The sequence below is a fragment of the Anolis carolinensis genome, chromosome 2 (assembly GCF_035594765.1).
Source record: "Anolis carolinensis isolate JA03-04 chromosome 2, rAnoCar3.1.pri, whole genome shotgun sequence".
Lineage (NCBI taxonomy): Eukaryota > Metazoa > Chordata > Lepidosauria > Squamata > Dactyloidae > Anolis > Anolis carolinensis.
The window spans coordinates 4,776,918-4,833,638 of record NC_085842.1 but is presented as its reverse complement, the minus strand read 5'-3'; the positions used below and the strand labels follow the sequence as shown (position 1 = coordinate 4,833,638).

Below are 56,721 nucleotides of genomic sequence, written 5' to 3'. Positions count from 1 at the left end.
TGTTGGTCTTCTACTCTGGCAACCAGGGTTCAATTCCCCACACATTTATGGATACCTCTCACACATTCTTGCCTCCAGAAAACACCATGATAGGTTCCTCTTCAGGTTACCATAAGTCAGAACTGATTTGAAGGCACACAGCAACAGTAAATAATGTCCTGCTCACTTCTTGGGATGCACAAACTATTGTAATTTTAAAAGTAACTACAACAAAAACAAACTGAAAAACCATCCCCAAAAGCTTGGTTACATGAAAGCAAAGCAGTGGAAGAAAAACAATCTCTGCCTTGCTAAACCACATCCCCATTTAAAAACAAGGAAAAGGGAACTTTCAAATATTCTCCAAGAAAGTATTCTACGAGAGTTGCCCTACCGAAGACCAGGCTCTGATTCTCCTGATGACCAGTCATACTTCTAATGGAAGCAGACTAAAATCAGATTTTCAGAGATCAATCTTAAGATGTAGGCAAGCATATGAGAGTATCTTGGGTCTAAGCTCTGGATTGCCCATCACAGGAATGATATACATATGCCAGAGGGGCTGAGAGGTCCCTTCTTCTGTTCTCTATATTTCCAAAGCTGAATAGACATCTCTTCTGATGCCTGAGGTGGAGGAAATTCTCTGAAGTTGTCATGAGTGTATATATTCAGGCCATGTTACTTCTTCATGGACCTCTTGAGGTCCTACTTATTTGGTGACTATTATCAGATGATATTCTGATACTAAACAGGGCCGGGCTGTGGCGCAGCTGGCTAGTAACCAGCTGCTATAAATCACTACTGACCAAGAGGTCATGAGTTCGAAGCCTGGGTCGGGTTAAGCCTCCAACCATTAATAGCCCCGGCTTGCTGTTGACCTATGCAGCCCCGAAAGACAGTTGCATCTGTCAGTTAGGGAAATTTAGGGACGCTTTATGCGAGAGGCTAATTTACAACACCATAAAACTGCCAGAAAAACACGAGGAAAGGAATGAGGAAGTACAGCCACTACTGGACGGTGAAGCAACAGCTCCCCCTGTGGCCGGAATTGTGAAGCTGGAAAAATGTTAAAAATGCCTCTGAGTCTGTCTAATGTATGTTGTTTGTCTGTTGGCACTGAATGTTTGCCATATATGTGTTCATTGTAATCCGCCCTGAGTCCCCTTCGGGGTGAGAAGGACGGAACATAAATACTGTAAATAAATAAACATATGATTTTTGTCATGTAAGAGATCACAGATAATTGTAAATGCAATACTGATTTCCATGTCCTTCTTGGCAGATGCCGATTATTGCACCAAGTGTCCTGAAGAACAGCATCCAAACAAGGATCGGGATCAATGTGTCCCCAAAGTCATAATCTTCCTGTCCTATGGAGAACCTTTGGGAGTCATCTTGGTTTCCTTTTCCATTTTTTTGTTCTTAATCTCTGGTGTTGTGTTGGGAATCTTCATTAAATTCCAAGAAACCCCGCTTGTCAAAGCCAACAACAGAGACCTCTCCTACGTTCTCCTCGTCTCCCTCCTGCTTTCATTCTTGTCCTCTTTCCTCTTCATCGGCCAGCCAAAAAAAGCAACTTGCCTTCTCCAACAAACTTCCTTCAATGTTATCTTCTCAGTGGCCGTCTCCTCTGTGCTAGCAAAAACAACCACCGTAGTCATGGCTTTTCTGGCCACAAGGCCAGGCAAAACATTGAGGAGTTGGTTGAGAAAAGGCCTGGCAAACACTATTGTCATTTCTTGTTCCTCTCTGCAGCTTCTCATCTGTATCCTCTGGTTGGGACTCTTCCCACCATTCCCAGATTCGGACATGCATTCCCAGCCTGGGATGATCCTACAGCAATGCAATGAAGGCTCAGTGGCCATGTTCTATGCTGCTCTTGGCTACATGGGCTTCTTGGCTATCGTCTGCTTCGTGGTGGCTTTCCTGGCCAGGAACCTGCCTGGGACTTTCAATGAAACCAAGATGATCACCTTCAGCATGCTGGTTTTTTGCAGTGTCTGGGTGACTTTTGTTCCCACCTATCTAAGCACAAAGGGAAAGTACATGGTGGTCGCGCAGATCTTCTCCATTCTGGTGTCAAGTGCTGCGCTACTGGGCTGCATTTTCATTCCTAAATGCTACATTATTGTACTCCGACCAAATCTGAATACCAAGGCTCACGTTGTGAAAAGAAAATGTGGTATTCCTGGTCCCGAGTAGTAGGAATGGGCAAGAATGTCCATTGGTACCACCGTTGGCTTCATTACAGTGCCAAGTTGAAAAATGTATTCTTTAACCAATGTATTCTTTAACCAACAGGGCTCGGGCTGTGGCGCAGGCTGGAGAGCAGCTGCAATGAATCACTGCAATGAATCACTCTGACCAGGAGGTCATGAGTTTGAGGCCCGCTCGGAGCCTATGTTTGTCTTGTCTTTGTTCGATGTTTAAAAAGGCATTGAATGTTTGCCTATATGTGTAATGTGATCCGCCCTGAGTCCCCTTCCGGGTGAGAAGGGCGGAATATAAATGCTGTAAATAAATAAATAAATAAATAAATAAATAAATGAAATGTAGTGAAAATGGCTTCAAACTACAGGAAAGGAGATTGCACCTGAACATCAGGAAGAACTTCCTCACTGTGAGAAGGGCTGTTCGACAGTGGAACTCTCTCCCCCGGGTCGTGGTAGAGGCTCCTTCTTTGGAGGCTTTTAAACAGAGGCTGGATGGCCATCTGTCGGGGGTGCTTTGAATGTGATTTCCTGCTTCTTGGCAGAATGGGGTTGGACTGGATGGCCCATGAGGTCTCTTCCAACTCTACTATTCTATGATTCTATAATTCTATGAAAACTTCATGAAAAATGAAAAAAAAATGATGAAATATTAACTTGATGCCTAAAAAAAGAAACAGATGTACAGTGTTCCCTCACTTATCATGGGTGTTATGTTCCAGGACCACACGCAAAAAGTGAAAATCCGCGAAGTAGGGATTTTAATATTTATTAAATATTTATTTATTAAAACGGCTCGCGGACCATTTTGCCACCTCTTTGCGGCAGATCCAGGCCTTAGTCCTCCATGAGTTGCTTTGCTTCATTTGATTGGTTAAGTCAAATCAAACGAAGCAAACGAGTGCCTTGGACCACAAGAAGATCCAACCAGTCCATACTCCAGTTGCTGTTGCTGACGTTTGTGGAAATAAAATAAATTAGTAAATAGAAGCTTTATCACCGTCTTTAAATCAAGATAAACTCTGCTGTGTAATAAGATTGTCACTTAGGCTTGAATGTAACAATAACAGTATCTTTATTCATGTTCATAAGTTCAAACACACACACAGGGCAACAGTATATAACATGCTTTTAAAAATGCCTCATTTCTTCTTTAAATAATCAAACTTAGAAGAGCATGACAGCCATTTCTTTCCTGTCTAAAATTCCAGTCAGCTCCTTTCTTTTCCTCTCCAGAGCAGAAGTGACAGTTAGAATCCGTTGGTCTCAGGGCCAGGTTAGCTGCAGCAGCCAATCAGAATCCTGGCTGGCTCAGCTAATCAGCTATTGTCAACAACAACTCCTTTCCAGTTAACTCACTTCTAACATGGAGTCTCTTTTTCATAATCCCTCACAGCTGTGAGTTTTCCGGGCTGTATGGCCATGTCCCAGAAGCATCCGAGAAAAACCGCGAAACAGCAAGTCCGCGAAAAGCAAACCGTGAAGAAGCGAGGGAACACTGAACAATATAACCCTCATATTCACAGGACTGGTACCCCGGATGCCATTTATCGATATCCAGCAATGTACATCCTCTCTTGGTGTTTTCTAAATCCAGCATGACTCTATGTTATTCTTGAATCAAACATTTTTCATTTCAATACAGTTCACTATTTTCCATAGTTTCATTACAGTGCCAAGTTAAAGTGTACTTTTAAAAAAACAATAAAGGCTTTTATGTCTAATATCTTTGTCCATTTTTTGAATGTACATGGCTTTAACCGTTTGGACAATGTTTTCAATTTGTTAGCTAGTTTCATAATATTATTAGACTGCACACTCATTAAGTCTGAATGCTTCACAATTTTAATTGTTTGAGTGTATTAGATTGTACAACACCATCGGAGTTCTTTGATCCACAGCAGGATTCAAATATTTGCATAAGTACGAGGGTTGAATGAAAAGTAATGCCTCCACCTTCGTAACTCCCAACAGACGGCAGTCCTGGTCTGCGGCAGGTACTGGCTTGTTCAGTAGACTCACCTCTATAGTTAGTTCCATTTGGCGGGAAGCCTTAGCATTGAACGGTTGTGTTGTTAAAGTGCGTAATATGGAACACTGCGCAGACGGGGAAGCCTTAGCATTGAACAGTTGTGTTGTTAAAGTGCGAAGTATGGAACACTGCGCAGACGGGGAAGCCTTAGCATTGAACGGTTGTGTTGTTAAAGTGCGAAGTATGGAACACTGCGCAGACGGGGAAGCCTTAGCATTGAACGGTTGTGTTGTTAAAGTGCGACGTATGGAACCCTGCGCAGACGGGGAAGCCTTAGCATTGAACAGTTGTGTTGTTAAAGTGCGAAGTATGGGACACTGCGCAGTCGGGGAAGCCTTAGCATTGAACAGTTGTGTTGTTAAAGTGTGAAGTATGGTCAGTCAAGGTGACTTAAGCAACATGCAGTCACTGAATTCTTGGCAGCAAAAGGTGTCACCCCAAAGGAGATTCATCAGAGAATGCAAGCTGTTTATGGTGATTCTGTTGATGTGAGTCCTGTGCATCGTTGGGCGAAGATGTTGAGGTGGGAACATCTGACTTTCTTGACAAACAAAGATTTGGACGTCCTTGTGTGCTTTGTGCATGGGTGCACATTGCATGTGGATGTATATATGCATTCTGTTGTACCTTCAAGTTTTGCACTATTGCCCTCAGTGACACTGCACAACTGAAGGTGTAACGAAATGCACATTTAAATCCATATGTAATGCACATGCATGCACAATGTGCATCCATATCTGATAATAATAATAATAATAATAATAATAATAATAATAATAATAACAACCGCACTACAAACTAGAGCTGACAGCTGGCACAACAAAACATTGCATGGAAAGTTCCTTGACAAAATTGAAGGAAAAGCTGATAAGGAGAAGACCTGGCTCTGGCTCACGAATGGGACCCTGAAGAAGGAGACAGAAGGCCTGATCCTTGCAGCCCAGGAGCAAGACATCAGGACAAAGGCAATTAAGGCCAAGATCGAAAAATCAGCTGATGACCCAAAATGCAGACTGTGCAAGGAAACCGACGAAACCATGGATCATATTCTCAGCTGCTGTAAGAAAATCGCACAGACAGACTACAAACAGAGGCACAACTATGTGGCCCAAATGATCAATTGGAACTTATGCCTCCAGTACCACCTCCCAGCAGCAAAGAACTGGTGGGATCACAAACCTGCAAAAGTATTGGAAAATGAGCACGCAAAGATACTGTGGGACTTCCGAATCCAGACTGACAAAGTTCTGGAACACAACACACCAGACATCACAGTTGTGGATTGAAACCCCTTTGATATGACATTTGTGTTAGACTTGAGCACACATTTCCCTTCCACCTCCTCCCAGGGATTCTGATTTCCGTGAATGATTTGTTAATCTTCTCCAGAATGCATGAGTTTTGGCTGTGCTACGGGAGACAGGATCTACTCCAAACTACTGAAACGGAGCAGCTTCACTGTTGTGAAACATGTATGGAAGAGTAGATGATAGATAGATAGATAGATAGATAGATAGATAGATAGATAGATAGATAGATAGATAGATGATAGAGATAGCTAGATTTGGGGCTTGCACTGAGTCGATCTTTTAGGAGGGGTTCAATTTTTCAACAAAACTTAGATAGACACCATAGGCCTCAGATTGCACGTTTTATTGTTCTATGATTTCATGTTGCTTCTGACATCAAAAAACATCCGGGCATCCCCTGAGCAATATCCTTGCAGACAGCCAATTCTCTCACACCAGAAGTGACTTGCAGTTTCACGGGGGGGGGGGGGATGTTGCTTCTGACTTATAATGACCCTCTCCTAAGGTGTTCTTCACCAAAATTGTGCAGAGTGGCTTTGCCATTACATAACTCTTGTTATGGGACTTGTTGTGGGACTTGTTCAAGGTTTCCATGGCTGTGCAAGGATTCAAACCCTGATCTCTGGAGGCCTGTTCCATCACTCAAAGCACTGTATCACACTGAATCTCTGCAGAGAAACTCAATGCCTGCCTAGGAAACCAAGAGCATTCCAGCCAAAATGGAAATACAATGCAGCATCTTAGTTATCTTCCCACAACCAAAATCCAATGGTTCTAAATCTTAGTCCAGGGTCTAGTCACTGATTCCCAAACTCTAGTCCTCCAAGTGTTTTGGACTTCAACTTCCAGTGGTCTCACCTAGTTTGGCTAATGGTCAGAGATGTTGGGAACAGAGGTCCAAAATGCCCGGAGCTCCAGAGTTTGGGAATAACAGCAATGGCACAGGGGATCTCTCTGTGGAAATTGTTCAGTTTTTTTACCAGAGTCTTCAAGCTTCATTGAAAATGTTTACATTGCTCTTGGTGTATTGTTTTCATTATCAGATTCAAAGGCAACCTTTGGGGAATTCCCTTTGAGATTTAGGAAGAAGAGCAATAAATTGCTATAATTTGGATAATTATAGAGACTCATCGGCCTCTGCAACCTTCTCAACTAAGGATGGCTCCGAGCGCAGGTGCCGAGCTTGGAACAAAACATGTTTACGCAAGACCACTAAAACTATAGAATAATATGGCAAGCAGCTATCAAAACAGAAGTGGAGTTTGGCCTGGCAACTGAAGCATGAACATAAGGAGCAGGACAAACTTAAATTCTACCCAAAGGCCTAATGAATGGACTGGATATATAATATGATCCATGTATCTGCAGGACCATTATCAACAGTTTCATTTATTCATATCTGAAAAAAATATCCTGTCTAAACATTGGTTAGGTCCTTCAACATAACTCCATGGAATCTGGGTGCCAGAAGTTCTTCATTTCAGTAGGGATCACTATTTTTCAGCAGTTTTGAATACCCACACAAGTCCAGGAATATATCCCCCATAGATATGGGGGTCACACTGTACAAGTCTTTCACAGAAACTTAGGATTTCAGGGAACCTTGCCTGAGAAACCCTGGCCTAACATTAAATCTTCCCTAGGTGAGGTGTCATAAACTGAAGTTCTCGGCGTGTAATAAATATGTAATACATACCGTATATACTCGAGTATAAGCCGACCCGAATATAGAATCATAGAATCATAGAATAGTAGAGTTGGAAGAGACCTCATGGGCCATCCAGTCCAACCCCCTGCCAAGAAGCAGGAAATTGCATTCATAGCACCCCCGACAGATGGCCATCCAGCCTCTGCTTAAAAGCCTCCAAAGAGGGAGCCTCCAACACAGTCCGGGGCAGAGAGTTCCACTGCTGAACAGCTCTCTGTCCCAGTGAGGAAGTTCTTCCTGATGTTCATGTGGAATCCACTTTCCTATAGTTTGAAGCCACTGTTCCACGTCCTAGTCTCCAGGGCAGCAGACTCAGCTGAGAGTGTGCACTCTTTTCTCAGATTGCCTACTCTTATCTTAGATAGCCTTAAAAACCTGTGTCTGTTGGACTCTTTACTTTTAAAAACCTGAGTCTGTGATGATTCTTGAGTGTGGGCTAACTGTAATTAAGGCTTGCTGCTCTGCTGTTGTTTGGAAGCTGAGGCAAGGCTATTGTTATTGAAAGTGTTGACTTCCTGTTGAAGCTTTCTGAGCCAAGGCACCTGATTTTACCACAAAAAGAAACTGGGAAAACATTGACTCCAGTATAAGCCGAGGGTGGTACATTTCAGAAATAAAAATAGATACCAATAAAATTACATTAATTGAGGCATCAGTAGTTAAATGTTTTTGAATATAAAGCTCAAATTTAAGATAAGACTGTCCAACTCTGATCCAATCATTATTCTCATCTTCTTCAATGTAAATGTGCTTATGTATCCTTTTAATAATAATAGAGTAAAATAATATATGTAATAATAATAATAAATACAGGAAAATAATACATATAATAATAAATAGAGTAGAATAATAAATGTAATAATAATAATAAGATCAGATTGAAATAATAAATCTATTAATAATAATAAAAAATAGAGTAAAAGAAATGTAATAGTAGCAACAATAATAGAGTACAATAATAAATGTAATAATATTATTTATTTATTATTTATTTATTTAATACATTTATATACCGCCCTTCTCACCCCGAAGGGGACTCAGAGCGGCTTAAAAATTAAATTTACATACAATATTATATTATTAGCATAGCACAAAACTGGCAATAAATTACTATATTGTACTATATCAATATATTGTAATATTATTATTAACATTACATGTAATATATAATATATAATTAATATTATTATATTGTATTATTAGTATTATATTGTAATATAATACTAATAATAATAGAGAAAAATAATAAATGTACCATATATTCTCGAGTATAAGCTGACCCAAATATAAGCCAACCAGAATCCTCACCCGAGTATAAGCCGAGGGGGGGTTTTTTAGTCCTAAAAAAAGGGCTGAAAAACTAGGCTTATACTCGAGTATATACAGCAATACACTTTATTTATATCCCGCTTTATCTCCCCGGAGGGACTCAAAGCGGATTACAGTATACTCATATAAGGCCATCATCAATGCCTTTTTACGCAATGAATAACGACATGCAACACACAGACAAGGATAAAGGCCTTCCCCCTTTTCATCTCCGGCGTCTGGAGGCGATGCTCAATTCCATGCATGCGGAGTGCTCTCGTTCAATTTTTCCATGCCGAGGAGCCTGTTGTCCGTAGACATCTCTAATCATGTTGCCAGCATGTCTGCATGGGATGCCCTCCCAGGCGGTACCTATTGATCTACTCACATTGCATGCTTTCGAACTGCTAGGTTGGCAGAAGCTAGGGCCAACAGCGGGAGCTCAGCCCGACTCGCAACTTTGAACTGCATCATAGGGCCATGTGAAAGGGCCATGGCTCTGCACACAACATCCATTTTTTCACCAATTGGTGCATACACATTCAACACTCGGTTTCTCCTAGTTTGTGGGCTCTTCCTTATGAATAACTTCTGTCTTCTTGGCCTCCCCTCTGATGTTACAGTCTGTCTATCAATCATTAGCACTGTTTCATCTTCCCCTGGAAGGTACAATGATGTTAAGTTGGCATTTATCAATCTGGTCCAGTGTTTCCCAAATGTTGATCTTCCAAGTGTTTTGGGCTTCAGCACCCTGAATCCTTGGCCCGTTGGCCAAGGCAGCTTCTGCCTCTTAGGGTTGAAGTTAAATACCCCAAGAGGACTAGAGATTGGGCTTCACTAAATTAAAAATTCCAGGACTCCTTGCAACACAGTCAAGGGAGTTTAAAGTGGAATTATAGCACCACAACTGCTTGGTGTGAAAGCATAGACCAGTGGTTCTCACGTTCTGGTTGGTCAGGTGTTTTGCTCCCTGATCATCAGCCAAGACTTCAAGTCCAAAAAACCCCAGGAAACACTGCAAGTTGGACTCGAAGCCTCCAGGTCAATGGTTCTCAGCCTGGAGTTTTTGACCAACAACTTCCAGAAACCCCAGCCAGTTTACCAGCTGCGAGGATTTATGGGAGTTGAAGACCAAAACATCTGGAGACCCCAAGTTGAGAACCACTGCTCCAGGTGTTTTAGACTTCAATTCCCAGAAGCTGCAACTGCCTTGGCCAAGGATCAAATATTCTGGGCGATTAAGTCCATCTAGAACATGGCCATACAGCCCGGAAAACATACAACAACCCCGAAGTCCAAAACATTTGGAAGAACAGACTTTGGGTGCTGTACTTCAACTTCCAGAAGCGTTTTCTGATCGGGGCTCTGGGAGATGGAGTCCAAGCCTTCTTGAGGTCTCCAACATGCAGTGTTTCCAAAACACCAGTTTTTCAGGTGCTTTGGACTCCTTCTCCCAGAACCCCTGATCAGCAGAGGCTTCTGGGAGTTGAAATACAGCACCCAAAGTCTGTTCTTCCAGGTGTTTTGGATTTACAGGTCATGATCCCGGCCATGAAAGCCTTCGACAACACGTTTTGGATTTAATCGTTCAGAATATTTTATCCTTGGCCAAGGCAGCTGCAGCTTCTGGGAGTTGAAGTCTAAAACCAATGAAGCAGTGCTTCTCAAGCTGGGGTCCCCAGAAGTTTTGGCCATGAACTCCCAGAGTTGGAGACCTCAAGAAAGCTTGGAGTTCTGCTCCCAGAAGACTTGGCTGCCTCGCAACTGATCAGGGATTCTGGGAGCTGAATCCAAAAAAGACAAGAGTTTGGAAACACTTCTAGTTGGATGCTCCTCCTTCAGATGTTTGGAACTTCATCTCCCAGAAACCTCAGCTTCCTTGGCTAGTCTTCAGGGTTTCTAGGAGCTAAAGTCCAAAGACCAGGAAGACCACCTTTTGGGAAGCATTCACATACTCCAGAAGTCTTAGACTTCATCTCCCAGAAGCTTCAGCTTCCTTGGCTAGTCTTCAGAGTTTCTAGGAGCTAAAGTCCAAAGACCAGGGAGACCAGCTTTTGGGAAGCATTCACATCCTCCAGAAGTCTTAGACTTCATCTCCAGAAGCTTCAGCTTCCTTGGCTAGTCTTCAGAGGTTCTGGGAGCTAAAGTCCAAAGACCAGGGAGACCAGCTTTTGGGAAGCATTCACATCCTCCAGAAGTCTTAGACTTCATCTCTCAGAAGCTTCAACTGCCTTGGCCAGTGATCAGGGTTTCTAGGAGCTAAAGTCCAAAGACCAAGGAGACCAACATTTGGGAAGCATTCACATCCTCCAGAAGTCTTAGACTTCATCTCCCAGAAGCCTCAGCTGAGAGAAAGGGGGAAGGCGCAGGAGGACGCATGCTCGGCTCATTTCTGGAGGAGGGGAGTCACAGTTCCTTGTTGGGGGAGGAAAAGAGGAGGAGGAGGAGGAGGAGAACAGGTAAAAGTGGGGGGGGGAGAGAGAGAGATGACAGGCTGTCCTTTGGGGTCCTGTCTTGATGTATTGGATGTGTGGGGGAGTGGTCGTGAATGGGGGGGCATGGGAGGAGATGCGAGACAGACAGCCTTTTCCTTCCTTCCCAGCTGCTCTGCGCTTCTTCTCTTTTCTCTGCCTCTATTGTGTGTGTAGTGGGGGAGTTTCCATGGGGATGACATCCAAGGGAGATTCAACCTCAACATTAGGACGAACTTCATGGACAGTGGAATCTGCTGCTGCTGCCTGGGAGTCCAGAGAAGTCTTTTTCTCTGAAGATTTCTAAGCAGAGCCTGGATTGCCATCTGTTTGGGGTGCTTAGTTTGTGTCTTTCTGCCTGGCAGGAGATTGGAATAGATATCCCTTGGGGTCTTTTCCGTTTCAATGACTAAATGACAATTGAAGAGAGGCTCATTACAATAGGTGCATCTAGTGACTCTTCATGTTTTGGGATGCTTGTGTTATTGTGTTGTCGAAGGCTTTCATGGCCAGGATCACAGGGTTGTTGTATGTTTTCTGGGCTGTATGGCCATGTTCCAGAAGTATTTCTCCTGACGTTTCGTGGGCGAAATGTCAGGAGATAATACTTCTGGAACATGGCCATACAGCCCGGAAAACACACAACAACCAAGCTTGTGTTAATGGTTTTGTGAGTGGCTAGGATTTGCAATGTTCTTGCTACAGTAACCGTTTGCTGCATTTGTTTTGTGAGTAGCCAGGACCAGCAGCATTATTGTAACAGTAACTGTTTGTTTATTTACTTACCGTATTTATTTAAAACATGTATATTCCGCCCTTCCCACCCCGAAGGGGACTCAAGGCGGAGCACAACATATATACACCATGCATTCCATGCCAGGACATAAAACAATTACAAATACAGTAGAGTCTCACTTATCCACGCCTCACTTATCCAAGCCTCTGGATTATCCAAGCCATTTTTGTAGTCAATGTTTTCAATACATTGTGATATTTTGGTGCTAAATTCGTAAAGACAGTAATTACAACAGAACATTACTGCGAATTAAACTACTTTTTCTGTCAAATTTGTTGTATAATATGAAGTTTTGGTGCTTAATTTGTAAAATGATAACCTAATTTGATGTTTAATAGGCTTTTCCTTAATGCCTCCTTATTATCCAAGCTATTCGCTTATCCAAGCTTCTGCCGGCCCGTTTAGCTTGGATAAGTGAGACTCTACTATATATACAAACATTAAAACATTTATTTATTTATTTATTTCTAACATTTATATTCCACCCTTCTCACCCAAAGGGACTCAGGGCGGCTTACAGTAATGGCAGCAATTCAATGCCCGTACAAAATCAGTATCAAAGCAATGCATAAGACAATTAAAACGATTAAAAATACATTAAAAACATTAAACATTAAAACATTAAACATTAAAATCAGTTACAGTAGCGTCTCGCTTATCCAACATAAACGGGTCGGCTGAACGTTGGATAAGCAAAAATCTTCTGGGGAGGCCCTGCTCTCGGTCCCATCACCATCACAGGGGACGGGAGTCAGGGCCTTCTCAGTGATTGCCCCCCGGCTATGGAAGTCCCTCCTTGGTGAGATTAGATCAGCCCCCTCCCTCCTGTCCTTCAGAAAGATGGTCAAGTCCTCTCTGTGGGACCAAGCCTTTGGGGCAGGGCAATGAGGCAATAAGAGGAAACTTATTCCACTGACCAGCATGGTCTCCTGAGCTGGTTTAAACAGCTGATTTTAAAGTAGATATACGGTAGAGTATATCCCGGGAGCGGAATGAGCATCCGCTGTTAGCCCCAGCTTCTGCCAACCTAGCAGTTCGAAAACATGCAAATGTGAGTAGGTCAATAGGGACCGCTCCAGCGAGAAGGTAACAGCGCTCCATGCAGTCATGCCTATGGCCACATGACCTTGGAGGTGTCTATGGACAACACCAGCTCTTTGGCTTAGAAATAGAGATGAGCACCAACCCCCACAGAGACACGACTGGACTTAACGTCAGGGGAAACCTTTGCCTTTACCTAGCTGAGGTATGGCTATATTTGGAAGAAATTTGTGACCACTGATCACTTTTCTCTCCTTCAGTTCCTGATCTCTTTTGGGGAAATGGCTGTGTCTTTCATCAAGGAAGAGCGGGATCTACTGGATCCAGATCAGAGCCCCATTTACAAGGAAATCAAGATTGAAGATGGGGGGAACATGACCTCTCAAGGTAAGAAATCCTTTTGCCATATTTGGATCTATCCTGGAAAGAGCGAGTCCTTGTTCTTGGTATTTGGCATTCCATGGATAGCACAACAGAGGTGTGGGCCGCAGTGGCACAACGGGTTAAACCGCTGAGCTGCTGAACTTGCTGACCGGAAGGTTGGTGGTTCGAATCTGCAGGACGGGGTGAGCTCCTGCTGTTAGCCCCAGTTTCTGCCAACCTAGCGGTTCAAAAACATCCAAATACGAGTAGATCAATAAGTACTACCTCAGCAGGAAGGTATGTGACCGGCATGACTGCATGGCTCTCCACATGACCTAGGAGGTGTCTATGGACAACCCAGGTTCTTCAGCTTAGAAATTGAAATGAGCACCACCCCACAGAGCCGGAGGGGGAAGCTTTTACTTTTATCTGTGTTTCGCTGTTTCTAGGCATTGAATGTTTGTCTTTGTGCTTGGGTATGCTGAAATCCGCCCTGCGTCCCCTTGAGGAGATAGGGTGGAGTACAAACAAGTTGTTGTTGTAGTTGTTGTTGTTGTTATAAGAGCAGCTGTGTCATGCCCCCTGGAGATATTTCTTAATAATAATAATAATAATAATAATAATAATAATAATAATTGTAAGAAAATTGCACAGACAGACTACAAACAGAGGCACAACTATGTGGCCCAAATGATTCATTGGAACTTATGCCTCAAGTACCACCTCCCAGCAGCAAAGAACTGGTGGGATCACAAACCTGCAAAAGTCTTGGAAAATGAGCACGCAAAGATACTTTGGGACTTCCGAATCCAGACTGACAAAGTTCTGGAACACAACACACCAGACATCACAGTTGTGGAAAAGAAAAAGGTTTGGATCATTGATGTTGCCATCCCAGGTGACAGTCGCATTGACGAAAAACAACAGGAAAAACTCAGCCGCTATCAGGACCTCAAGATTGAACTTCAAAGATTCTGGCAGAAACCAGTGCAGGTGGTCCCGGTGGTGATCGGCACACTGGGTGCCGTGCCAAAAGATCTCAGCCGGCATTTGGAAACAATAGACATTGACAAAATTACGATCTGCCAACTGCAAAAGGCCACCCTACTGGGATCTGCGCGCATCATCCGAAAATACATCACACAGTCCTAGACACTTGGGAAGTGTTTGACTTGTGATTTTGTGATACGAAATCCAGCATATCTATCTTGTTTAATGTGTCATAATAAAATAATAACAACAACAACAACAACAACAACAACAACTTTATTTCTAGACCCCCCTCTCTCTCCAGAGAGACTCAGGGCAGTTAACATACATATAAACAGAAAACATTCAATGCCACAACTACTTCACTAATATCAAAAGTATAAAATGACAGTGACATACTCATTATAATAAAAATTCCAAATTAGAAAAAACAATAAATTTAAACATGACACTCAGTAAAATTATTATTGCACAGAGGGAGCGTATGCCAGGACAGATTTAAGTGACCAAGTTGCTGAAAATGTTGAGTATTTGTTGTAGTTTCACTTAGACCATAGCTGCTAAGGGTGGCAGTTATGTTAATCCTCCTCCTCTCCCTACGCTAAGGTGCATAGATGTGTCTATAACAGTTTCTTAAATGAGAGGAGGGTGGGGGGCATTTTTATTTATTTAGAGAGGGTTCCAGAGGCAGGGGGCGATCACGGAGAAGGCCCCCTCTCTCGTTCCCACCAGCCGCGCTTGTGACGGGGGTGGGACTGAGAGCAGGGCCTCTTCTGCTGACCGAAGTGCCCGAGATGGTCTATACAGGGAGATGCGATTTGACAAATAGCCTGGACCTGAGCTGTTTAGGGCTTTATAGGTAATGACCAAAACTTTGTATTTAGCTCGGAAACGGACCGGCAGCAAGTGGAGCTGCCGCAACATGGGAGTGGTTCTCTCCCTGTAGTAATCTGGCTGCCGATTGCTGAACTAGCTGTAGTTTCCGAACTATCTTCAAAGGCAGCCCCATGTACAGAGCGTTGCAGTAGTCCAAATGGGATGTGACTAAGGCATGGACTACCATGGCCAAGCCTGGCATCTCAAGGTATGGGCGCAGCTGGCACACAAGTTTTAAGGTAAGGTAAAGTTTTCCCCTGACGTTAAGTCCAGTCATGTCTGACTCTGGGGGTTGGTGCCCATCTTCATTTCTAAGCCGAAGAGCTGGCGTTGTCCGTAGACACCTCCAAGGTCATGTGGCCATTGGCATGACTGCATGGAGTGGCCTTACCTTCCCGCCAGAGCAGTACCTATTGATCTACTCACATTGGCATGTTTTCAAACTGCTAGGTTGGCAGGAGCTGGAGCTAACAGCGGGCGCTCACGCCGCTCCCGGGGTTTGAACCTGGAACCAGAGCCGGCCCTAGGTATTTTTCAAGTGTAGGCGAACAGAATTTTGGCGCCCCCCCCCCAACCAATCACTGAAAAATAAAAGCGTTGGATAAGCGAAAATGTTGGATAATAAGGAAAGATAAAGGAAAAGCCTATTAAACATCAAATTACATTATGATTTTACAAATTAAGCACCAAAACATCATGTTTTACAACAAATCAATAGAAAAAGCAGTTCAATACATGGTAATGTTATGTAGGAATTACTATATTTGCAAATTTAGCACTAAACATTGAACAGGGATATAGGGCAGTGTGGACTTAGATAACCCAGATAGCCCTCAATATTTAAAAAAAACTCTAAAATCAGGACAATAAATAAAGAACAACACTCTGAAAACAGAAGAAACCCAGACAGTAAACAATCAGGGACAGCTAACACCTCCCAAAAAAAAAGATTCTCCCAGGCAAGAAGAAGCCAGGCCTTGAAGCCACAGGGCCATTAAATGCTAATCAAGGTGATTAATTACAACATTCACACCTGCTTCAAAGAAAAGTTCTTTCTCCCACCCTGGACCTTCTACAGATATATAAACCCCACATACCTAGCTTCCAAGTTCTCACAGACCTCACAATCTCTGAAGGCCCCAAAAGTGGGCTCCCGTTGTGCGAAGGTGGGTCTGCGCCAGCCGGAAAGCCCAGCACGGGCACCGGGAGGCCCAAAAGAGAAGGAGGCGGAGAGTGGCGCCCTCCTCCCAGGACGATGGCGCCCCTGGGACGATGGCGCCACAGACAAGTGCCTAGTTCGCCTTATGGTTGGACCGCCTCTGCCTGGAACCTTTCAGTCTGCAAGTTCAGCAGCTCAGTGCTTTAATGCACTTCACCACCAGGGCTTCTTATTCATATGAATATGAATATCATATTCATAACATAATATTTCTTATGCCAAACTCTCCTGGCAAGTGGCCTTTTTTCAGTATGCTCCTTATGTTTTCCTTTTCCGTCAGGCAATCCGCAAGATGACGAGGAATATAAAGAAGAACCCATGGCTTCATCACAAGCAATCAAGCACGAAGCAGAACTAGAGACTTTGGAAAATCAAAAGAGAGCAAAAAGGCACCATAGAAATCTATCAAAGAAAGAAATGAAGAAATCCTCTGCTTCTCCGGGTGCTGACGTTTGTGAGTTCAGGAGACCCCGGAGAAATTTCAAAGGAAAAGGAAGGCAGAAGTGTTCTGTCTGTGGGAAAGTAATGAAATATAAATGGCAGTTAAAGATACATGGGAGAGTTCACACAGGGGAGAAGCCATATCCGTGCCCACATTGTGGTGAAAACTTCAACACTAGCGGGGCATGCATGAAACATCAAAGAATTCATACCGGGGAGAAACCATATAAATGTGCGGAGTGTGGAAAGAGCTTCAGTTTGAGCAGTACATTTACTTTACACAAAAGAACCCACACAGGGGAGAAACCATATCCCTGTGCAGAATGTGGGAAAAAATTCATTGCAAGATCTGCGCTGACGATACACCAGAGAACGCACACAGGGGAAAAACCGTATCCGTGCCTGCAGTGCGGAATGAGCTTCAATACTAGCGGAGCGCGTAGGAAGCATCAAAGGATCCACACCGGGGAGAAACCATACACGTGTATGGAGTGTGGAAAGAGCTTCAGCTTGAGCAACGCCCTTACTTTGCACAAAAGAACGCACACCGGGGAGAAACCATACACATGCGCGGAATGTGGAAAGAGCTTCATTGCAAGATCGGCTCTCACGATACATCAGAGAACGCACACCGGGGAGAAAAGATATCAGTGCTTGCAATGTGGAAAGAGCTTCAGTGATAACGGGGGGTATACGAAACATCAGCGAACCCATGAAGGAGAGAGAGCATATAAATGTACGGAGTGCGGAAAGAGCTTCCTTAGAAATTATGCCCTGACTTTGCATAAGAGAACACATACGGGGGAGAAGCCGTACCAGTGCACAGAATGTGGAAAGAGTTTTGTTGATGGTGGGGCGTGTATTAAGCACGAAAGAACCCACACAGGGGAGAAACCTTATAAATGCATGAAATGTGGAAAGAGCTTCAGCAACAATGTATATCTACAGTCGCATGAACGAACTCACACAGGGGAGAAACCCTACAAATGCACGGTGTGCGGGAAGAACTTTGGTCGGCGTGAAAATCTGCATTTGCATCAAAGGACCCACACAGGAGAAAAACCCTATAAATGTACAGAGTGTGGAAAGAGCTTTAGTCGCCGCGAAAATCTGCAACTACATCAAAGAACTCACACAGGGGAAAAACCATTTAAATGCCTGGAATGCGGAAAGTGCTTTAGCCGGCGTGAGAATCTGCACTCACACCAAAGGACTCACACAGGGGAGAAACCATACAAATGCACGGAATGTGGGAAGAGCTTTAGTCGGCGTGGGAATTTACATGCCCATCAAAAAATCCATACCGGGGAGAAACCACATACATGTACAGATTGTGGGAAGAGTTTCAGTCGGCGTGGAAATCTATACTCACATCAAAAAACTCACAAGGTGGAAAACCATATGAATGTATAGACTTCGAGAAGACCTTTAGTTGGCTAAATGGACTGTAAATAATGTACAGTAGAGTCTCACTTATCCAACATAAACGGGCCGGCAGAACGTTGGATAAGCAAATATGTTGGATAACAAGGAGAGATTAAGGAGAAGCCTGTTAAACATCAAACTAGCTTATGATTTTACAAATTAAGCACCAAAACATCATGTTATACAACAAATTTGGCAGAAAAGGTAGTTCAATGTGCAGTAATGCTACGTAGTAATTACTGTATTTACAAATTTAGCACCAAAATATCACGATGTATTGAAAACATTGACTACAAAAATGCGTTGGATAATCCAGAATGTTGGATAAGCGAGTGTTGGATAAGTGAGACTCTACTGTATTGGGTTGGCTGGATAGAATGTAAAAAAGAAGTTCAGTGATGGTATAGTATTGTGCATCTAAAGCAGTGGTTCCCAAACTCTAGTTTTCTCAATGCTTTGGACTTAATCTCCCAGATTCTTTGGCAATTGGCCAAGATGGCTGAATCAAATCATGAAATCAGAGTTGGAAGAGATCTCAGGGGCCACCCAGTTTAACCTCCTCAGGGGGTTCTTAACATCTTGAGGACCAGAATCTGGTCACATCAGGATAAGACAGGACACACAAGAAAAGGCAACGATACCTAGGAAGGTAGAAGGCAGTAGAAAATGAGGAAGATCAAATTCCAGATGCCTCTGGAATGCCAGGTGGCCATAAGTTTACAAGACCTGAGGATGTGAGAGCTAGACTATAAGGAAGGCTGAGCGAAGGAAGAGAGACGCTTTTGAACTTTGGTGCTGGAGGAAAATCCGGAGAGTGTCTTGGACCTTGGCAAGAAGATCCAACCAGTCCATCCTCCGGGAAATAATGCCCAATGGCTGCTCACTGGAGGGAAGGAGATTAGAGGCAAAGCTGAAGTATTTTGGCCACATCATCAGGAGACAGGAAAGCTTGGAAAAGACCACGATGCTGGGGAAAATGGAAGGAAAAAGGAAGAGAGGCCAACCAAGGGCTAGATGGATGGATGGGATCCTTGAAGTGATTGGCATGAACTTGAAGGAACTGGGGGCGGAGACAGCCAACAGGGAGCTCTGGCCTGGACTGGTCCATGAGGTCAAAAAAAGTCAGAAACGACTGAACGAAAGAAGAGGAGGAGGAGGAGGAGGAGGAGGAGGATGATAGGGTGACTTGGAACTTGTTCATTCATTGACTTTGTGGCAATTTAACATCTATGAATTATTTGGTTGGCTCAGTAGATGGATCCTTGGAACTTTTGGGGAAAATGTATGTGTATTAGGCTTGAGCAAATTTTTCGTTAGTTCGTTAAATTCGTTTAAAATTCGTTTCATAATTACTTTTGAATTGATATTGAACCATCTGCTCACTGCCTTACAAATATTACGAATTTGAATAATAAAAGTACCTTTTTTTCATTTGTTTCTGATGTCTGTAGCCCCTCTGAGAGGAGAAGCCATGTTGGCATGCCTCTCAGCCAATCAGAGGGAGGGAGAGGCATGGCCATCGATCTGCTAGCATTTTAAAAATGCCATTGAGACGCGCCCCCCCCCCCCCACCACCACCACCACTGGCTCAGTAGAAGCCTTCCGCATTGCTCTCTCGAAGAGACATGCCTGCCTGCGCTTGGCCTTCTCCTCTGGAGCCGCGTGTTTGGTTTTGCTTCTTTCCAGACTTTCCAGCCACTGGCTTAAAGGGGAATACCAGAGCCAGGCAAGCCTTCCTAAACGGAATCCTTAGAGCCAGAGGATATCCCTTTAAGAGATTCTTTGATTCTATGTGTGTTTGGATTCAATTTTGACTGTTTGCAATATTGAATCATATTTGGCCATATAACTCCCAGAGAGAGCTACACTTACATTGTCATTTTCAACTGGGCAGCTTAAGCCAACACGTAACAGCTGGAACTTTGATCTTGAAATGGTCCGGACTTTTGATCACTGAAGATACTGGAATCTCAAGCAGCTACAGCAGTGGTTCTCCCTTTACAGAAAACACTTCCTCATCAATTTACTATTGATAGAATAGTTATCACAAAGAGACAGGATTCTTGTGCACAAGCTTTTCATTGTCACCTTTAAAAGTGGAGAAATGTACTAGTGGAATCTCACATAAATTGAATCAATGGTTTTGTGTTGACGTCTGTGGAGCAGCAGGCTATCAATGTGCTTCAGTTATAAAGAGATTAGAGTCACGGAAGGACTAATCCATGTTTGTTTGGGGAGTGTGGTGTGAGCGTTTGAACAGTTTGCTCACACTAAACCAGGGGTCCCCAAACTAAGGCCCATGGGCCGGTTGTGGCCCTCCAAGGTCATTTACCTGGCCCTTGTCCTAAACTTTAGGCTTAGGGTTGACCTAAGTCTGAAACAACTTGAAGGCACACAACAACAACAATCCTAATTTTGGATTATCTCATCATAGTCCAGCCCCCCAACAGTCTGAGGGACCATGAACTGGCCCTCCACTTAAAAAGTTTGAGGACCCCTGCATTAAACCGTTTATGTCAACTAAATTAAATATGAGGGTTGAATGAAAAGTAATGCCTCCACCTTCGTAACTCCTCAGCAGATGGCAGTCCTGGTATGCGGCATGTACTGGCTTGTTGAGTAGACTCTCCTCTACACTTCCATTTGGCAAGAAGCCTTAGCATTGAATGGTTGTGTTGTTAAAGTGCAATGTATGGAACCCTGTGCAGACGGTCGGTCAATGCGACTTAAGCAATGTGCAGTCATTGAATTCTTGACAGCAGAAGGTGTCACCCCAATGGAGATTCATCAGAGAAGGCAAGCTGTTTATGGTGATTGGGTTGATGTGAATCCTGTGCGTTGTTGGGTGAGTAAATTTCAAGATCTTGAGGTGGGAACATCTGACTTACATGAGAAACAAAGAGTTGGGCATCCTGTGACAGCAACCACCAAGTTTCACAAGCAAAAGGTTGACAGATTGATTCAGGATGCTCATGGTATCACTCAGAGAGAAATTTCAAGCACAATCAGCATTTCACAAGAACATGTGGGTCACATTATTACTTTGCTTGGCTGTCGGAAGATCTGTGCACGATGGTTCCTGTGAGACGCTGGTTGCGGAAACAGAGTGTCGACTTCTTCCGTGACGGCTTCAGGAAACTTGTTCATCGTTGACAGAAATGTATCCAATTGTCTGGTGATTATGTGAGAAAGTGAATAGTGGTCGTTAAAGAGCACATTCTAAGGATTACCTCTGCATTTGATTTATTAAAATATTCTCATCCAAACCCAAGTAATGAAGGTGGAGGCATTACTTTTCATTCAACCCTCGTATGTTACATCTATTAATCCCACTGGAGCTCTAGTATTGAATGGAGAGGGCCTTCTCTTTGTCTCAGCCCCTTCTCAGTCATTTGATGGGAACAAGAGAAATGGATCTCAATGATGGCCCCCAAACTCTGGAACTCCCTCCTTAGAGAAGCTGAGGTGGCCCCATCTTTGCTTTTCTTCTGCCAGCAAGTTAAAATATTCTTCTGCCAGCAGTCTGTGAAAGACTAAGTATGATGTGTTTTCAATGCCGCGGGGTGCTATTGTTATGGCAGCATGTAATTTGTAGTGCATTTTTATGTCATCTGTTCATTTTTAAATAACTTCTGTGTGTATACTTTTATATATGTCATTTTATAATTTTATTATTTAAAATATGCTGTTAGCCACCCTGAGTATCATTATTAAGAGATATAATAACGTTCTGTCCCTCTAAGAACTGCATTTTGAAAAATGTGGCTTCTTGTGGAAACAAGGATTGGTGATAGTGCTTCAGTTGAGACACCTTTTCCTCGTGATACTGTATATACTCGAAGATAAGCCGAGTTTTTCAGCCCTTTTTATGAGCTGAAAAAGCCTCTCCCAGCTTATAATTGGGTCAAGGTCAAGCCGACAGTGGAGCCTGGAGGCCGTTGCTTGCAATATATGATATATTTATCTCTCACCTTACCCTCCCTTATCAGTGTTTACTTTTCCAAAGCCTCCTTCGCTCTTAACAAAGGGAATGTTTTGAAAAGGGAAAGAAGACCTTGCAAGTCAGGAAGAAGAATATATATATACCCATTAATCTTATAAAAGCATTTCCCCATGAAATATTTGTTAATCTCTGCTACAGATATATAAGCATTTCCCCTTGCAAGCCTTTGTAATCCCTATGTACCTAAATATTTGTATCTCTTTATATATATTAATTTTATATATGAATTTCCCCTCATATGCTTGCAAGTCTTTGCAAATCCTATATACATATAGATATCTAGAGATTTCCATATACCTGTATATCTGTATCTATGTGTATACATTATTTTGATATATAAATTTTCCCCTCACATGTTTGCAAGTCTTTGCAAATCCTATGCAGATATAATTATCTATATAGAGAGAGATGTCTATCTAGATATATATGAATATAGATATATAGGGCTTGGAAATACACACACACACACACACACAGAGAGAGAGAGATTTCTAGATAGATGCAGGAGGGAAATTCACATATATAGAGGATTTGCAAATGTTCCAGGGGGAAATGCATATGTGAAATTAGTATATATAATTATAGATCTGTATCTAGCTCTGCATTGTTTATATTGGCATTGAATGTTGCCCGTTACCATGTTGCAAGCCGGCCTGAGTCCCCATGGAGAGATAGGGTGGGATCCAAATGAAGTTGTTGTTGTTGTTGTTGTTGTTGTTGTTGTCATATTGGTTTTTTGACCCTACTTTTCCACTTAGAGAGCTAGTTTACTATTTTTCTTTGAAATACAGTAAATATTCAAAAATATTTAACTTGCTGGTGCCTCAATTAATGTAATTTTATTGGTATCTATTTTTATTTTGAAATTTACCAGTAGATGCTGCATTTCCCACCCTCGTCTTATACTCGAGTTAATACATTTTCCCAGTTTTTTAGGGTAAAATTAGGTGTCTCGGCTTATATTCGGGTCGGCTTATACTCGAGTATATACGGTGTCTCTTTCAAGAGAATTTCCCTTCCAAGGGGGAGATTCCTCTCACTTCCTGTTGTCTCACCCCCATTTGTAACTATGAGTCAGGTGTTTGTAACTCGGGGACTGCCTGTATATTTATATACAAGAGCACACATTAAAGTGGTGCCAAACTGTGTTTATTTTACAGGCTGTTAGGAATTGTGGGAGTTGGAAGTCCAAAACATCTGAGGGCCCAAATTTGATGCACCTTTGTCATACGTCAGATACTTGCAGAAGTGTGTCACTACTTTGGAAGCACACACTGATACACAATGTAGTTTTTCGTGGTATTTTATTAAGGCACCTCTGCCAAAACAATGAAGCAGGTTACAGTATGAACATCACAAGGAGCCCAGAGAGGAGAGTGCCATAGACAACCAGGAATGTGTTGTGTGTTGCAGTGGTCAAAGCTGCTCCAGGGATATAAATGGTGGCATTCACAGGGATGTCTGTTACATTTGTATCAGGAACACTATTTGCTGTTGCACGAGGGACTTCATGGCTTGCACCTGTATAGATGTGAACATCAGCACCTTCAGCACCTGGGAGGTGAGTTGTCACATCTCCAAGAACATTGCCTTTGACACCTTCTACATCTCCTGCCATGTGGCTGGACAAACATCTAAAGAAGACTCTTGGATTTTCTGGATCTTCAGTGACGCCTTGGACTTTCTCAGGATGATCAGCAAAGATTCGAGTAGCAATCCCTCCAGAAGGATGTGACATGGGTCCTGTGGGAAAGTCATCCATGGGACCACCATGGAAGGTGCATGAAATGTCTCCTGAAGGGCATTTGGCAGTCCTTGGGATCCGAGTTGTCGCTGAAAATGAGAATAGAGAGGAAAGAGTTTGCTAAGACACAGACAATAGTGTTGACCATTATAAATGGACTAACTGTGCCCGGCCACGCGCTGCTGTGGCGAAGTATGGTGGTATGGGAGATAAAGTATTGAGGAACTGGTGGTAGTTACGGTAAAGGTTTTACCTTACATTAAGTCCATTATAAATGGGTTATATAGCTGTGTGGAAGGGCCTAGAGTCTACACTGCCATATAATCCAGTTCAAATCAGATAATCTGCATTTTATAGGCAGTGTGGAAGAGGCCTAAGTGAGGCCTAACTCTGCCTGTCCCCTGGGCTGAGTGGGTTGCTAGGAGACCAAGTGGGCAGAGCTTAGCCTTCTAACTGGCAGCAATTGGATAAAAACAATTATTCCTCTCCCTCTAATTAGGACTTTATTTTTCTTTTCTTTTTGTTGTATGAACGTAGAGGTATGGATGAGGGGTTGTGTTGCCAAGTTTAGTGTTTCTGGGATGTGTAGTTTTGTTGTTTTGTCCTAGGCCGACATTTCATTACCCTTTTATATATATATACTAGCTGTGCCCGGCCACGCGTTGCTGTGGCGAAGTATGGTGGTATGGGAAATAAAGTATTGAGGAATTGGTGGTAGTTAAGGTCAAGGGTAAAGGTTTTCCCCAGACATTAAGTCCAGTCGTGTCTTACTCTGGAGGTTGGTGCTCATCTCCACTTCTAAGCCGAAGAGCCGGCGTTGTCCGTAGACTCCTCCAAGGTCATGTGGGATGACTACATGGAGCGGCGTTACCTTCCTGCCGGAGCAGTACCTATTGATGCACTCACATTTGCATGTTTTCGAAATTCTGGGTTGGCAGAAGCTGGAGCTAACAGTGGGGGCTCTCTCCGCTCCCCCAATTCAAACCTGTGGCCTTTCAGTCCAGAAGTTCAGCAGTTCAGCGCTTTAACACGCTGCGCCATCAGGGGATATTATTTCCTAAAGGTTGTGAATATACAATATTTCTGATTGGTTTTTTTTGTTTGTTGGAGGCAAGTATGAATGCTGCAATTAGGAAAAATGATTAGGATGTAATGGCCTTGCAGCTTTAAAGCCTTGCTGTTTCCTCCCTGAGTGAATTTTTTGTTGGGAGGTGTTAGCTGGCCCTGATTGTTTCCTGTCTGGAATTCCCTTGTTTTCAGAGTGGTGTTGTTTGCAATATTTTATGTGCTTCTACTGTCTGTGGCCCTGAGAAAACAGAGGATTTTCCAGACTTTGATGATGGGAATACTTTGTTGGGAGGTGTTAGCTGGCCCTGATTGTTTCCTGTCTGGAATACCCTTGTTTTCAGAGTGATGTTGTTTGCGATATTTTATGTGCTTCTACTGTCTGTGGCCCTGAGAAAACAGGATTTGCCAGACTTTGATGATGGGAATACTTTGTTGGGAGGTGTTAGCTGGCCCTGATTGTTTCCTGTGTGGAATTCCCCTGTTTATTTACTATCCTGGTTTAAGAGATTATATTGTTCTGCATTATTCTATCCCAGTAATTATTTCATATTAAAGAAGAATCTCACTTATCCAACATTCGCTTATACAATGTTCTGGATTATCCAACGCAGTCTGCCTTTTCATAATCAATGTTTTTGTAGTCAGTGTTTTAAATTCATTGTGATATTTTAGTGGTAAATTTGTAAATACAGTACAGTAGAGTCTCACTTATCCAACATAAACAGGCCGGCAGAACGTTGGATAAGCGAATATGTTGGATAATGAGGAATTAAGGATAACCCTATTAAACATCAAATTAAGTTATGATTTTACAAATTAAGCACCAAAACATCATGTTAGACAACAAATTTGTCAGAAAAAGTAGTTCAGTACACAGTAATGCTATATAGTAATTACTGTATTTATGAATTTAGCACCAAAATATCACGATATATTGAAAGCATTGACTACAAAAATGCGTTGGATAATCCAGAACGTTGGATAAGCGAGTGTTGGATAAGTGAGACTCTACTGTAAATACTACATAGCATTACTGCGCATGGAACTACTTTTTCTGTCAAATTTGTTGTATAATATGATGTTTTGGTGCTTAATTTGTATAACGATTACCTAATTTGATGTTTAATTGGCTTTTCCTGAATCCCTTCTTATTATCCAACATATTCACTTATCCTGCCGGCCTGTTTACGTTGGATAAGTGAGACTCTACTGTATATTTCTAATCTTATATTATCTGCTCAGAACTGGATTATCTGAGGCCCCTTCTTCACAGCTGTATAAAATGCACACTGAAGTGGATTATATGGTAGTGCGGAGTCAAGATAATCCAGTGCAAAGCAGATAATATAAGATTCTAAATGGGTTATATAGCTGTTTGGAAGGGCCTTGAGTCTACACTGCCATATAATCCAGTACAAATTAGATAATCTGTGGAAGAAGTCTAAGTGAGGCCTAAATCTGCCTGTCCCCTAACTGAAACCTGGCTGTCCCTTGGTTGCTAGGCAACCAAGTGGGCAGAGATTAGCCCTCTAAACTGGCAGCAATTGGATAAAAAAAATTATTGCTCTCCCTCTAATTAGGACTTTATTTTTCTTTTCTTTTTGTTGTATCAACCTTGAGGCGTGGATGATGGGTTGTGTTGTCAAATTTTGAGGTTGAGGGGCCTGTACTTTTGTTGTTTTGTGAATTGCCGTGATGCCATCACTCTTTTATATATATAGATTATAAATGGATAATGTCAGTCTCTTGACAAATATTCCTCCCTGGGTGGAAAAAAGAGCCAAATATCTCCCCCTCAAAATATAGTTCAACCCCATGGCCACAAGATCCATGCCTGTGGTTTTATTTATCCACTTCTGACAAAAAAAAGTCTTCTTTAGACATCTAGACAAAGTTTGAGACCTTCTCCATCCCATTTGTGAGCTGCACTGCTTTTTGTTTAAACTTGACCTCTCTTCATCTTTTCCTTTTCTGCATTGGTCTTCCAGAGGACTCTGCTGCTTTTATAGTATCCTGCCCACTTTCTCTACCAAAATATCTTGTTTAGATTTATTTTCAAATGAATTCATTGCAGTAGATCAGAAGCCAGTGAGTTGTACCTGTGAGTTTGGGTTGCTGGACACTCCGGGTACAAAGCGTTTCGACCTCAGCAAGTTCTTCCTGCCTCTGATGAAGAACAGGGTGAAGCATTGCAATTTCCTTCATTCTGGGATTCAAATAAAGAGAGAATTGGAGCATCAGCCAAATATCCTCTTTCATAGGACCTTAGTTGAAGTCTTGTATTAAAATGCATCCCTCTGACATTTCACAAATGCAAGCTGGGGAACATCCAAGCACAGACTATGTATGGTCAAGATGGGGGAGGTTTGGTGTGCATCTACACTATTGAATTAATGCAGTTTGGCACCACTTAAACTGTCATGGCTCAATGCTATGGAATTCTGGGAGCTGTAGTTTTACAACATCTTCTCTGTCAAAGAGTGTTGCCACGTCACCAAACTACCACTTCCAGGATTCCCTAGCACTGGGCCTGGGCAGCCAAACTGGTGTCACGCTGCATCAGTTCAACAGTGTAGAATCATCCTTGGTCAGGTTGTATTAATTTACTTTTACTTGAACTGACTAGGAAGGGAAAGATTCATCCTGGCCTCACTATACCCTTCTGCCGAATGCAGTACGATCCTCATATCCATGGGGGATTTGTTCCCAAACTTCACATGAATAGGGAGCAAGCTTGTTTTCTGCTGCCCTGCAGACTAGGACGCAGAACAATGGCTTCAAACTACAGGAAAGGAGATTCCACCTGAACATCAGGAAGAACTTCCTCACTGTGAGAGCTGTTCAGCAGTGGAACTCTCTGCCTCAGAGTGTGGTGGAGGCTTTTTCTTTGGAGGCTTTTAGACAGAGGCTGGATGGCCATCTGTTGGAGATGCTTTGAATGCAATTTCCCTGCTTCTTGGCAGGGGGTTGGACTGGATGTCCCACGAGGTCTCTTCCAACTCTATGATTCTATGAATACAGGGAATGGCAGACAATAGACAACTATATTACGGTCAGTCTTCATATCAACTGGGGTTAGGGACACAGGACACCCCAGAAAACTAAAAATATGCAAATAAAAAAATGAATAAGTATAACTGATGATGACCTAGATATTCTAGAAAGGCCAACCTCTTCCATTTATGCTGGAGGACCTACACATTCCTAGAAAAAATACTTCCCCGGGATTCTCTACGTCAGTGGTTCTCAACCTGTAGGTCCCCAGATGTTTTGGCCTTCAACTCCCAGAAATTCAACAGCTGGTATACTGGCTGGGATATATGGAAGTTGTAGGCCAAAACACCTGGGAACCCACAAGTTGAGAACCACTGCTCTACATTGTCCAATGTACTTCTATGGCTAGCTTCCAACAAAGGTTGACCATAGATAGCATCATGATGGAAGACCTAGAAATTCCTAGAGAAGTTTTAGAAAGCAATTTCTTTATTTGCATTTTGTGTTTTCTTGGGGGTCCTGTGGTTCTACCCTAGGCAATACTTTGGACCTTCAGGTGTCTTGGACTTCAACTCCCACAGTTCCTAACAGCCGGTAAGCAGGTTGGGATTTCTGGGAGTTGAAGTCCAAAACATCTAGAGTTCTGAAGTTTGCCCATGCCTGCTCTAACCCCAGTCAAAGTGAAGTGCTGCCCTGGATGTGACCCTCTAGCACATACAAAAATGCCTTAAAAGAGGCATTTTAATCACCTTTTTGCTTCCTCTATCCTCCCTACCTCTTAACTATAGCTTGGCTTACGTGTCATGGAAGATTTTGCATGTTTCATTAGAATGAGGAGACATGCCAAGGGCAGGCAAGAAGCTGGACAGCAGAAGTTGGTAGATGTCAGTCCACTGAGAGGAGTTCACAGACTTTCCTTCTTTCTTGAGGAAGAAAAGTGCATTGGACAAGAGCACTTTCTGAGTTTTGGTGGCCAGGGTGGCCAGGGGAGAAGGTCTGTTGCAGGAAGACAGGATTTCTGCAGGCAAAGTGCTCTGGAAGGAAGGCACAGGGGGTGGAAAAGAGTGCAAGAGTCAAGAGGAATACTCAGTGGGCAACTGCAGCCACTCAAATGGGAAAAATACTACCCCAAAAAAACACTAATAGGAAGTGTTTTTCTAAGCCCACATTTGGTTTTGTAAACAGTGACTGGCATCTCATCAATGACATATATGTAACTACCCCATTCATTCAAGGTTGCAAATCTGGAGCTATGGCTGCAGTGATTTGCACATTTGAGCACCAATTCAGTTGTGCATCATTGCAATGCTCTTAACTAGACAGCGTCGTGCAACCAAGGCATAACTCCGTGGATTTGAAACACTCTAGGTATATCTGCACTGTAGAATGAATGCAGTTTGACAATACTCTAACTGCCACAGCTCAGTGCTATGGAATCCTGAACTACATTTCCCAGGATTCCATAGCATTGAGCCATGGAAGATAAAGTGGTGTCAAATTGCATTAATGTAATAGTTTAGATACAGTCTTGATGCAATGCTTGAACCACTATATCTGTGGTTCCCAAACTTTTTTGACCGGAGACCACTTTGACCAGAAACCACTTTGACCTGGGACCACTTTGACCTGGGACCACTTGACCAGAGACCACTTGACCAGGGACCACATTGATCAGGGACCACATTGATCAGGGATCACCTTGACCAAGGCCCACTTGACCAGAGACCACCAGGGACCACTTGACCAGAGACCACTTTGACCAGGGCCCATTTGACTAGCAACCACTTGACCAAGGCCCACTTGACAAGAGACCACTTTGACCAGGGACCACTTTGACCAGGGACCACTTTGACCAGGGACCACTTGACCAGGGATCACTTTGACCAGGGACCACTTTGACCAGGGACCACTTTGACCAGGGACCACTCTTCAACATTAGTACCAAAAGGGTTACGAATCAGTTTTTGGTCAACTTTAGATTTGGTTTGGTTATTTGGGGTGCTGATTCAGAAAATTGCATTGGCTAGACCACATCAGCTCTAGTTTATGATACAGAACACAGGCCATCCATTAGTCGGCATCTGCTCACCCACAGAAAACTACATTTAATAATCTAGAGTTGATGTGGTCTATCCAATGTAATTTTCTGAATCAGCATCCCAAATAACCCCAGGAACAGTCCTAAAATCAAAGACACCAAGGCCCCCACTTCCAGGTGCCACATGGAAGAGCTCCGCTCAGAGAGAAGGAGGAGGAGGAGAAGCAGCAGCCAGGAGGCTTGTTGTTGCGCCTTTTGTAGGTAGTCAGCCTCTCCCCTACTGACAGAACCATTGCCTCCACACTAGAAGAGGGTTTCGTGAGACCAGTCAATCTTGTTGCAACGGTCAGGTAACAATGAGGCCGCAGGCCATATTTTAGTTCCTGGGGACCACTGGTGGTCCATGGACCACAGGTTTGGAACCACTGCACTACATCATGCTGTTTCCCTATAACATTTCAAAGTGTTTCTGATTGGATTTGGGGGCTCTCCATGAGATTCCAAAAAGTGAGATCCATGGACCAAGCTTGATCCAAAATTTCACAATCTGAACTTACCTGGCAGTCATGGCCTCTGAGCCTGGACAAATACCCGTAGAGAAAGGCATAGCTTGGGAAATCCTTGACTTGCTCAACCACCAGGCTGGCAAGTGTGGAATTGTGTAACATTTGGGCCACAATGGTCAGGTCAGCAGCTTGTGTTGGACTCTGGCCAGCTAGGTTCTCCACCTGAAAATTAATTAGAAAGAGTTATTTTTCTGTGTTGTCGAAGGCTTTCATGGCCAGAATCACAGGGTTGTTGTATGTCTTTCGGGCTGTGTGGCCATGTTCCAGAAGCATTCTCTCCTGACGTTTCGCCCACATCTATGGCAGGCATCCTCAGAGGTTGTGAGGTTATTTTTCTTTCTGGATTTTGCATCTGAGTCCTTGCAGAGCCCTCTTTGCAGAAAAATATCTTCCAATGATTGCCAGAGCTGGATCACATATGTGTTGTCTTTGGATGGAGATTCAACATCAAGTGAAAATAATGAAGAGGAAATGTGACCCCGCAAAAGGTTCAAGAACATCTCCCCAATCACCAAAAACTCCCATTTCTTCACCCAAAGTTTCATCCCTTGGGTACATTTCCCTCTCTGATCAGAGACAAAAGTGGAACCCATTCGGAAAGCAAACAGAGTGATGGTGATAGGATCAACTCTAGATTTTTTATTTCTTCTCAGAGATAACAATGAGATTTCTCCTCATCTCATTTGCTTGAAGAGGGGCCCGAGGAAGGGAAAAATATATATGTAGTCTCTGATCCATGATCAGCAAGGATGGCTGAGCAATAAACATAGTTTCCTGGAAGATGATATTCTTGTTTTTGTGTACAAACAGTCCTTTCAAACAAGATAGGTTCTCTAGATATGTTTTTAAGTTGAATTTGTATGTAAGTCAAAACAGTCTCTATCTATCTATCATCTATCTATCTATCTATCTATTTAATCTGTCTATGTGAATGTATATATATTTGTATATGTATGTATTTATTATTTATTTACAGCATTTATATTCCGCCCTTCTCACCCCGAAGGGGACTCAGGGCGGATCGCATTACACATATAGGCAAACATTCAATGCCTTTTAACATAGAACAAAGACAAGACAAACATAGGCGGGCCTCGAACTCATGACCTCCTGGTCAGAGTGATTCATTGCAGCTGGTTGCAGCTGGCTTGCTCTCCAGCCTGCGCCACAGTCCGGGCCCATATGTATATCTACCTCTCACAGGGAAAATTCACCCCTGAAAGAGTCATTATTATGGGGAAAAGGAGTCTCCACTGGAGCTTGATCATCAATCCTTGTTTCCACAACAAGCCAACTTTTTCAAAATCCAATTATCACATGGACAGAAAGTGATGTGAACTCTTCTGAACAGAGGCACAGACACAAAAGGAAACATGCCGGGGGTGTTTACCCTTCCCTATGAGATCCAAAGCATATATATATATATATATATACACAGTAGAGTCTCACTTATCCAAGACTCACTTATCCAATGTTCTGGATTATCCAACACATTTTTGTAGTCAATGTTTTCAAAACATCGTGATATTTTGGTGCTCAATTCGTAAATACAGTAATTACTACATAGCATTACTGCGTATTGAACTACTTTTTCTGTCAAATTTGTTGTATAACATGATGTTTCGGTGCTTAATTTGTAAAATCATAACCTAATTTGATGTTTAATAGGCTTTTCCTTAATCCCTCCTTGTTATCCAACATATTCACTTATCCAATGTTCTGCCGGCCCGTTTACGTTGGATAAATGAGACTCTACTGTACATCACTTTCTGTCCATGTGATAATTGGATTTTGAAAATGTTGGCTTGTTGTGGAAACAAGGATTGATGATCAAGCTCCAGTGGAGACCCCTTTTCCCCATAATAATGACTCTTTCAGGGGTGAATTTCCTCTGTGAGAGGTAGATTTCTCTCACTTCCTATTGTTTCACCCCCATTCTTAAATAAGAGTGAAATGTAAGTCAAATTATTATTATTTAGTATTATGTTTATGTATACTCTGGTTTTTCTCTCCTCAAATGAGACTCAAAGCTGATGTTTGTAACTCAGGGACTGCCAAAGGCAGGTGCTTCTTAGAGTGAATTTACACAGTGGAATTTATGCAGTTTGACACCATTCTCCTTGCCCTGGCTCACTGTTATGGACTCCTGGGAGTTGTAGTTTGGAAAGGCAATAGCACCCTTTGGCAAAGAAGGCTCAAGACATTGTAAAACCTCAGCTCTCGGAAAACCATAGCATTGAGCCAGGACAGTTCAAGTAGAGCCAAACTGCAGTGTAGATGTTCTCTTAGCCATCCACCATCCTCCTAGATATATCATCCAGCATATTGGTAAGGTCTTGGAAAGAATTTGGCACGTGGGACCAGAGCCGGTCCAACAATGAGGCGAATTCAGTGGTCGCTTGGGGCGCAAAACATACGGGGCGCAGTCGAGACTGCTTTTTCTGTTGATTTGTTGTAAAACATGATGTTTTGGTGCTTAATTGGTAAAATCTTAATGTAATTTGATGTTTAATAGGCTTTTCCTTAATCCCTCCTTATTATCCAACATTTTCGCTTATCCAACACTTTTATTTTTCAGTTATTGGTTTTGGGGGGGGGCGCCAAAATTCTGTTCGCCTACACTTGAAAATTACCTAGGGCTGGCTCTGCGTGGGACCAATCCTGCCCCCTTCCCCTTGGTACAAAAGGACCCATCCGATCCAGTAGCTGGGGCAGAATATTTGTATTACAGCTCCTTCAAAAGGCTCACCTGCCACTCATCCAGATCACTTAAATTGTGGAGTCCTCCACCTTCCAGGTCAGTGGTTCTCAACCTGTAGGTCCCCAGGTGTTTTGGCCTACAACTCCCAGAAATCCCAGCCAGTTTACCAGCTGTAAGGATTTCTGGGAGGTGAAGGACAAAACATCTGGGCACCCACAGGTTGAGAACCACTGTCCTAGATGCTGTTGGACTGCGATTTCTAGCACTGTAATTCCTAGTATTCCCCACCAATGGCTGACTAGGGGCAAGAATCTCTTCCTCTCTCTCTTCCGATGCAGCCAAAGCCAACCCTCCAAGAATAGGATTTCTTTGAGCAAGGAGGGGGATCTCATAACAGGGAAATCACCAGATTCTGGCAGATCCAGTAGGAATGTATACTGGGATTTTATATGGGAGTGTCATCTACGTAAGTGGACATATGTCCCTAGGATATGCAATTGAGCAACTTGGTAACTCTGTGTTCAGTAATTGGTTTCAATGCAAATCAGGAGCTCCTGGTGCCCATCTGAACAGTGGCTATGGGCTGCTGATGCCTTTCTTTAATGCCCAGTGCCAACTGGGATACTAATGCAATTGACTAAGAGGCTTTCTTAGACCCTCTGCTAAGTATCTGTACAGACTAGGACATGGAACAATGGCTTCAAACTACAAGAAAGGAGATTCCACCTGAACATCAGGAAGAACGTCCTCACTGTGAGAGAGAGCTGTTCAGCAGCGGAACTCTCTGCCGCGGACTGTGGTGGAGGCTCCCTCTTTGGAGGCTTTTAAGCAGAGGCTGGATGGACATCTGTCGGGGGTGCTTTGAATGCGATTTTCCTGCTTCTTGGCAGGGGGTTCGACTGGATGGCCCATGAGGTCTCTTCCAACTCTACGATTCTATGATTCTATACAAAACACAATCTCAAGTCCCAAAATGTGGACAAAATGATACAGAAGAGTTCATGGCAGTAGAGGAATAAACTAAGATAGAGTCTTTGTCACTATGTCAGTGTAGTGGAAGATGGACCAATTTGTAAGGTTATACCCTGGCAAGTTTTGATATCGAGAGCCTTTATGACAGACGAGGGCAAACTTTGGCCCTCCAAGTGTTTTGGACTCACAACCTCTGAGGATGCCTGCCATAGATGTGGGGGAAACATCAGGAGAGAATGCTTCTGGAACATGGCCATACAGCCCGGAAAATACACAACAACCCATCCATTATTTGCATGCCTCTTGGAAAAACCTGGACAACCAAATGCATGTTTTTGTTGAGTCGATTCAGGTAGCAGTATATAAATAAAGATGATGATGATGATGATTATTATTATTATTATTATTATTATTGACACAAAGACACAGTATGACACAGCAAGCGAGATGCATATGCTGGATTTCGTATCACAAAAGCACAAGTCGAACACTTCCAAAGCATTTAGGACTGTGTGGGAACAGTTCGACTTGTAATTCTGTGATACGAAATCCAGCATATATGTCTCGTTTGCTGTGTCATACTGTGTCTTTGTGTCAATAATAATAATAATAATAATAATAATAATAATAATAATAATAATAATCTTTTTATATACCGCTCTATCTCCCCAAAGGGACTCAACGAATTATTATTATTATTATTATTATTATTATTATTATTATTATTATTATTATTATATTATTATTATTATATTATTATTATTATTATTAAATTGCAACTCCCAGCACTGCTAGTTATGCCTGATGGGATTTAAAGTCCACATTTTCCTATGAATTTGGGTTGTATCTGCTCTACAATTTGTTCTGTTCTGCTTCGGTTTTGCTTGGCTCTGCTTTACAGTTTAGTTCAACCAGTAGCGACATATTTATTTGGGTTTGTTTGTGCAACTAAATTTATTTTTTTTAAAATCTGTGCATGTGTTTTTAAAGAAAACGCCACCATGAAAAATCTCAATTCAGGTTATTTTTTATTCATGATTACAATCACAGAATCCATCTATTGAAACACAGAATAGCAGAAAATAGGTTTACACAACACAGGAAGATCAGATTCATTTCAGGAGGTATTTACATTGCTAAGCCCAGTGGCCTCAAAATAAATACAACAATCTTAATTCAAAACATTAAAGTTGGCAGAATTCATGTTTATTGTTGTTGTTATAATTATGGGATATATACAAAACTGTGTTTGCTTTAGAAACAAATGCACGTTCCCGTTATATTCCTTCTCCATTCAATCATTTTTGTAACACAAACGAAAGGAAAGAAAGAAAACTGGCTACTGATTCAACTAAAGGTGAGAGATTGGTCAAAGATTTGGCCACTGATCAGGTTGAATTTATTTTCTATTTGTGTTGCAATTTATTTTCTAAAGCAAGCAAGGACTGGGGAACCCCAAAGGAAAAGAAACCCTTAATGGATCGCAAAGATGCAAAAGAAAAATAATGTAAACATCATCCTTTCCTGCTTGGAAATCTACACTGTAGATCAAATGCAGGTCGACGCCACTTTAACTGACATGGCTCAATACTATGGAACCATGGGAGTTGTAGTTTGGTTAGGTGATGGCATTTTTTGGCAGAAAATGCTGAAGTTCTTGCAAAAATACAACCCCATGATTCCATATCATTGAGCTATGTCCAAATGGTGTCATACTGCATTCATTTTACAGTATAGATGCACCCATTTCTTATTACTATAAGTACTATATTGACATGGTCTGAACTTAGGTTTATGTGCAATGGTTCCTTGGAAGAATGGTAATAAGTAACTATATGTTTTAAGCTTGACTAATGTATTTTATGGATTACTAGCTGTGCCCGGCCACGCGTTGCTGTGGCAAAGTGGTGATGGTATTGGTTAAAAATTGTTGTGTAATTTTTATTTGACGTTATTTGTATTTTTTAATTAATTTTATTGTAAGTTATCTTTTTATTTATTTTATTTTATTATTTTCTTGTATAAGGCTGTGGCGCAGATGGGAGAGCAATGAATCACTGACCAGGAGGTCCTAAGTTCGAGGCCCGCTCGGAGCTACGTTTGTTGTTTGTCTTTGTCCTATGTTAAAAAAGGCATTGAATGTTTGCCTGATGTGTGTAATGTGATCCGCCCTGAGTCCCCTTCGGGATGAGAAGGGCGGAATATAAATGCTGTAAATAAAATAAATAATAAATAAATAAAATTTTAGTTATTTTTTGTTATTATGGTATTTTATTGTATTAATTTTTTAGTGTTTTTTTATTATTTTTTAGTGTTTTTTATTATTTTTTATTGGGTTGCTAGGAGACCAAGCTGGAGGAGCTTAGCCTTCTAACTGGCAGCAATTGGATAAAAGCAATTATTCCTCTCTCTCTAATTAGGACTTTATTTTTCTTTTCTTTCTGTTGTATCAACCTAAAGCCGTGGATGATGGGTTGTGTTGTCAAATTTCGAGGTTGGGGGGCCTGTAGATTTGTTGTTGTGTGGGTCGCCGTGATGCCATCACTCTTTTATATATATAGATTATTTATTTATTATTTATTTATTTACAGCATTTATATTCCGCCCTTCTCACCCCGAAGGGGACTCAGGGCGGATCACATTACACACATTAGGCAAACATTCAATACCTTTTAAACATAGGACAAAGACAAACAACAAACATAGCTCCGAGTAGGCCTCGAACTTATGACCTCCTGGTCAGTGATTCATTGCTCTCCCGTCTGCGCCACAGCCTCGGGCTAATGGTTTTAGATGTGTTGCTGTTTTTATTTATTTGTTTGGCACTGAATTTTGCCGGTTGTTGTAAGCCACCCTGAGTCCCCTTGGGGTAGAAATGTTGTAAATAAATAAGTAAATAAATATTAAGGGAATACCCTTATAAGGTGTGTCTAAAAGGGATGCAGTTTTGACCCCCACTTTCATCGCCACGGCTCCATGCTATGGAATCCTGGGAGTTGTAGTTTCACAAGGGCCTTTGCCTTCTCTGCCAGAGCGCTCCAAACTACAGATGCCAAGATCCCATAGCACTGAGCCAAGGAAGTTCAGGTGGGCTCAAACTGCATTCAATGCAGATGCACCCATAGAAGCTTTAAATGAACTGTCCAAGGTGCTGAACGTATCAGATGCCCTTGGGATCGGCAGTGTGGATAGCGCCTTCATAGTCCAGCCCACACGAAAGAACCATCGAATCAAAGAGGAAAAGCTGAACCACCAAATTCTTGGGAACAAAGTACAAAGATTGGCCAAACTGGGCTCTTCGTTTCTTGTGGGACTACAAATCCCAGCAGTCTTGGCTACCATCCCCATCATAATTACAATTATACTCCTCGACCTTTTGTACTAGTCGCTCTTTTCCTGATTACTTGATATTAATTCAGGGCTCCTCTCTACCCAATGTGATCTTAAATGAATCTATTGCACTTTATCTATTTAAAATTTGTAACTCATAATGTGCACCTTGCTTATCCGCTATTGCCACCTCATTGTTTTTAATTCGATGTTTTAATACCGCGTTGTGTTTTTTCGGCTGCTGTGTATATATTATTATTGGTTTTTATTATTGTTCTTTGATGTTTCATAATTTATTTTATCATTGTTTGGTATCTGATTTTGCTGTAAGCCGCCCCGAGTCCCCTTAGGGGGAGATGGAGGTGAGATATAATTAAACTAATTATTATTATTATTATTATTATTATTATTATTATTATTATTATTATTTTATTATGACACAGCAAACAAGATCGATATGCTGGATTTCGTTTCACCAAATCACAAGTCGAACACTTCCCAAGTGTCTAGGACTGTGTGATGTATTTTCGGATGATGCGTGCAGATCCCAGCAGGGTGGCCTTTTGCAGCTGGCAGATCGTAATTTTGTCAATGTCTATTGTTTGCAAATGCCGGCTGAGATCTTTTGGCATGGCACCCAATGTGCCCATCACCACCGGGACCACCTGTACTGGTTTCTGCCAGAGTCTTTGAAGTTCAATCTTGAGGTCCTGATAGCGGCTGAGTTTTTCCTGTTGTTGTTGTTGTTGTTATTATTATTATTATTATTATTATTATTATTATTATTATTATTATTATTGGACAGCTGACCTGCAACATTTTGGAAGGTCAGCTTTTACTTCTCCCTTTGGCAATTCAGACTTGACAAGGAACAATGGGATCTCTCTGGATTGCCAGGCAAATTGTGCCAAAATTTGGGTGGGGTGGGGGGAATTCTATCAAAACAGATGATGTTTGGGAAGAGTTATTGAAAGGAGACATGATAGGCATGTATAAATATGTGAAAGGATGTCATAAGGAGGAGGGATCAGGGTTGTTTTCTGCTGCCCTGGAAACTAGGACTTGGAGCCATGGTTTCAAATGACAGGAAAAGAGATTCCACCTGAACATTAGGAAGAACTTCCTGACTGTTCAGCAGTGGAACTCTCTGCCTCAGAGTTTGTTGGATTCTCCTTCCTTGGAGACTTTTAAACAGAGGCTGGATGGCCATCTGTCAGGGATACTTTGATTGTGCTTTTCCTGCATGGCAGGGGGTTGGACTAGATGGCCCATGTGGTCTCTTCCAACTCTCTTAGTCTATGCTTCTATGATTGATTGGCTTTGGAGGAAGGAAATCTGAATTCTGAGGAATAAATTAGTTAGTGAAAGATCTTGTTGGTGGGATGAAGTGTAGGGAAGGGTTTCCTCAAGAGCAATGCTTTGAAAAACTTACTCCATCTAAATCGGGGTAAAAAGCTTGGAGTTCGCTGAGTTTTGCCACGGAGCAAAACTCCCCCAAATTCTTCGCCAGCCAGTCCCGGATGCCGGAGGTCCCGCCATCGCATGCCGACCCTGTAAAGAACATGGAGACTGTCAACATGTATGTTTCCACAGCATATGTTTCTAATGCTGTCTTCAGTTTTGGAATGTGGTTCCCCTCTGAGCCCAGTTTGTAGAGTTTTCCAAAACACAGAGCATGGGGTGCATCTCCACTGTGGGAATGGATGTAATGCGACACTGAGTTGTTGTGTGTTTTCCAGGCTGTCTGTCCATGTTCCAGAAGTATTTTCTCCTGACGTTTCACCCACATCTATGGCAGGCATCCTCAGAGGTTGTGAGGTATATACGCCAGGAGATAATACTTCTGGAACATGGCCATACAGCCTGGAAAACACACAACAACCCTGTGATTCCGGCCATGAAAGCCTTCGACAACACATAATGTGACACTGTTTTAACTAACTGTCGTGGCTCAATGCTGTGGAATACTGGGATGTGCACTCAAATGGCTGAAACTGAGATATGTCAATGCCTCGGGGGGGGGGGGGGGGGCTACACATAGGCAGAGAAAGCCAAAGAATTTCTAAAACTACAACTTCCAACTTCCACAGGGCCGGGCTGTGGCACAGCTGTTCAATAGCCAGCAGCAATAGATCACTGCTGACCCAAAGGTCAAGACTTCGAAGCCCACATCAGATTAAGTACCCAACCGTTGAATAGCCTAGCTTACTGTTCACCTAAGCAGTTCGAAAACAGTTGTGAGTAGATAAATAAGGGACCACTTAAGCAGGAGAGGTTAATTTAAAACTGCCGGCGATCAAAGAGCAAGGAGGAAACACTACAATCAAAAAGGGCTCAGGAGTCATAGTGATGAAGCAACAGCTCCCCCGGTGGCTGGAATCGAACATAACCTCCTGAAGCCAGAGGTTGGAAAATGTTGAATTATCTCTATTTATGTCTGAATGTGTTGTATGTCTAATAATGACATTGAATATTTGGCATGTATATGTGCACTGTGATCCAGCCTGAATCCCCTTTGGGATGAGAAGGGAGGAATATAAATACTGTAAATAAATAAATAAAGATTCCACAGCATTGATTCACAACACTATCTGTTTGGCTTCAAGTGGGCAGTTTTTGACTGGACCCTTTAGGCCAGACATGGGTGAACTTGGGCGCTCCATCCAGGTATTTTGGACTTCAACTCCTACAATTCCTAACAGCTGGTAGACTGTTAGGAATTGTGGGAGTTGAAGTCCAAAACACCTGGAGGGAGGGCCCAAGTTTGCCCCTGCCTGATCTAAACTGTAGAGAACTAAAGACTTTGCAAAACTGCAACTCACTGGAGGGGGAATTCAGTTTCTAGTTCTCAAGGGAACCGAGGACAATTTGGATCTGTGTGGAGAAAGGCTAAAAGGGTTACAAATGGATGAGGAAACAGTGTGATTAGATGATGAGTGGATAGCTGGATGGATTGAAATGTCTAATTCTTTTTTCCTCCATCATGAAAATGAAGGCCATACCCATTGAACTGCACTGCTCAGGTATGATTATCTTCAGGAAAAAATATAAGCAGATCAGTAACAAGAATATAAAATGTAGAATTAATAGTCTGACCCACCTTAACCACCGTGGCTCAATGCAATGGAAATCAGGGAGTTGTAGTTTTGTGAGGTTCCTGCACTCATCAACAGAGAAGGCTAAAGACCTTGTAAAACTGCAACTTCCAAAATTCCAGAGCATAGATGCACCCTACGTTTTCTTGTTACTGACCTGCTTATACATTTTCATTCTGGAGATGGATCATATCTTAGTAAGGTTAAAGTAGGGTCAAACTGCTTGAATTGTACAATGTAGGTGTACCCTCAGGTGTAATTCTGCTATTCCTGTCTCACCTGTGTCAGCAAACTGGGCAGCCAGGTAAGCCTTCTGAAACCCGTACACGTCCTGTTTCTTCTTAGCTGACAGTGTGGAATACATCCCATCGAGTGATTTCACACTGAAGAGACATAAACACAGAAAAGAATCATAGTGTTGGAAGAGACTCCCTGAAGCCATCCAGTCCAACCTCCTTCTGCCACACAGGAATACACAATCCAAGACCTCCTGACAGATAAACATCCAGCCTTTGCTTTAAAAACTCCAGAGAAAGGGACTCAACTGGACTTCTAGGAAGCAGTGGGATCCAATGCAGAAGAGCTCTTAACATCAAGAAGCTCTCCCTAATGTTTAGGTGGAATCTTGTTTCATATAATTTCAACCTATTCCTCTATGTTCTAGTTCTCTGGAGGAGCAGAAAACAAGTCTTCCCACTTCCTAATGTTACTTTCATTCAAATATTTAAGAATGGCTATCATGTCCCCTCTCAGCCTTTCATTTCTCCAAGCTAAACATACCCAGCCATTCCTCATAGGACTTAGATTCCAGATCTTTTACCATTTTGGCAGTCCTTCTCTGGAGGCCAAAACTGGACACAGGTTCATTCCAGGTGAGGTTCTGACCAATGTAGACTAGAGCAAGGATATAGCATGCTTCCATCTGGACATTACATTCCTATTGATGCAGCCTAGAGCTACATTGGCTTTTACAATCGCTGCATATGTGTGTACATACTACTCATGGGCCCGGTTACCATCTCATCCATTTAATTCATGTTTTTGTACCATCTTGTTCATTCAGAAGGCACTAAATCCTCTGGTACGGAAATATCAGTAAAATGAAAGGAAAGTGGGAATGGTTACTGTTTAGTTGGCTGATTTTCAGTGCTCGGCTGTAGGCTCTGGCAGACGCAGGCACTTTGGATCCGCTCGCCACACACACACACTCTTTCCTACAGCCAAAGGCCTACAACCAGCCACCAGGGCCTACAGCTGAGTGCCGAGTGCCAAGTGCCTCTTACTCAATGCTCGGCATGCTCGGCATGCTCGGCATGCTCGGCATGCTCGGCATGCTCGGCATGCTCGGCATGCTCGGCATGCTCGGCATGCTCGGCATGCTCGGCATGCTCGGCATGCTCGGCATGCTCGGCATGCTCGGCTGGGCCTACACCCAGCGGCAGGGCCTACAGCCGAGCACCGAGTGCCTCTTACTCGGCGCTCAGCTGTAGGCCCTGGTGTTTTGCCGCCAATGGGCCAAAATATTCATTTTTCTTTACCCTCATTTGGAAAGGTACCCATTTTGGGGAGAGGCACTCAAAAAGAAAAATGGGGTCTTAAGAATGAAACAAACAGAAACGGATAGTGATTCTATACAAATGCACAAGACTAGTACACACTCTGGACTCTGGGCCACATGACTGCAGTGTTCATCACTAGTGTTCATCTATGCCTTGTAGCATTTCGAGTGTGCCTCTACAGCAGGCATGGGCAAACTTCAGCCCTCCCTCCAGGTGATTTGGACTTCAACTCCCACAATTCCTAACAGCCAGCTGCAATCATGTGGCCCAGAGACCAGTGTGTACTAGTCTTGTGCATTTGTATAGAATCACTATCCGTTCCTGTTTGTTTCATTGGTAAGGCCCAATTTTAGTTTTTGAGGAGCTCTCTCGAAAATGGTTGCCTTTCTGAATGAGCTTTGTCGTCCAAGGCCCAAAAAAATGAATATTTTTGGCCCACTGGTGGCAAGTGCTAGGGCCTACAGCCGAAGAGCCGAAATTTGCCCATGCCTGCTTAGGGATGGAAAGTGGATTGAAAACAAATAGACCTGTTTTCCCTGCACAATAAACAATGGTGTTCTGAAATAGTGAAGATATACATTTATCGGCTACTTACATTTTTTGATAATACGGGCAGGGCATACCAAGGGGCAGCAGTCCAAACATTGTTCCGTTTATCCCTGGAAGCAGGAGGCTGAGTTTCTGGAACCAAGTCTCAATCTCTTCCAAGGAAATAGAAGCGATTTGGGGGAAGAGTATTTCCCCCACTGCCAGAAGCATGGTGTCACGCACTTTGGTGTTGCTCAGCAAATTAGGGTTCTGGAGGAAGACGCAGAAATATCAGAAGATGGCTGTGTGTGGGTTGCAAGGATTAAGACAGCAGTTGGGATCGAGGGCTGGAGCAGAACCAACCCAAGGGATCCATAAAATAATTAACAGGGCCGGGCTGTGGCGCAGCTGGCTAGTAACCAGCTGCTATAAATCACTACTGACCGAGAGATCATGAGTTCGAAGCCCGGGTCGGGTTAAGCCTCCGACCATTAATAGCCCCGGCTTGCTGTTGACCTATGCAGCCCCGAAAGACAGTTGCACCTGTCAATTAGGGAAATTTAGGGATGCTTTATGCGGGAGGCTAATTTACAACACCATAAAACTGCCAGCAAAACACGAGAAAAGGAATGCGGAAGTACAGCCACTACTGGACGGTGAAGCAACAGCTCCCCCTGTGGTCGGAATCGTGAAGCTGGAAAAATGTTAAAAATGCCTCTGAGTCTGTCTAATGTATGTTGTTTGTCTGTTGGCATTGAATGTTTGCCATATATGTGTTCATTGTAATCCGCCCTGAGTCCCCTTTGGGGTGAGAAGGGCGGAATATAAATACTGTAAATAAATAAATAAATAAATAAATAAATTATAGAGTTAAAAGCGATGACTAGGTTATGAACCTGATAAAATGTTGTGAAGCCAAAGGCTTTCACTGCCGGAATCACTGGAGTGTTGTGTGGTTTCCAGGCTGAATAGCCATGTATGCTGCTAGAATATGGCCATACAACCTGGAAACCACATAACATCCAAAAATGTTGTGAGTTTAGAATGTCTGGGGAAATATATTTGATTGTGGGCTTCAACTGGCCAATAGTTGGAATTGTAACTTTATCATTATGATACTGTAACTGCAAAATTATCAGCAAGGTGCAACACTACACAATCCTTATGTGACATTATTTTGATTCTAGTGTTAAGTCATTTTGAGTCTTCGTTGAGAGATAATAATAACAACATATAACAAAATTTGATTTTTTTTCCTGTTCCTGGTTTGAAAGTGTTGTTTCCTGTTTAATTGTGCAGTCCTTCCTTTGAAAGTTGTTGTTATACTCCAGAAACGTCATTTTTGTGGCTGCAACAAACTATGTTCAATTGGGCAAGACTCTATGAGATATTTATTGAAAAAAATGAGAGCAAAATGTGCTGCAGGATGTCCCGCAAAAAATGAAGTTTTTGCAGTTTGGTAAACCTTTTCCATGTTTTTATGACAGAACCAATTAGGAAATGACATTTATAAGCCAGGAACAAAACTTGTGTCACATAGTATGGTTGTGTGTTTTCTGGACTGTATGGCCATGTGCCATAAGTATTTTCTCCTGACGTTTCGCCCACATCTATGGAAGGCATCTTCAGAGGTTGCGAGGATGCCTGCCATAGACGTGGGCAAAACGTCAGGAGATAATACTTCTGGAACATGGCCACACAGCCCGGAAAACACACAACAACCCTGTGATCCCGGCCATGAAAACCTTCAACAACACATTGTGTTACATAGTGTAATAATAACAATAATAATAATGGGGTTGTTGTATGTCTTTCGGGCTGTGTGGCCATGTTCCAGAAGCATGAACTGAACAAAGGATGCCCCCAGGCAAGGGACAAAACATTTCCAGTGCCAATTAGGGTGATTAACTGAAACATTAATGCTGGCTCCCAGTGACAAAGAACTCTTGCCACACCTTGGACTCTACACAGATATATATTCTTTCCTTTCCTGACTTAGTTTATCCATACCTCACAACCTCTGAGGATGCCTGCCATAGATGTGGGCGAAACGTCAGGAGAGAATGCTTCTGGAACATGGCCACACAGCCCGAAAGACATACAACAACCCTGTGATTCTGGCCATGAAAGCCTTCGACAACACAATAATAATAATAACAATAACAACAACAACAATAATAATAATAAATCAGTAAAAGAAAACCGCACTACAAACTAGAGCTGACAGCTGGCACAACAAAACATTGCATGGAAAGTTCCTTGACAAAATTGAAGGAAAAGCTGATAAGGAGAAGACCTATCTATAGCTCACGAATGGGACCCTGAAGAAGGAGACAGAAGGCAAATTAAGGCCAAGATCGAAAAATCAGCTGATGACCCAAAATGCAGACTGTGCAAGGAAACCGACGAAACCATTGATCATATCCTCAGCTGCTGTAAGAAAATCGCACAGACAGACTACAAACAGAGGTACAATTATGTGGCCCAAATGATTCATTGGAAATTATGCCTCAAGTACCACATCCCAGCAGCAAAGAACTGGTGGGATCACAAACCTGCAAAAGTATTGGAAAATGAGCACGCAAAGATACTGTGGGACTTCCGAATCCAGACTGACAAAGTCAAAGGGAAAAAAGGAGGAAAGAGCCACAATGAGCCCACCCATTCTTGCCATGGAGACATCATGAAATTGACCTTCTCGGAGCCAGAGAAGGGAGAAAGCAGGTGGGCAGAGGTCCCAACAATACCTGGACATCGCTGGCTATATAAACTAGTTGCAAATAAAACTGCAATGTAAGCCTCAATCTATAAATTTAACAACAATGCAAAATTTTGTGTATTAAATTGGACACAGGTTCACCATTCCAAAACCTCATGTATCCAATGTGACGGTGTATGGATTAATATTATAATTCTTATAATATTTATTGTACCCTACTTTTCTTCCCGAACTGGGACCCAGAGTGGCCCTTTCTCTCCGTGGAGTGGCCGAACCCACTCCAAATATACTGTAAATCCCAAAATCTACTGTTTCAGGGTGGACAACCAGGATTGGAAAAGCATTCTGTAAACCTCCCCAGCTAGAGGCACAATGATTGCAGAAAAGCAAAGATCAATGCATCTCAATGTGGACATTAGCATTGTGCCTCCAACTATGGAGTGGGTGTGAAGCCAGCCTTTTTTCAAGCCCAAAGAACAAAATACAAAGTGGTTCCAGAGTTTTACAATGAGCCAAGGTTACATTTGACACAACATAGAGTAGATCCACATGGAGATATTTACGTCGAGGGGATGTTGGACTGAAGTTATATGCCCCATTAGTGAAATACACATTTACAAGTAGTGCTACATCCACAAGTCAAGGTATTTGCATCTGAATATGAAATGTACTGTTGTACAGACTACATCTTTCCATAATGTGGATGTGCAACAGCCCCTGGTCATTGACTTACATTGTGAATATAGCCCGGGGCTGTGGCGCAGACGGGAGAGCAATGAGTCACTGACCAGGAGGTCATAAGTTCGAGGCCCGCTCAGAGCTATGTTGTTCGTCTTTGTCCTGTGTTAAAAAGGCATTGAATGTTTGCCTAATATGTGTAATGTGATCCGCCCTGAGTCCCCTTCGGGGTGAGAAGGGCGGAATATAAATGATGTAAATAAAATAAAATAAAAATAATAAATAATATGTTTGCTTTGCACTAAGCAAAAATGTCGAGGTGCTAATGTAGGGATATGTGTGCATACGTGAGACACCAAGAGATTTCCAGACTAATGCTCATCCTCTCCCTTTTTGTATCCAGCCTTGGTGTGCTGCTTGTTCTAGTCGTAATGGCATTTACCTTCAGCACTTGGTCATTGAATTCATCCAGGTAAGCTCTGAGGAACATTTCTGGGTTTGTCTTATCTCGAATGGCTTTGAGGACATTTGCCACGGCTGCAGTGCTGTAAATGGTGTGGCTTTGGGTGGACACCTGAGCCAAGGTCTGGGCGGAGAAGAGGTCCAGAGAATCAATCTGTTTGACAAAATGGATAAAATTAGATATTGTCAGGCTGTTATATCTGAAAGACTATGAATTAAGATTTGGGTGGCATGGTTACTTGTGGTTTGAGAAGGTAAAAATGAATTTTAACAACCACTTTATAAGAAGCATTCTGAGAGTTTGGAAATAAGTACAAAACAAGACTTGATAATGAAATCCCACTTTGGATTTGAAGCCTCCTATAAAACGAACAAAAATGGAACTGGGTGATATATAAAGCCTTAATAATATTTGAAAATATTACAGATTCAAAACAGGGCAAGAATTGAGGAAAGATGGCTTGGATTTCAAAAAGATCAAAAACTTTGGGGAAAAAGATGAATGGATGTTGAAATAAATCTCTGCTCAGAGAAACCATATATAATTAGGAAAGGATATTCAATTGTTACTGAAAATGGAATTTGAAGAACAAATTAAAGAATGTATAACTAAATGGGCTCAAAATATGGGACAAAACATTGAATTGGAGAAATGGGAAAATATACAGACCAGGCCTAGGCAAACTTTGGCCCTCCCTCCAGGTGTTTTGGACTTCAACTCTCACAATTCCTAACAGCCTACTGGCTGTTAGGAATTATGGGAGTAGAAGTCCAAAACACCTGGAGGGAGGGCCAAAGTTTGCCCAGGCCTGATATAGACAATAGGACTAATAGAAGAGTTAGAAACCAGAGAGAGCTCAAGAGCAGAACCCTGAAGTGTTCAAAATCCTAACTTCAAGGTCTTTATCTGCAGCAGTTTGCTTTCCATGAACCTTTTGGAAAGTGCAATATTCTACTCCTACTCTTCAATACTGAATTAACAGATTGAAACCTACTTTTACACTTCAATTTTACGCTTGCAGTAAATTAAAGTCAGCTAAAAAAAAAAAAGGAGGAATGTGGGAGCAGGGGAAAAAGGAAAGTAGGATGGCAAAGAGTTCATTGTTGGGAAGGGCACCATGAAATTCTCACCCCTTTGAAATTGCTCTTCAAGACGGTAAAATCTGAATATGAGCCGTACTCTGTGAGGGGTCCAAAGAACGTCAGCAGCCACTGTCTGTCTGTGCCGATGTCTTGAACACAAGCAGAGCCTAATGGCAAAAAAAGATAGAAACGAATAAGGAGAATTAGAGACTTGCATAGTCAACGCCAGTAAAAGCTTTGAGGACCAGATTTTGGACCACAAACCACACTTTTGCTATATGAGTAAAGCCTGATTATCCGGAATTTCAAAATGAAAAAAAAAAATCCAACATTTTCCACATGGGTATTTGAGAAATTAACACTTTTGTTTACTGATAGTTCAATGGATACAAACTATATATATATATATATATATATATATATATATATATATATAGTTCTCAACCTGTGGGCCGTTGCACTAAAATAAGGTATGCAAGACATGCAGGGGAAATCAGTTTTTGATTATTAAATATGGTTTTCTGTGGGCGAGCAGATGGCGACTACTGGATAGCATATGTTCTGTATCAGAAACTAGAGCTGATGTGGTCTATCCAGTGCAAACTAGAGCTGATGTGGTCTATCCAGTGCAAACTAGAGCTGATGTGGTCTATCCAATGCAAACTAGAGCTGATGTGGTCTATCCAGTGCAAACTAGAGCTGATGTGGTCTATCCAGTGCAAACTAGAGCTGATGTGGTCTATCCAGTGCAAACTAGAGCTGATGTGGTCTATCCAGTGCAAACTAGAGCTGATGTGGTCTAGCGGCACCCCAAATAACCAAACCAAATCTAAAGTTGACCAAAAACTGATTCGTAACCCCTTTGATACTAATGTTGGAGAGTGATCCATGGTCAAAGTGGGTCCTGGTCAAAAAAAAGGTTGGGAACCACTGATATATAGAGAGAGAGTCAAAGAAAGGTGGCACCTGTATGAGGCGAGGGAAGGAAGGAAGGAAGGAAGGAAGGAAGGAAGGAAGGAAGGAAGGAAGGAAGGGGATTTTATACTGTATTTAATAGTTCTTAATTGATTTTATGTACTGTTGTGATTTTTACTATGTATAGGCATTGAATTGTTGCCATTTGCTGTAAGCTGCCCTGAGTCCCTTCAGGTGAGAAGGGCGGGATATAAATGCTGGAAATAAATAAATAAATAAAATAAGGGGAAGGGGAGGGGAAGGGGGAAGGGGACGGGGAAAGTGGAAAGCTATTAGGAGAGGGAAGGGAAAATAGGAAAGAAAGAGAAAGAAGGGAAGAAAAAAGGGATGAAGCGAGGAAGAGAAGAGAATAAAAGAAGGGAAGTGAAAAGAAGGGAAGGGAAGGGAAGGCAAGAAAAGGAAGGGGGGAGGGAGGGAGAGGTGTATGAGAGAAAACAAGAAAAAAAGAAAATGATTACACCAACATCCAAAGATTACACCATCAGCGAAAGAGAACTCCCAAGCTGCGAATCTGTGTCTTCAGGAGGGTGCAACCCTGTCCAACACAAGCTGTAACCCTAGATAGAAGCATCCTTGCTTTCTGATGATCCCATGTTCATAAATTCAGTTCCTTGCTGTTAAAAATGTGATGTATAAAATTACCTCCAGACAATATGTATAAGATATATATATGAAGCATAAATGGATTTTGTGTTTAGACTTGGTTCCATTGCTGAGATATCTCATTATGCAATACGGGTATTCTAAAATCTGGGGGGGGGGGGGCAGATACTTTTGGTTCAATACATTTTGGATAAGGGATAGCCCAACCTGTTTATGGTGACCATAACATTGTCTCAAGTATTTCAGTACCGAAATGCTCATCACTGGAAGTGCGTGTGCGTTTGTGTCCTTTTCTTACCTGAATTCTGTAGCTGGAAATGGAGAACCTTCTTTATAAAAGACAAAATATTTTCCGGGTTTTCAAGCGTGTTGTTGGCGTGATGCTCTGTTAAAGCCTTCACTCTGCAAAGTTATGGAAATTGTTATAATTTAAACAATTCTGCTGAATGTTGGGTGCATCGACATCAGGCATGGGCCAACTTGGGCCCTCCAGGTGTTTTGGACTTCAACTCTCACAATTCCGAACAGCCTATCGGCTGTTAGGAATTGTGGGAGTTGAAATCTAAAACATCTGGAGGGCCCAAGTTGGCCCTTGTCTAAAGTAGATGAACCCAAGGGTGGAGCAGCTTTGTAACTTCGTGTCAGATCTCCTGTGTAATGAAGTGATTTTTTTTTTGTTTACAGGTGTCATGTTTAATTGTGTTTTAAAAGGCTCAATATTTCAGTTATTGCATCTCTGCACTCAAAAGTTGGTTGCCATGGAGAAGTGGGTGGAGCCAACTGCCGTTTTGGTGGAGAAGTGCAGGTTTTAAAAAAGAAGCAGTTAGTCTGTGCCCTGATGAGGTACAGGGAAGACTGATCCTTGTTGAAGGGATCAGGGAGGCTCAATTGCTTAATTTTGAGTCAGTTTAAAATAAGTTTGGTGACTTATTTTAAGCTAGTCTGTCTCCTGATGAGGAACAGATAATCTGTGATTGTAATTCACAGGGTGACTGCAGTTTAAAGGCAGTAGAGAAGGAAGTGACATTTTAGGAAGTTTGAAACACCTCATTCTAGCTTTGCAACTGTTAACTAAAGTGCCTCTAAAAAGTTATTGTAACCACTAAGCTTTGTGCCACAATAAACTTGTTATTGTTATTTAAACATCTCAGCCTCTGTCACATATATTACCATCAAGAGTAAACAAGAAGAAGGAAGAAAAACAAAATTTAAAAGGTCTCCTCTCTGAGTAGCTAGTGGCTGCATCTTCCCATAGTGGTGGAAAGCATTAATAATCCCCTTTACATCTAGTGGCAGCATTATAAAGACTTTACTAAATTGGTGGCAGAGTTTAAATAAACATCTTTACACTGGTGGCAGCGGTTATATAATATAATTATATAATATATATAATTAATAAATACATCTCTACATCCTGCACCAAAAGCAATGCCCTTCAGATAAGGAAACCAACCAAACCACCACCCTGGGATGGGAAATAGAGATGGGGCTTACATGGCAGCTAGGGAAGGGCACGTCATGTCAACAGGTAGGAAGCCCAGGCTTTGGCCATCCAAACTGCTCAGGAAAAGGCGCAGGCGTTGCCCAAACCAAGTGGAATAGTCCTCCGGAGTGAATAGCTTCAAGGCACCACTCAAGTGGCAGAAGATCTCACCCAGGATGAACCGCTTTGTCTCCAAATTGGGCAGCTTGGGGAGTCCACCCTGTGAGGATTTGTAAAGGACACCATGATGTAATGGGTTGACTGGAAAGGCATGTGTCAGAAGCTAATTGGCTGAGCGTGCCAGGAGCCAGCATTCTGATTGGCTACTGTCTCTAGCTTGCTGCTGACAGAACAGGTATGAGCTGCCATTTTCACCTCAGAGAGTAAAAGAGAGCACTGACTGGAAACAGCCAGGGAAGGAAATGGCTGCTAGCTCTCTGAAACCTAAGGCAATGAGGAATATTTAAAGACAATTTAAAGGACCGTCTATTCCCTCTGTTCTCTAAGAATTCAGAGAGACTACTGTATATATTGTTGTTCTCTTTAGTCTTTTGAAGTGAAGTTACTGTTACTTGTTAAACAAACTTGAGTGGCACGTTATTACACCACAGGGTAAATCTAGGTTCAGAAACAGTGGTAAAGCTTCTATTTATTTACATCTACAAACTTCAACACACCTTTGTAGGCAAAAGAAGAAAAAGGCGTATTGATAAGTGAACCAACAGCTACTCTATTCTGTCAAATGCCTTTTAGCTCATTTACGGTTGGGGATTGAAAATGATAAATAAATAAATATCTCTCAACCCCAGAATGGGTCACCTTAAGATTCCCAAAAATTGGAAACAATAACAAAACTAAACAAAATGGGTAGGAGCCCAAAGGAATTGAGGAAGATGCTGGATTGCAAACCTGCTCAGCTGCGGCATTGAAAGCATCCAAAAATTCTCCAATATTGCCTGAATTAAGGGAGCCAAAGACCTTCCCAGCTTTTTCGACGTCACGCAGGACGTCACTTGCAAGTGTGTAATCCGCCAGTTGCACCGGTGTGAGTACAGCGACTGCATCCACCTAGGAAACAACAATGATTTATTTACCCTATTTATACCCCGCCTTTCTCTACCTCGAAGGGGACTCAAGGTGGTTTACATGTGGCAATTATTCAATGCCTTGACACATAATAAAATAAGCTTAAAATAGATTGATTAAAATTAATACATATTAACATTTTAAAACATTACATTATTACAATATTACAAACATTGGGATATTAAAATCATGTCATCCAAAACTCGTAGTCCGAGGCCATTCCATAATCATTGCACATTTAATCATTCTGTAATCATGGCACAACAACAACAACAACAACAACAACACTTTTTATTTCTTCTCTGACTCTCCCCAAGGTTCAAGGCAGGTTACAACAGAGTTAAGATCTCATAAATACAAATATAGCAATAAAATAAAGCATAAACCCATTAAAAACATGTAGATTGAAAACACTAAGGAAGTATCCACACTGTGAAATTAATGCAGTTTGACATCACTTGAACTGCCAGATCTCAATGCTATGTTATAGTTTCATAAGGTTCTTAGCCTTCCCTAGGTGTATTTACACTGTAGAATGAATGACTAATTCCCATGGCCTACTGCTGTGCAATCCTGGGAATTGTAGTTTTTACAAGGTCTTCAGCCTTCCCAGGTGCATCTACACAGTAAAATGAATGTAGTTTGTTACCACTTTAACTTCTATGGCTCAGCTTTGTTTTAATCTTGTCTATGGAATCATGGGAGTTGTAGCTTGGTGAGGCAGCAGTACTCCTTGGCTAGAAAAAACGAAAGGCCTTGCAGAACTACAACTCCCAGAATTCCATAGCACTGAGCCATTACAGTTAGAGTGGCATCAAACCACATTCATTAAACAGTGTAGATGCACCCAGGGAATACTGAAGACCTTATGAAACTACAACTCCCAGGATTTCATAGCACTGAACCATGGTAGTTAAAGTGTTGTCAAACTGCATTCATTCTAGACTGTAGATGCACTCAGGAAAGGCTGAAGACCTTATGAAAGTACAACTCCTAGGACTCCATAGAGAAAATTAAAACAAACAATACGATCAATGATATTTATAAGATATGAATTTAAAATACTGCCTAGGAACAGGCAAAATGGGTTCTTAATGCACCAATTGGCCAAGTAAGCCAAATGGACTCAAGCCGGCCATCCGGCAAGGCCACTCACCGCACGGAAATCGGCGTTCATGCTGACCAGATCTTTGTGACTGGCTAAGGACCCAAAGGATCCAAAACTGGTGACTAACCAATCCAATCCACCTCGAGTGTTTTCAGTGCAGGGATCTCCTGGATGGGAAAGTCAATGAAAGACCGTGATGAAAGCTGACATGAGAGAATCAACACATTTCAAACATGGTACCAGGGAGAGATTTATGATGAAGACAGTGTGTGTGCTTTCAAGTCACAGGTCATCTTACAAATTTTGTAGGGTTTTCTTAGGCAAAGACTCAGGTGTTTCTCCCCTTTCCTTCTTCCAAAATAGAGACTATGGTACCCGAGATCTCCCATTCAGCTCCTAACTAGGGCCAACCCTGCTTAGCTTCTAAGACCAGATAAGATCTGGTGCCTCTTGTGTATGATTGTATATGTCCCTTCAAGTCAGCTGCTGTCTTATGCTGACCCCATTAATTTCATAGGGTTTTTTAAGACAAGAACGACAGGTGGTTTTGCTAGTTTCATCTTTTGAAATATAGCCAATAGACTTCTTAGCAGTCTCCCATCCAAATACTAACCAGGGATGATCCTGCTTGACTTTCAAAATTAGGATCTGGTGCCTCTTTGTGTGTGTGTGTGTGTGTGTGTGTGTGTGTGTGTGTGTGTGTGTGTATGTGTGCCTTCAAATCAACTGCCGACTTATGGTGACCCCATGAATTTCAAAGGATTTCCTAAAGCAAGGAAGACTCAGAAAGCATGGTTTTCCCAGTTCCTTCCTCCAAAATACAGCCTGTAGACTATTTGATGGTCTTTCATCCAAGCACTAGTCAGGGATGACCCAACTTATCTTCCAAAATCAGACAGGATTCGGGTGCTTTGAGGGTATTAGGCCCCTGGAAATGTGATAGCTATCTTTGCCTTCCTGGGTTAAGAGATTAAGTTCATCTAGTTCATTTCTCATTCTTTTAATATGTGTCTGTGCCTTCAAGTTACTGATTGACTTATGGCAACTTCATGGATTTCAAAGGGTTTTCTTGGGCAAGGAAGACTCAGAGGTGATTTGGCTAGTTCCTTCTTCTGGAACATCACTTACTGCACCTGGGATCTGTTGGCAGTCTCCTATCCAAGTACTAACCAGGGCTGAGCCTAGTTAGCATCTAAGATCAACTAGGATCTGTTACTTTTGCAGCATTAGGACAAGAGAAAGCCAACTTTACAAATAGATTGAGTCTATCAAAGACTACAGATTGGGATGGGGAACCAGGGGAACAGAAGAGATGGAGGTAAGCAATTTTGGGCCAACATCTAGAACATTTACCTCCTTGAGATGTCTTGGTGCTCAGGTAGTTTTTGGCAAACTCGTAAACATCGTGTTGGCTCTCAGGAGACATCTGTTTAAAACTGTTGTCCAAACTGGCCATTCTGATGGGAAAAAATGAAGATAAAGAGGGTGGGGGGATGAAAATAGATCAAACGTTAGGATCCTTCATACACAGAATGCAAACTCTGGTCTATTTTCTGGAGGCAGGATGGTCATCTATCAGGAATACTTTGATTTTGTGTTCCTGCATGGTAGAAGTGGATTGGACTTGATGGCACTTGGGGTCTCTTTCAACTCTATGATTCTGTGATTCCATGTACATATTAAATTTTTATGCTTTTTTGTTACTTAAAAAAAAAGCCAAAGTGGGAGGACGAGCCCAAACCCAGATATCTTTCCTTTTATTCTTTCTGCAGAAAGTCCTGTTTGCTGCAGAATTTTGCACAGAATAAATCCCAATATGTAAAGACTCTAATCAACCCCAGGTTTTTCTCATTATTTAATATGCTTCAACCAAAGGTTCGCTGACCAAATTAAAGGCAAATAACTGACTGACTGATTATTTAATATGTATTTGTTTTATTTACTTTATTTTTCTCCCATCTTGCTCCTGACATAGGGATTTGAACTGCCTAATGACAAATATAAAACAATGCAAATTAAATGCACCTATAAATATAAAAATCAAATTATCTGTATATATATGTTGGTTTGTACCACAATGTCTCCTTGATGTATTTGGTCCAAACTTGGCATACAGAGTGCTCATTGCCTAACTGAAATGAAGTCAGGGATTTAAATTAAATGAACCAGAGCAGAGAGAAAGAAAAGGAACAAAGTGGATTGGATGTGGATAGGCGAAGGATTGGCTGAAAGGAAAGAAGCAAGAAGGGAGGGGAAGAAAGAAAAATGAGGGCAGGAACAAAGGGAGAAAAGGAAAGGGAGAAAGATATGAGGGGAGGAAATGAAATAAAGAGAAAGAAGAGGAAGGAAGGAAGGAAGGAAGAAATGAAAGACAAAGAAGAGAGCGAAAGAGAGCATAAAGAAAAGCAAGGGAAGAAAGGGAGAAAAAAAGAGAGCAAGAAGTCGTAAAAGGAAAATGGAGGAAGGAGAGAGGCAAAACACTCACATGGTTTTGAAAATGCCACACGGTACAGTCTTGGGGATGGCCGCAAGAGCAGAGGCATTGATACTCGGGAGCCACAAAGCCAACTTCTTCTGGAACCAGTCTTGATACTGGGAAGGACCAGCCGTCGCGAAAAGGCTTTGCAGTTTGCTGAAGATGGCATCAAACATGGTGTCCCTCACCTCTGTGTTGGCCAGGAAGGTGATGCCGTTCTGTAGAACCAAAATGGGAAAAGTCCCAATCTTAAACGCTGACCACATTGGCCAGAAGGAGCGCCAAGCCATCTTGCAAGACTAGCCATTGCAATGGCTACAGCCTGGCCCAAAATATTGAGTGAATCCAAGGAGGATCTACATTGTGATGTTATCCTGGGTCTGTCTAGTATGGTGTATACTGGACCGGCCCCTGGATGGGTCAGACAGCAGCTCTTCACAGCTGCTGCAGAGACAGGAGGGAGTCCCAACCACACAGCAGCACTAATAGAATTAAATGCAGAGAAATATTCTTCTATCTCCAATCATAGAGTGAAAAGGAGAGCAGAGTTAATCCGTCATTCTATGATCTACAGTGAAAAAGCTACTACTTTGTTCCTGTATTTTCTTAATTTTCTTAATGCTTCCTTTCTTTGGTGTTTTTCTAGTTTCAGGATGTTTTGCAATAGATGTGCTGCATACATGTATCTGTCAGCTCAGATGGCCAAACTGTCCCCCTCCATGCAAATAACAGAACCAAAAGTAGTGAAAGATGACTTACCTTAGAAGCAAGATTTGCAAACTCGGTCATGAAAGCAACCATGTCTTCAACAGGCCTGTCCTCCAAGGGCATTAGGAGAGCGTGAACCTTTTCCGGAGAATTCAGGACATCGGAGCCAAAAAAAGCATGAGCAAGTTGGGCAGAAGTGAGATTCTCCTTGACATCAAACTGCAAAGACACGTCGTGAAGAACATCATGAGAAGGTTGAGCTGGTTCTTTCCAATTCAATGCCCTTTCAATGTCTCAGTTTGGTAAAAATGGGGAATCAGTCTTTAAGTGGACTTAGAAATCTTAGTTGCTGAGGAATGTGAGATAAAGCCTTTTGATAACAAATCCTGAACACTGAGGTCCAAAACATACGGAGGACTAAAAGTTGAGAATCATTGAGTGCATCTACACTATAAAATCAATGCAACTTGACACACTTTTAATTACAATGGCTCAATCCTATGGAGTCATAGAAGTTTTAGTTCTATGAGATATTTAGCCTTTAGTGTCCAAGAGTTCTGACGGTTTACCAAA

General features: G+C 42.2%; 3 protein-coding genes across 3 annotated transcripts in view; 2 read left to right on the top strand and 1 right to left on the bottom strand.

Annotated features, from left to right (window-relative positions):
• LOC100559900 (vomeronasal type-2 receptor 26) overlaps positions 1-2,249 on the top strand; it is an 11,286-nt gene extending 9,037 nt beyond the window's left edge. Inside the window, exon 3 of the mRNA XM_003229874.4 lies at positions 1,262-2,249. Coding sequence (XP_003229922.2) covers positions 1,262-2,181 — 920 coding nt within the window. The 3' untranslated portion in view covers positions 2,182-2,249. The remainder of the gene's footprint in view (positions 1-1,261) is intronic.
• An 8,668-nt stretch (positions 2,250-10,917) lies between these two features.
• LOC100559699 (zinc finger protein 883) lies at positions 10,918-20,313 on the top strand. Its single transcript, XM_008124149.3, has 3 exons — positions 10,918-11,006; positions 13,116-13,242; positions 16,584-20,313. Exons 2-3 carry the CDS (start codon positions 13,137-13,139, stop codon positions 18,155-18,157), a joined length of 1,680 nt encoding a protein of 559 aa, XP_008122356.2. The 5' UTR covers positions 10,918-11,006; positions 13,116-13,136; the 3' UTR covers positions 18,158-20,313.
• A 3,146-nt stretch (positions 20,314-23,459) lies between these two features.
• LOC134297170 (uncharacterized) lies at positions 23,460-56,363 on the bottom strand. Its single transcript, XM_062974297.1, has 16 exons — positions 56,200-56,363; positions 55,450-55,658; positions 54,318-54,421; positions 53,013-53,131; positions 51,680-51,838; positions 50,782-50,990; positions 49,586-49,689; positions 47,758-47,876; positions 46,607-46,780; positions 42,835-43,037; positions 40,960-41,063; positions 39,018-39,136; positions 30,574-30,744; positions 28,777-29,012; positions 27,084-27,190; positions 23,460-24,005 (listed from the first exon to the last, which is right to left on the bottom strand). Exons 1-16 carry the CDS (start codon positions 56,269-56,271, stop codon positions 23,512-23,514), a joined length of 2,703 nt encoding a protein of 900 aa, XP_062830367.1. The 5' UTR covers positions 56,272-56,363; the 3' UTR covers positions 23,460-23,511.
• Between the last annotated feature and the right edge of the window lie 358 nt (positions 56,364-56,721).

Excerpts from the sequence above, each read along its gene's own strand:
- LOC100559699 (XM_008124149.3), top strand. The coding sequence starts at position 13,137 with ATGGCTGTGTCTTTCATCAAGGAAGAGCGGGATCTACTGGATCCAGAT. Across the intron at positions 13,243-16,583 it reads GGGGAACATGACCTCTCAAG|GCAATCCGCAAGATGACGAG; the intron begins GTAAGAAATCCT and ends CTTTTCCGTCAG.
- LOC134297170 (XM_062974297.1), bottom strand. The coding sequence starts at position 56,271 with ATGCCCTTGGAGGACAGGCCTGTTGAAGACATGGTTGCTTTCATGACC. Across the intron at positions 53,132-54,317 it reads CACCAAGACATCTCAAGGAG|GAGATCCCTGCACTGAAAAC; the intron begins GTAAATGTTCTA and ends TTTCCCATCCAG. Across the intron at positions 50,991-51,679 it reads TCAATGCCGCAGCTGAGCAG|GGTGGACTCCCCAAGCTGCC; the intron begins GTTTGCAATCCA and ends AAATCCTCACAG.